At 40.5% G+C, this 72089-nt stretch overlaps 6 protein-coding genes across 8 annotated transcripts in view; 1 reads left to right on the plus strand and 5 right to left on the minus strand.

The window, feature by feature from the left end:
- Positions 1 to 224: 224 nt before the first annotated feature.
- On the minus strand, positions 225 to 4882 carry LOC123774426 (uncharacterized). The gene is made up of 4 exons (XM_045768725.2): positions 4561 to 4882; positions 3694 to 3832; positions 2548 to 2667; positions 225 to 1175 (listed from the first exon to the last, which is right to left on the minus strand). Exons 1-4 carry the CDS (start codon positions 4605 to 4607, stop codon positions 984 to 986), a joined length of 498 nt encoding a protein of 165 aa, XP_045624681.2. The 5' UTR covers positions 4608 to 4882; the 3' UTR covers positions 225 to 983.
- Positions 4883 to 13920: 9038 nt separating this feature from the next.
- Positions 13921 to 17335, plus strand: LOC123774428 (peptidyl-tRNA hydrolase 2, mitochondrial). The gene is made up of 4 exons (XM_045768727.2): positions 13921 to 13936; positions 14479 to 15209; positions 16460 to 16614; positions 16994 to 17335. The coding sequence occupies exons 2-4, from the start codon at positions 14936 to 14938 to the stop codon at positions 17138 to 17140; spliced, it is 576 nt and encodes a 191-aa protein (XP_045624683.2). The 5' UTR covers positions 13921 to 13936; positions 14479 to 14935; the 3' UTR covers positions 17141 to 17335.
- Prosbeta6 (proteasome beta6 subunit) lies at positions 17327 to 26087 on the minus strand. The gene is made up of 5 exons (XM_045768726.2): positions 25887 to 26087; positions 24609 to 24798; positions 22280 to 22409; positions 19291 to 19445; positions 17327 to 17629 (listed from the first exon to the last, which is right to left on the minus strand). Exons 1-5 carry the CDS (start codon positions 25970 to 25972, stop codon positions 17492 to 17494), a joined length of 699 nt encoding a protein of 232 aa, XP_045624682.1. The 5' UTR covers positions 25973 to 26087; the 3' UTR covers positions 17327 to 17491.
- A 2800-nt stretch (positions 26088 to 28887) lies between these two features.
- Positions 28888 to 32706, minus strand: LOC123774429 (uncharacterized). Of its 3 annotated transcripts, none has more exons than XM_045768731.2 (4): positions 32598 to 32706; positions 31988 to 32201; positions 31173 to 31300; positions 28888 to 30921 (listed from the first exon to the last, which is right to left on the minus strand). In XM_045768731.2, the coding sequence occupies exons 2-4, from the start codon at positions 32029 to 32031 to the stop codon at positions 30566 to 30568; spliced, it is 528 nt and encodes a 175-aa protein (XP_045624687.2). In that variant the 5' UTR covers positions 32032 to 32201; positions 32598 to 32706; the 3' UTR covers positions 28888 to 30565. The 3 variants fall into 3 exon arrangements, with proteins under 3 accessions (XP_045624687.2, XP_045624686.2, XP_045624684.2); XM_045768730.2 differs by having other exon boundaries at positions 31988 to 32197; positions 32389 to 32706; XM_045768728.2 differs by having other exon boundaries at positions 32389 to 32706.
- A 2153-nt stretch (positions 32707 to 34859) lies between these two features.
- On the minus strand, positions 34860 to 60678 carry LOC123774430 (bestrophin-2). The gene is made up of 11 exons (XM_045768733.2): positions 60567 to 60678; positions 56475 to 57305; positions 56039 to 56149; positions 55285 to 55456; positions 54042 to 54171; positions 46515 to 46753; positions 45324 to 45557; positions 43383 to 43751; positions 42508 to 42571; positions 40011 to 40324; positions 34860 to 38876 (listed from the first exon to the last, which is right to left on the minus strand). The coding sequence occupies exons 2-11, from the start codon at positions 56543 to 56545 to the stop codon at positions 38871 to 38873; spliced, it is 1710 nt and encodes a 569-aa protein (XP_045624689.2). The 5' UTR covers positions 56546 to 57305; positions 60567 to 60678; the 3' UTR covers positions 34860 to 38870.
- Positions 60679 to 64789: 4111 nt separating this feature from the next.
- LOC123774303 (protein scarlet) overlaps positions 64790 to 72089 on the minus strand; it is a 12323-nt gene continuing 5023 nt past the window's right edge. The window contains exons 8-14 of the mRNA XM_069307722.1: positions 71991 to 72038; positions 70676 to 70781; positions 69516 to 69740; positions 67442 to 67577; positions 66599 to 66704; positions 65754 to 65854; positions 64790 to 65300 (exon numbers count right to left, since the gene is read on the minus strand). Of these exons, the coding sequence (XP_069163823.1) occupies positions 65128 to 65300; positions 65754 to 65854; positions 66599 to 66704; positions 67442 to 67577; positions 69516 to 69740; positions 70676 to 70781; positions 71991 to 72038 (895 nt within the window). The 3' untranslated portion in view covers positions 64790 to 65127. The remainder of the gene's footprint in view (positions 65301 to 65753; positions 65855 to 66598; positions 66705 to 67441; positions 67578 to 69515; positions 69741 to 70675; positions 70782 to 71990; positions 72039 to 72089) is intronic.

Below are 72089 nucleotides of genomic sequence, written 5' to 3' on the forward strand. Positions count from 1 at the left end.
GAAACATGTTTGAAAGAAAACCTGCTGCCAGTATACACCAATATATATATATATATATATATATATATATATATATATATATATATATATATATATATATATATATATATATATATATATATATATATATATATGACCGAAAAGGTAAGATTAATAATTCTAACACGAATTTGTTTAATATTTCTTATGTTTTTCTTCACTGTCGGTGGTAATGGAAATATCAATTCTCCAAAATTCATTTTTATTAATGATATGGCGCCTAGAAGCGCTTCGTAAGGGCTTCTTACATTCTCAAAGACTTGTTTACACTTAACACTACTTATGATACACTCGATACACTGTGTATGAAACATTTGACATAACTCTTGCTTTGTATTGATTTTGGGTGAGGTGGGTATTCGGTGAGGTGGATACATGAGAATGGAAATAACTGCAGAGGGCCTATTGACCCATACGGTGCCTTGAAGTGGGTAGAATATAGTTGTGCGTTAATTGGCTGTTGATTGCTGGTGTTGACTTTTTGATGTGTAATGCCTCGCTGATGTCAAGCCGCCTGCTATCGCTGTACCTATCGATGATTTCAGTGTTGTTTGTTAAGATTTCTCTGGTGATGGTCTGGTTGTGAGAGATCATCACCAGATGGTCTCTTCTCACAACCACTTTAGGTTCTTTTGAACTAAGTTTAGGTTCTAACGTTAGGTTCTGTTGGCGATTATTTGTATTTGTAGTACGTGGGTGATACATTTACAGCGTTGTGGTTCGAACAAAATCTGTCATTCATGAACCGTTTTTCATCCATAAACAGGGGGGTTAGGCGGGTGCATGGAATGGACTTTGGGCCTTTGTTTGGAGGACGGGCTGGAGGACAGGTTGCCTTATGGCAGCTTGGACGAGGACGAGTCGAAGTAATGCAATTCCAAGCTTCGAGAAAGCTTTCATGCAAACATTCTATATTCCACATTTTTCTCCCACCCACAGTAGCCTCATATATTAGAAGTATGATAGACTGCTTGTACTACCACTCTGGCGTGCTGAAGGACAGGCATAGTCGACATCTTGCCCTGGGGGAAGGCTTGACAGGAACTGTGTTGACCGTCCAGGCAACAAAGAGGCTCCCTAGTACTGACTTCAGCGTACTCCCACGGTCCTTCGCACAGACTCATGTACAGGTGCACCTGCAAAACTTTTCTGAATACACAGAGAAATTGCATTATCGTAAAACATAAATGAGAAACTCTACAAGAGTCGTGATTAGGATTCGAACCTATGCGCTGGGTTCTAAACAAATGAGAGCTGAAAATGTTCTGTAAATAGATTAATTATATGTGAAAAAGCTAGAAAGTTTATGTAAATTATGAGAACCGGTGTACACGATCTTAAGTTACCTCTCGTGTAGACTTAAATGTTTATGAGTGACAGAAATCTTAACGACGCTCTGAGCTAATTATGTGCCTCTGTAACCTTTCCACCACCGCCCACGGGAGGCGTATGGGGTGAATAATAAATAAATGAACTGAAATGCTCTTTACGGGCCTTTGGCAAAAACCACCACCACAAACAATATTCATCACAGTCTCCACACAAACTACTCATCACAGTCTCCACACAAACTACTCATCACAGTCTCCACACAAACTACTCAGCACAGTCTCCACACAAACTACTCATCACAGTCTCCACACAAACTACTCATCACAGTCTCCACACAAACTACTCATCACAGTCTCCACACAAACTACTCATCACAAACACTACACAAACAGAAAAGACAATATCAAAACATTATGCCATATTGACCAGACCACACACTAGAAATTGAAGGGACGACGACGTTTCGGTCCGTCCTGGACCATTCTCAAGTCGATTGTGTTGAAAATCGACTTGAGAATGGTCCAGGACGGACCGAAACGTCGTCGTCCCTTCAATTTCTAGTGTGTGGTCTGGTCAACATACTTCAGCCACGTTATTGTGACTCATCGCCTGCATTATACCACAATCATCACCCACCACCATGTCTCCTAAGGCTTCCCACAAGCACAAATACTACCACAAACCACCGTAGAGTCCCGGCTTCTGAATAGTCCTAAACAGAGACCTTAAGCCGGGGCCAAACAAGACCTTTGGATACGTCTCCTTACATGCCTCGTTTCACCCAGCCTAAGAAATACAAAATTGTGACAGCCATATATACCACAAACACAAATTTAATATACTAAACACATCAAAACGAGACAATAAAACAAGGGAAGGGAACGTTAACGAGAAAGCGCCAAGCTATTACGACTAAATAGCGCTTGGAAGGGGGGCAGGATAAGGGTTTCGGATGGAGACGGGGGATAAGGATGGTGCCCAAGCACTTGGACGGTCGGGTGATTGAACTCCGACCTGTAAGAAGCTCTACCGTCGCTCTACCGTCCAGCCCAAGTGGTTAGACAGACAATAAATAAGTCACAGACACCACCAATAAGGTGACGGATGCCACAACGCTACAAAACTCAACACATATGTCCAACACCAACACTACCAGTCCCTAGGGAGGAGGTGTACCAGGTGTGCGGGCAGGTGTGGGTCTCCCCTCTCGTTCAGAGCACGACAGAACAGCTGTCCAACCGTCTCCCCGTCGTCCAGCTGGTGAGACAGGTTCCCTCCTCCTGTCACCTCCAGGAACTGATGGCCATAGTCTAATTAGTTGTGGAATTGATGAAGTCGTGGATGCCAACTTAAGAAAGTTTGACATAATAGATGGGTTTGATAACGATGTACTGATACATGGGTGTTATCAGTCAACTGATTCTCCAAAAACTATAATGCTTTTATTTATTTATTTATTTATATATATACAAGAAGGTATATTAGGATTGTGAGGATACATAGCATAGCAATTACATTCTTGTAAAGCCACTAGTACGCGCAGCGTTTCGGGCAGGTCCTTAATCTAAGACACTTATAAGTAGGTAAATACTTGCAAAATTTATATAAATGATAACAAGTATTGGTCAAACATACACAATATACTCTTGTACCTCACAAATATTCACATTTGGTACTATATGAATACTCCAAATGGTAAAATTAATATTTAATAGTAACTATATACAACCTCTTAGCCTATGCTAGGCTTAAAAAATCCTAGTTCTAATATACGCTAGGCCTAATTTAGTTCATATATGTTCTGAACTAGGCTTAGATTAGGGTTAGTTGCTGCCTCCTCTCTCTCTACCCTCTTCAAAATTTATAGGCAAAACTTTTTTTTTTTGGGTGCAACAATCCACTTTTCGACCAGTTAAATGTTTAATATATTGCTTGACTAGCCTAAAAAATCTGGTGATTTTTATTGAAATATGTCACTCTTAATTGTTTATCCATCAACCTGCGTATATGGATGTGTGATAATGACATGATAGACAGTGTACCTAGGAGCTACAAGAATTTTGCCCCAAGAGTCTAACACTTATATGCTGTGCTTACTATATTAACCTGCAATGTTAAATGGGATTCTTGTATTGTTATTTGTGTATTTGTACTCACTGAATTTGTGCGCCCCTGGAGGGACTTGAAGTAGAGGGGGTAGAAATAGCCTAAGCTACTCTATCCCTTTGAGATGTATTTTTTCGTCTCAATAAACATACTTGAACTTGAACTTGAACCTGCGTATAAATATTCCTGTGACGACTCAGTCTCGCAGAAGCTCACCTGCTCGATGCACGCTCTCCTACAGGTGATGAAGGCGTGGCAATTATCTACGAGAGTAGACCTGAGAATGACCACCTGTTGCACCCACTGGTCCGTGCTGAGGAAGGTGCCGCAGTCACACGCAGCCTCGCCCCACACCCTGTTGGGAACCTCTTATTCAGGCGATGAGTCACAATAACGTGGCTGAAGAATGTTGACCAGACCACACACTAGAAGGTGAAGGGACGACGACGTTTCGGTCCGTCCTGGACCATTCTCAAGTCGATTGTGAATGGTCCAGGACGGACCGAAACGTCGTTGTCCCTTCACCTTCTAGTGTGTGGTCTGGTCTGATTGATACCTGGTCAACGAACCTCTTATACTCGCTTAATTATTCTCTTTTTTAAAAACAAAGTGGTCTGAATAATATCTAATTTGTTCAGTATTGTAATGGTCTGGATGAGATCAGCCTTGTCATGTGTTTTTAGTCCTGCATGTGGCCCTTAAGTCGTTCCTGATGCGAAAGCCGACTTAGTTCTGGGGTGAGTTTTGTCGTCCTGTGTTGAACTTTCTCCAAAGCGGATATGTACTTTTGAAGGTAAAGTGTGATCCATATGCTTGGATATGTGTAAGGGGCACACCAGAGACGCAGCTGAACAACCAATTTGTCCGAACATAAGACCAATGTATAACTAGCTAATTACTTTGAAGTCCTGTATGAAATAATGTTTATACTATACAAATAGTTATGCAGAACGAAATTATCTCTTAACCATAAACTAAATTGTTTATTTTAAACATTCAAGTCCAGTTCCTAGACTCATTTTATGACGCTAACAACTCCATAGTAAACCAATTAAACTAAAGAGAATGTTATTGGTGACTCACGGGGAGGCGAGGACACAGAGGAGAAGAACAACTGCCAGGGACGCCATCGTTGAACTGCTGGCGGTGGTGGTGGTGGTGCTGCGAGTGGTAGTGGTGGTGGTGCTGCGAGTGGTAGTGGTGGTGGTGCTGCGAGTGGTAGTGGTGGTGGTGCTGCGAGTGGTAGTGGTGGTGGTGCTGCGAGTGGTAGTGGTGGTGGCGCTGCTGGTGGTGGTGGTGGAGGTGATGTTGATGGTGGGAGTGCTAGTACTGGTGGTAATGGTGCTGTTGGTGGACGGGACAGTGAGAGCTCTACATCACAGACGCTCAAAATCTACTGATTGCTAATTTCCCCCTCCCTCCCCCCAGCGAATCTTTTCCCACGCCACCTCTGGCGCCACCACTGCCGCCCGGTCTCTTCATTTGCTACTCCGTACAAAATCCAACCTCCTAACCTGTCAAATCCGATGCGTAGGAAACGTAGATATTAGTGACCCGTTACTTTTCACAGTTGGCTGTAACGTTGGTTACAATAACGGAAAACCCGCAACCTATTAGTTTGAGAGGACGGGGTCAACCCCAGACTGCTTCATAATAACTGAATCTGACTACAAGGACAATAATAACTGCTTCTTGACACCCAGGACATAACCTGAAATCTATTGAAAGTTGCAATTACACATCCGTTAAGGAAGCAACTTTGTAGTTAGCGGGTTGGACATGTATATGAGTGGGATTGGGTGGTTATAGATAGGAGCGCCTCGTATGGGCCAATAGGCCTTCTGCAGTTGCCTTTGTTCTTATGTTCTTCTTATGTTATCACAGCTCATCTCCCAGTTCCATATTAATTCACTGTTATTGTTATTTCTATTTTTAATATGAAAAATGCAAGCATTGCACGATACAACTGCCAAATCAACAATATTACCTAGCAGCTGATAGATGACGAAAAGGCACTTCGAGTCAGATCCACTAATCACTGACAGTTTCACAAGAGGGACCTAAAAATAAAAAACAAACCAAATCTTAGAAATAATCAAACGAAATGTAGATTTCAACGAAAAGAAGGTGTATTTGTATAACAGATTGAGATAGTGTGTATAGCGTGAGATTGAGAGGAAGCTGTCATATATTATGCCCGATGTATCATATATCTGCCCGAAACTCTTTACGTAATAGTGGCTTTAGGCATTGTATGTACTAATTCTATCTATAAATTCAGCAATATTTGTATCACCCCTTAATTGCATGTATGTACTTTACCTGAATAAACATTTGAATTTGAATATTAATAACAAATTATTATTTGTTGTATTTCCTACTAAGTTCTGATATAAGGGTGACAGCGGTTAGAATAATTGAGGTGTCCAAGGGTTAATTATGGCTAAAAGATAGCAATAAGCGAAGGATTCACGACAGATTTCCCCTTGTCTAATCACACCGGAAAGTTAATTACTTTGCATTACTTCTGTGGCATAGTGATAAGTGCTATCGGCGTGTATTCCTTTTGCATCCTTACCTCCTCAGTGCATCGTAGTTCACAGGCCTCGATGTTGTCGCAGCTGTCCTCCTGCGTCTCCGGCAGGTTGTGGACCAGCGTCGCCCCTTCCTCTGTAGTGACGGAGGTGGTGCAGTGGTAATGTTACTCCTGAACTGAAGTGGCGCAGTGGTAATGTTACTCCTGAACTGAAGTGGCGCAGTGGTAATGTTACTCCTGAACTGAAGTGGCGCAGTGGTAATGTTACTCTTGAACTGAAGTGGCGCAGTGGTAATGTTACTCCTGAACTGAAGTGGCGCAGTGGTAATGTTACTCCTGAACTGAAGTGGCGCAGTGGTAATGTTACTCCTGAACTGAAGTGGCGCAGTGGTAATGTTACTCCTGAACTGAAGTGGCGCAGTGGTAATGTTACTCCTGAACTGAAGTGGCGCAGTGGTAATGTTACCAGGAACAACAGAGGTCCCAGGACAGAGCCCTGAGGGCCCACACCCACAAAAATTAACACCCTCCCACACTGACTTAACCCCATTTATACTAACTCTTCGTTTCCTTTGGTATAGCCATGCCCTAATCCAACTTAATATAGCACCCCCAATACCATGAGCCTTTATCTTTTTAATCAGTCTTACATGTGGCACTGTATTTATTTATTTTATTTATTTATTTATTTATTTATTTATTTATTTATATACAAGAAGGTACATTGGGTTTGTGAGAATACATAGCATAGTACAGTAATTGCACTCTTGTAAAGCCACTAGTACGCGCAGCGTTTCGGGCAGGTCCTTAATCTAACAAATAATTTTAAGTAGGTAAATTCTAGCAGAATTAATAAAATGATAAATACATTGCAAGAAAAAAAGGAGATGAGAGAGATTAGTAAGTATATTAAAGCACATTGGTATATTAAAGCTCTGATTGATTACATTGACAGGTTGATTGGTAATTTAAACAAGATTAATAGACACCATACATCAAAATCTTTGCTAAAGTCAAGGTACACAACATCACAATCCTTACCACTATTAACTGCCTCAACTATGCTGGACTAAAATGATAGCAAATTTATTAAACATGAACGGGCATGTTTACAAGAAAGAATTCTACCAAAATATACTATATATATATATATATATATATATATATATATATATATATATATATATATATATATATATATATATATATATATATATATATATATATATATATATGTCGTACCTAGTAGCCAGAACGCACTTCTCAGCCTACTATACAAGGCCCGATTTGCCTAATAAGCCAAGTTTTCCTGAATTAATATATTTTCTCAAAATTTTTTTCTTATGAAATGATAAAGCTACCCATTTCATTATGTACGAGGTCAATTTTTTTTTATTGGAGTTAAAATTAACGTAGATATATGACCGAACCTAACCAACCCTACCTAACCTAACCTAACATATCTTTGTAGGTTAGGTTAGGTTAGGTAGCCGAAAAAGTTAGGTTAGGTTAGGTAGGTTAGGTAGTCAAAAAACTATTAATTCATGAAAACTTGGCTTATTAGGCAAATCGGGCCTTGCATAGTAGGCTGACAAGTGCGTTCTGTTTACTAGGTACGATATATATATATATATATATATATATATATATATATATATATATATATATATATATATATATAGAGAGAGAGAGAGAGAGAGAGAGAGAGAGAGAGAGAAAAGATACGTGAATTTAGAGACAATTCTATAACCAATGTTCCAGCGATGTGTAAATATTTCATTCAAAATGATCTGCTACCAGAAATTTTAGCCAAATATCCCCAGTTTGCTAACTGTAGGTAGTAACTGAGTGATTGTAACCTATCCACCGCTGCTCACTGGATGGGGGGCGGTGTGCAGGACAAACATATCAATTGTGACACTAGCTCTCCACATATGTCAGTTGCTTAATTTAGAACCTGTACTTGAGGTCGATCTCGAACCCATTGTTGATGTGACGACTTATATTAAAGTTTGTAACTAGCTCATCAAGATTGTAACTTGCTTAGCTAAATGAATTGCGGGGTTCAGTCCCTGAGCCCATTATGTGCCTCTGTAACCCTTTCCACTACCGCCCACAAGATGGGTATGAAGTGCATAATAAATGAACTAAACTAAACAGTTACCTAATTATATCCAGCATGGTATTAAACTCTTTATCATAAGCTACGGGATCAGTGTTTAAATGAAATTCGGAATTAATAATAATACAGCTGATGCCATCTATCGGCAGGAAAGAACACTATTAACAAGCCTCAACAAGAGCCATAAGATACAGCTTATGCCATCTGTTGTCATCAAATTACACTATCAACACACCAGCCTTCAAAATACACCTAGCGACATCTGTTGAGTCGCCCATGCACTATCAATAGCCGAACAGCGGCCCATAAGGCGGGTTGTTGTGCTTCCATGTCATTGGTAGAAATTTTTTGTTGACATTCACACAACAGCCAATCACAGGAAGCTAAAGGTGCCACCTATTTAATAAATCATCTTTGTTCAGCACACCAGCCCTGCTGATGGCATTCTGCTTCAACTTTAATATTTTCAAAAAGTGAATTGATAATCATTTAAGTCTTAATAAATTGAGAATTAAATATTGTAGGAGAAAACAAGTGTTATAGAAAATTGGCCTGGCTACCTAACTTGTGACGTCATCGGTGGGATTGCCTCAAACAAATAACATTGAATACACAATACTCCGCCCTCTTATTGGACTACATTATTTAGTTAGATGGGAATTTCTGTCAGGTACAAAACAAAGATGTTGTTGTGTAAAAAGACGTATTTCTTAGTTTGCATTTCATTCAGAGAAAGAATGTTGACATTCCCTGCAACAGCCAATCACAGGAAGGTATTTGCTAGAAGCTTATGACGTCATCGTGAGCGTTCCGTACACCAATCTAGTTTATGGCTTTCTGTTAAAGAAGATAATAATATATATTATTATGTATGTGGTATGGAAACGCTTTGCGGGTTAGTGGTTAATAAGAATGTAAAATCTTCATTGCTAAGTACTCTCTTAACCCCAATGTACCTTTTTGTATATAAATAAATCAATAAATAAATTAAAATAAATGGAGCGCAACTCCATAGTCTCCTGAGACTGATGGCTGCCTACTACTGCTGCTAGAAAATAAACAAATTTTAAGGCTTACAATAAATGGCATTGTAATTTAATTAACTGTACTAAATGGTAATGTACATTACGATTTAGTAATGGTAATGCACAGAAAACAGTACAGTTCATATAATTCATAAATATATATATATATATATATATATATATATATATATATATATATATATATATATATATATATATATATATATATATATATATATATATTAATATATAGACCCAAAAACTCCTGACCCCTGAAGGATTCGTACCTAGCTAACCAAGATTCCATGAATCTTAGCATGTCAAGTACTATACTAACTAGGCCATACTGAATATGTTTATCTCTCAGAATGTTCGGTAATATGTTTATTGTTTGTGAAGTGTCTATGTATGTATTAACATGATGTACTGAACGGGGTGAGAATAGCTTGAGCTACCTCATCCCTTTGTGTGTATTTTACCTCAATAAACTTATTTCAATTTAAATTTCGTATGTCTTCACTCAAAATCGATCTGAATTGTAAATAATATTACCTATCCAAGGACACCCAACGCAAGGTGCTCCAACCTAGGATAAGTAGAATCTTACTGCACAGTACACAGTATTGTGCACTGTTCAGTCATCTGTAACCTCGGGTGTGCAAGATCAGCTGAAAGACTTTAAATTCTTACCAGTCATAACTTCCCCTTTCGCAATCTCAACACCATCTAACTCATATCTTGTAACTCTCTCATCATTACCTATCCTCAAAACCTTACATTTGAATTAATATCCTCAAGCAGTAGGAACAAAAAGTAATTGCCGAACACCAGTATGGCATTAAGCTCCGGGATTTAGATCAGTGTTTAAAGGGAATTCGGAATTAATAATAATACAGCTGATGCCATCTATCGGCAGGAAAGAACACTATTAACAAGCCTCAACAGGAGCCATAAGATACAGCTTATGCCATCTGTTGACATCAAATTACACTATAAACAAACCCCCCTTCAAAATACACCTAGCGACATCTGTTGAGTCGCCCATGCACTATCAATAGCTGAACAGCGGCCCATAAGGCGAGTTGTTGTGCTGAAGTAATTGTAAATGTTAGCACAACAGCCTGTAATTGGCTGTTGTGTGAATGTCAACAAAGAGTTTCTGCCAATGATATGCCACCATTTTATTTATTATGCACCCCATGTCATTTTTGTGGGCGGAGCTTGGAACCTCCTACCCGAGCACAACAACCCGCCTTATGGGTTGCTGTTTGGCTATTTTAGTGTGTTGGAAAAGCAACAGATGGCGTTAGTTGTATTTTGTGGGGTAATTTGTTATAAGTGTAATTTGATGTCAACAGATGGCGTAAGCTGTATCTTATGGCTACTATTGACCAGCAAGTTGATAGTGTTTTTATCTGCCAACAGATGGCATCAGCTGTATCATTATTACTTCCGAATTCCCTTTAAACACTGATCTACAAATCCCTTGGATTATGATAAGGTTTTATACCATTTATGATAAGTATTAGATAACTGGAGTTCAGCAATTACTTTTATTTATGAACTGTTCAGGATATCATCATCTGGTTAGGACGTACTGCTCTCGATTGATGAAGATTAAGCCACCCAAGAGGTGGCACGGGCATGAATAGCCCGTAAATACTGCAACAAGGCTCCATTAAGGAACATATAATCTCTTCCCACAACCAGACCATCACCAGAGAAGTCTTAACAAACAACACAGAAATCATCGATAGATACAGCGATAGCAGGCGGCTTGACATCTGCGAGGCATTACACATCAAAAAGTCAGCACCAGCAACCAACAGCCAATTAATGCACAACTATATTCTACCCACTTCAAGACTCCGCTCCAATATAGAAGGATCAAGAGAAATTGAATTGAAATAGAAATTGAAATAAGTTTATTGAGGTAAAATACACACAAAGGGATGAGGTAGCTCAAGCTATTCTCACCCCGTTCATTACATCGTGTTAATACATACATAGACATGTGTGTCACAAGCAATATATATATATATATATATATATATATATATATATATATATATATATATATATAACTGAAAACTCACACCCCAGAAGTGACTCGAACCCATACTCCCAGAAGCAACGCATCTGGTATGTACAAGACGCCTTAATCCACTTGACCATCACGACCGGACATAATGAGGTGATAGCCGAGGCTATTTGAACCACCCCACCGCCGGCACTCGGATAGTTATCTTGGGCATAGCATTGCTATGCCCAAGATAACTATCCGAGTGCCGGCGGTGGGGTGGTTCAAATAGCCTCGGCTATCACCTCATTATGTCCGGTCGTGATGGTCAAGTGGATTAAGGCGTCTTGTACATACCAGATGCGTTGCTTCTGGGAGTATGGGTTCGAGTCACTTCTGGGGTGTGAGTTTTCAGTTGCATATGTCCTGGGGACCATTCAGGCTTGTTCGCATTTGTGTTCCTCACGTGTTGCCCCAAAGAATGAGGTGATTTGGTAAAATGCTATGCCCAAGATAACTATCCGAGTGCCGGCGGTGGGGTGGTTCAAATAGCCTCGGCTATCACCTCATTATGTCCGGTCGTGATGGTCAAGTGGATTAAGGCGTCTTGTACATACCAGATGCGTTGCTTCTGGGAGTATGGGTTCGAGTCACTTCTGGGGTGTGAGTTTTCAGTTGCATATGTCCTGGGGACCATTCAGGCTTGTTCGCATTTGTGTTCCTCACGTGTTGCCCCAAAGAATGAGGTGATTTGGTAAAATGCTATGCCCAAGATAACTATCCGAGTGCCGGCGGTGGGGTGGTTCAAATAGCCTCGGCTATCACCTCATTATGTCCGGTCGTGATGGTCAAGTGGATTAAGGCGTCTTGTACATACCAGATGCGTTGCTTCTGGGAGTATGGGTTCGAGTCACTTCTGGGGTGTGAGTTTTCAGTTGCATATGTCCTGGGGACCATTCAGGCTTGTTCGCATTTGTGTTCCTCACGTGTTGCCCCAAAGAATGAGGTGATTTGGTAAAATGCTATGCCCAAGATAACTATCCGAGTGCCGGCGGTGGGGTGGTTCAAATAGCCTCGGCTATCACCTCATTATGTCCGGTCGTGATGGTCAAGTGGATTAAGGCGTCTTGTACATACCAGATGCGTTGCTTCTGGGAGTATGGGTTCGAGTCACTTCTGGGGTGTGAGTTTTCAGTTGCATATGTCCTGGGGACCATTCAGGCTTGTTCGCATTTGTGTTCCTCACGTGTTGCCCCAAAGAATGAGGTGATTTGGTAAAATGCTATGCCCAAGATAACTATCCGAGTGCCGGCGGTGGGGTGGTTCAAATAGCCTCGGCTATCACCTCATTATGTCCGGTCGTGATGGTCAAGTGGATTAAGGCGTCTTGTACATACCAGATGCGTTGCTTCTGGGAGTATGGGTTCGAGTCACTTCTGGGGTGTGAGTTTTCAGTTGCATATGTCCTGGGGACCATTCAGGCTTGTTCGCATTTGTGTTCCTCACGTGTTGCCCCAAAGAATGAGGTGATTTGGTAAAATGCTATGCCCAAGATAACTATCCGAGTGCCGGCGGTGGGGTGGTTCAAATAGCCTCGGCTATCACCTCATTATGTCCGGTCGTGATGGTCAAGTGGATTAAGGCGTCTTGTACATACCAGATGCGTTGCTTCTGGGAGTATGGGTTCGAGTCACTTCTGGGGTGTGAGTTTTCAGTTGCATATGTCCTGGGGACCATTCAGGCTTGTTCGCATATATATATATATATATATATATATATATATATATATATATATATATATATATATATATATATATATATATATATTATATATATATATATATATATATATATATATATATATATATATATATATATATATATATATATATATATATATATATATATATATATATATATATATATATATATATATATATATATATTTTATGTGTGTGTGTGTATGTGCAGAAATAATATTAATAAAACAATTAACATCGTGTAGTGTACTCTATATATCAAAATATATTACTTTGAAACCCATATCATTCACTAAAAAAATTGGGCTACTCTTATTACAAATTCGCTACTTTTAGACTGTCAGCTCGCTACTTTTAGACTGTCAGGTCGCTAGTTTTAGACTGTCAGCTCGCTACTTTTAGAATGTCAGCTCGCTACTTTTAGACTGTCAGCTCGCTACTTTTAGACTGTCAGCTCGCTACTTTTAGACTGTCAACTCGCTACTTTTAGATTGTCAGCTCGCTACTTTTAGACCGTCAGCTCGCTACTTTTAGACCGCCAGCTCGCTACTTTTAGACCGCCAGCTCGCTACTTTTAGTTTGTCAGCTCGCTACTTTTAGACTGTCAGCTCGCTACTTTTAGACTGCCAGCTCGCTACTTTTAGACTGCCAGCTCGCTACTTTTAGACTGTCAGCTCGCTACTTTTAGACTGTCAGCTCGCTACTTTTAGACTGTCAGCTCGCTACTTTCAGCAATTTAGACCTGGCACCCGTGGGTGACGTCACGATGTAAACAAGACGCTCAAGCATGGCGGATGGCCACGGCCGCTCTAGGGTCCCCAGCGACGCCGACGACGACGACGAGCAGGATCCCGTAGAGTCCATGATCGCCAAGACGGGCTGCCTGGAGAAACATTACGCCGTGCAGGTGTGTGTGTGGGCAGAGGTCACGACCTCTCCGTAGGGTACAGTCGCACCTCCACGGATCTCCAGTATCAGCTAATGATACTGGTTCAAGTATGTTTATTGAGACAATAAAAAAAATACATTTCAAATGGATAGAGTAGCTTAGGCTATTTCTACCCCCCATGATACTGGTGATGGCTCCAAAGGGCCACCACTTACGGGCTATTCATGCACGTGTCACCTTTTGGGTGGCTTAATCTTAATCTTCGTCAGTGTGTGGGGTTAAACGATGTCTTCTAGCACGCTTAAGTCGGTGCCTGGCAGGTCGTACGTAACTACATGCCCTAAAAGCACTGTGCGTATTAGTGGCTTTAGGCATCATTATTATATGATGAATATATTAGGTTTACCATAGCTTTTATCAATTAGATGACAAAAAGCAAGTCATTCTAATAACTAGAGCCATACACAATTTTATTTGACTATTAAAACTTGTGCCCTCTAAATATTTATATAAAAATGTGGCCAAATTGTTTATTTTTCATGTGTTTAACTTATCTTCCCATTTAAGAGTTCAAAGTAACATTCATACATAATAAGTTGTTTACTACAGCAGTTTTCTAGGGTAATTGTACGCATATTTTCTGTTCCAGTTTTGCATGGCAGACCACAAGGATTGGCGCAAGTGTCAGACTCAAGTGAAGGATTTTCAGTCTTGTATAACAGATTACAACAGAAATAAACATAAAGAATGATGACTGATGTGTAAAACATTATTTACTTGTACTGTAAACTGATCATCCAAATAATAGTTTGACTAAAGCAGACTAATTTATATCTTAAGTTGTGAACAAATCAAATTTTATTACCTTAGTTGTAATTTTCCACAAAATTTCTTCCCGCCAAACACACACCGAAACTAAGACGTTGGTACAACGTTCGAACAAGTTTTAACACCTCCTAACCAGTTATAACAACCAATATAGCAAGTTGTAACAACGTTCTAATACGTCATAAACACGTTAAGCCAAGCTGTAACAACTTTATTACAAGTTGTAACAAGCGGAAAATAGAGACAGTTTCGGTTTGTGTTTCCCGGGTTGTACTTTAATGAACGTACAAGATCGTCAGAGTGAAGACAGTACAGTATTGTATAGCTCAGAAAAATCTCCAGGACTTATGGATGGTTCTAATGTAAGCAGGCCTAAGCCTCTTTGGGAGCTGCCATCAATCACTACAACAACTGTCGCTTTCACTTGTTTTCTGGCTGGCGTTTTTATTGGTCGCAAGTTGAGAAATGCTGCACAAAGAGTGACTTCCCTCGTCTCGACTGGACCCACAAAATTGGCACTTGTGGTCAGAAATGACTTGAATATGGGGAAAGGTTGGTGTGAGATTTTTTATTAACTATTAGTGTATTTCACATTCAGCATATAGGCTACATTCACAAAATATATTCCAGATTAGCAATGTTTAAATAATCAAAAACAGTATATGCAAAAATTAACACCTTAAAGTATATTGCAGCTCATCTTCATTCCCTTAATTTCATGTTCCATATTAACCACCTGACCATGTATACATGACATGCAGTTCCTGAGTGATGCCATTTTGGGACCAAAAAAAAAAAAAAAATTCTGACCTACGGCTCCTTGTGGTTTACCGAGGACTTCTACCAAGTACTGTACCAGGCTTTTGTTGCCCTCATCCTTCACCATGGCTAGGATATGTCAAATGGTTTATCATGTATTTAAGGAAGATACAGTAGCAAGTCTATCTTAAGCCACCATTGAGATCAGTTTCTGTTACAAAAGAAATAAATTATGCCAACTACCAATTACAAATTAGCAGCACACCCAACCCCCCCCACGTGACAACAGTCAGAGCAGCGGATAGTCTTCACTGTCTGGTGTCCAGACATCACCAATCTAGACTGATCAGTTTTCTAAATAGTTTTTCACTGGAAACGGTTATCTGGATGCAGGGGATTTCATGTTTCAGGTTTTGCTTCATGATGTATGTGCCATTTGTTTGTGTGCTACTGACTATGGCTTCTCTGCATCGTCTGTGTTTCAAGAGTTTACTGTTGCTTGACAAAGGCTTCTGCCCCAGAGCATCTTTTCTGAAGTTGTTTTGGTGTTGTATTCAGCATGATTCAGTTCTTGATTTGGTTACACCACTACTTTGGTGGTGCACTGGGCTTGAGATTAGTTAACTCCCCAAACATTCAATTATTAAGAATATATTCTAACCTGAATATAGTTTATTTATTTATACAGAATTATTATTTAATATACAGAACATTTATATCTGTCACTTATTCTGTAACATATCTAGACAAATGAAGTCAGGAAGTAAAAGGCAGCTCTGCCTCAAGCTTCTGCTCTATGGCTTACATCTGCCAGTGAGAAAAATAGTCAATCCTCACCAAGCCATATTAAAATGTGCACAGAAATTGACCAGAGAGGAGCAGTGCCGAATCGAATTCCACCAATGAACCACTTTATTCATTATTTGTGTGATATAAGTTTGCAATAATACAACTTTTAAATGCTCAGCATGTTAGGACTTGCAGGTAGAGAAAGTAGGAGCGTGAAGAGTGAAGGATACATCTTAATGCATTTTTTTTTTTAGGAAAAATAGCTGCCCAGTGTTCGCATGGGACCCTGGCAGCTTACCGACAGATGCAGAAAAGCAACCCAGGGTTGTTGCAAGCCTGGGAAGATGCTGGTCAGCCCAAAGTTGTGCTCAGAGCTGCAGACTTGGATCACTTACAAAAGTTAAATGAGGTTTGTTAAACCCTTTAATATAAGAACTGATTTGTCTATTATTACTGTTTGGCAGAACAGAACTTAAACAATTCACCTTAAGATTTTACTGTGCGTTTTGACATGGCATTAACGAAAGTAAATAAAGCTTTAAAAGTCTTTAGTATGAATCGATATTTATGTTGCCAATTATTACAAAGGGCTTTGAGCCCCTAAAGGGACAGTATTTTATATTGGCATAAAAAATTCTTGGGGAAACTAATAGTAAAGAAGCCCAGCCTTGGCACATTCTTTTGGTGATCATTTTCAGAAATGTATCAGATTGAAGTTTATCTTGTGCAAAGTTCAAGTTGTAAATTTATAATTTAGAAATTTACTAATGCATGCTGTTGCATTGCAGATGGCAGCAACAGCTGGAGTATTAACAGCCAGTGTACAGGATGCTGGGAAAACTCAAGTAGCCAAAGGTACAGTGACTGTTTTGGCTGTAGGGCCAGCAACTGTGGCAGATGTTGACAAGATCACAGGTCACCTTAAACTACTTTAACATTCTAATAACTTTCATATACTGTATACAAATGTGCCATAATTTCTGACCATCATGAAATGACAAGCTATTAAGAATTTGGTTCTTATTGAGAGCAAGTGATCAAAATTTGTAGATATCGACAATTGTGACACTGCAACTTTAAAACATTTGAATCAGTGTAAATATGTTAAATAAAATACTACATATACTTAACTTTGTTTTAATAAAAAAGATCACAAAAGTTACATGCACGTGTTCCTTACATATATGTATAATGAAACCAGATTTGTCAGTACAATATTTATTATGTATGCACTATGGTCTTAAAAATCATACCAATAGCCGAAAAGTTATTAATACCAATTAGAACTAATCCCTGCGAAGTTTAACCGTTTCCTCTGTTTTAGCATCCTTAGTGATGGTATGAATGATTATGCCATCACCAGTATTTATGTCACGCTCGGCGGCTGACACAAAGGCATCGTGTATAAGCTGACGTGCAAGTTCCTGAAAAAATATAAAGATTTATGAATATCTACAAATAAAAAAGTACAAACTACAACATCTTATATTTTTGTACAGTACATTATTTTTCTTTTACAAATGCTAGTTTTAATGAACGAACAACTCGTCATTACAAAACGGGTCCCGTTTCATCTTGCTTTACAGTCTTTTTTCTGTCTACAATCTTTGACTGTGCACCTTGTCAGATTGTTCAACTAATCCATAACTTGTCAACAAACAAATTCTTCCCTATATCAATTTTAAAGTCCATTCCTACATGTTCCATTTACAATATAATAAATAAACAAAATACCTTGAATCACCATTAACCAGGACACATTTGCCTACTCTGCTAAAACGAGTCAACTCATTCATAGTTCTTGATTCACTAGAGAAAACCCATGAAAAATTGAACTATTTGTGAACCAGCTCAGTTCTAATGATAAACTCATTGGGATAATGCTCTGGAAACTTAAGCCAAACTTGAACCAACATGACCTCATCAGGAATTAATTTGCAAAGGTTAATACTGTACAGTACAGTACTTAGACCAAGATAATGACTACAACCATACCCCTCATTAATACCTTTCATCTATTTGTACAATTTTATCATACAACATTACCATTCTTGTATCAGCCCATCCTCTCGAGTTAGCAAATAAAAATGTACAAACTTTATGGAACCTAACTGATGGACCCATGCAGAGAGAGGTTTGTGAGCCACCGATTTATAATACTGCACATCATAAGAACAAATCAACAAGGGCCGTGATGAGGGTTCGAACCTACGTCCGGGATAATCCCAGATGTGCCTTAGTCGACTGGGCCACGCCATGGTAAAAGAATTGCAACCTGGAGTACTACTCCAGGTACTACGTAGCCTTGTGGCTACGTTCACTCGATATATCACGCTATTGTGATTTCTGTGTGTACTGTACATCATATTTTGTCCATTGGGGACTTTGATGACAAAATGTTTATGTAAGTATTATTTGAAAGGACAGTTATTATTATTAATAAATAATATTAATACATGAACACTGCCAATTAAGCAACACCCATCCACAGAATAACATATCTGAGCAAGTATTATCTAGGCGGCAACACAGGTGCACTCGACAACACAAGTCAGCACACCACATCTAAATCATGATAAAGAATTTAACACAAATAATAATACTTCTAATAACAAAAACCATGATACAGTGGCCAATGGAATGCTAGAGTTTTTACATTTAATAAAGTCACTAATGTGCAAAGTATTTTGCATTCTACATATTGATGTAGAATAAAGGAAACTGCTTTTTAATACTGTAATTATTGAATAAATATTAATGTGTAATTTTAGAGTGGATCCATTGACCATTTTATGGCACTGGGTTGTATTAGAGCAATGAAGGTTTGGTAAATACTCCCTTTTAGGAAGGCACAGTACTGTATTTGAATCACTTGGAACACTGGAGCACAAATGTAGGAGTGTTAATTACCCAGTTTTTCTGATACAAGACATACTGAAATACCAAAGTTTCCATAATAGACTATGAATTACATTTATATTGACAAATTCCCAATGAAAATTTAATGACTAAATACTGTACAGTACTATATACAAATAACTTTAAAACTTTTCACACAACTGTAATGTTAGAAAGACCACTTTACCTTGGTCATTTTGGGAGGCTCCACCCCTAGCATGTTGAGTCCTCCAATCTGGTTGTCCAGGAGAGGTTGAATCTGAGAGACGGATGCACCCGTTGCACTGAATGTCAGCTTTTCCATGTGTCCCACGGGATCATAATGATATACTACACCCTTGCCTAGGTATAAATGGATAATTTAATACTACTGGATACTAGATCATTTTGAATACAATCATAAAACCTTGAAGACTAAACCACACACCAGAAGATGAGGAGACAACGAAATTTCTTTTATTTACAACTCTCTCACCTTTGTTACCCCCATACATTTTATCTACTGTGCCTGTTCTCAAGCTAAACTAAATTTCTTTCATCCCAAACCTGTTTCCAACGCTAGTACCACTGTGCTCTGCCTTTCCTTCGTATCTGAACTAAAAAAATCTCACTAATACCCTTCGTCCTCTTGACAAAGCTCACCTTTTGAAAAACTAACACTTCGTAGTACAGTAATCTGGTTCACACTACTGCTCCTCCTGCTTCCAATGCTGCTGGTGTCTACTCCATTTCCTGTTGGTCTTGTCCTCTCCATTTTGGTGAAACTGGCCGTACACTAAATGACAGACTTTTGGAACACAAAAGAAGTGTTAAGTCTGCAGAAACAATGCTCTCTTCTCGTCATGTTAGGGATTCCAATCATCCTATTGATTAGTCTTTAAAATAATCTTTCCTGCCTTTACTCTTCACAGAAACCATCTTGTCAAACCAGCTCTGATACACAACATACCCAACGTGAACCCGAGTCCTGGCATTGTTGCTGTTGACTCTTCCCTTTCACAGTACATACTCAATGCTTTAACCTTTTTAACAAACGTGACCTAACAAGCCTACCCATCCCTTTTCTCTTTCTCCTCGTATTCTTTTGTTCCTATTCTTACCCCTTATTACACCAATCCCATCCATACCTATTGCCTTTTTTCTTGCTTTCCTCTAGGAATTTCATCTTCCTCACCTCTCTCTCACCTTACTTAATGCCCGCACCTCCCTCACTCCCATCACAATTGAATTGATAATGGTCCAGAATGAACCGAAACATCATCGTCTCATCTTCTGGTGTGTGAGGTTAGTCTTCATATCTTCAGCCAAGTTATTGTGACTATTCATCTGCATCTTAAACCGTCAAATTCTTTAACCAATTGATGCAACATGACCCTTTTGTGTGAGTTTCTTACAGTTGTGTAATATGTGTGTGTATATGGAGCATTGAACCATGACACCCAGTGTTTGTCTCATTATAATTCCTGTCATCTGAAAAAAAACTTCAGGATTTCATAGAATTAAGTGCACAATCTACATATTTTTAAATCTGTAACTGCCGTACTGCACATTAAATCTACTTTTCTAGTACAGTTTCTGTTGTATAAAGTACATTTGTCAATTTTAACTTGGATGACCGACACTGTTGAAAATCAACACCAATATGGAACAAAAGGGGGCAAGGACGGGGTGCACGCTGCATGACCCATGGAGCCGGTTGGCCGAGCGGACAGCACACTGGACTTGTGATCCTGTGGTCCCGGGTTCGATCCCGGGCGCCGGTGAGAAACTATGGGCAGAGTTTCTTTCACCCTATGCCCCTGTTACCTAGCAGTAAAATAGGTACCTGGGTGTTAGTCAGCTGTCACGGGCTGCTTCCTAGAGTGGAGGCCTGGTCGAGGACCGGGCCGCAGGACACTAAAGCCCCGAAATCATCTCAAGATGACCTCAAGATAGATCCATAGCAATCATATTAACCCTTATGTTGGGTTATCATCATACATTGATCCTCACAAAGCAGCTATATGTTTATTTGTTTATCCAGTTTTTATACAAATGATTACTATATCTATATGGATATAATGAAATCTATGCAAAAAAATCTGCTATTGTTTTTAATTGCTTACTATAGATGAATTCAACTTGTACCATCAACAAGGTGATTATCAAATAAAAATTTGGCGTTTCTCGCCAGTGTTTGAATCTATTTCTGAACGACATTACCAGACAGAACAGCAACAAAGGAGTGGATTCCAAGACACTTTCTTTGAACTGTGCCACGAATAGATTTATATGCAATATAGGTGTTCACTCACATTACATTGAATACTGTAGATAGGTCTACCAATCATTTTTTTTTTTTACACTGAAAATTAGTTGACATAATGCGTGGAATAACAGCAAAATGTATGAAAACTAACAGAAGTTCCATAGTTCACTTCTAGACTTTCCTTGTCAACAAATTTACACGAGCAGACTGTGGACCAAATGATCCCCTTTCCCCGGCAATCTCCCAATGTACACGAAACAAACACATTGCTCTACATCAAAATATATAATTATATAAAACTTATTTAGCCCTGCAATTTTTGCAGTTTTCCAAGATGTCCAAATTAGGTATTAGTATAGACACGGATTTGCGTATTAGAAAGACTTGTCTATACAGTCACCATGTTGATCATTAATTGGTAAATTAAACAGACTTCTAGACAGCCAATTCAGTCATTTCTTGTTCGAATGGAACTTTTTTCAATGTAAGTGTGGATGTAATGGAAAATGCAGCGAAAATTTGGAAAAAATAGATTTATGTAGTCAAGCATAAAAATTATAATACTATGGGTTTACAGTAAAAATGCAGTCGTGTGGTTCTGTTATTGAAACACTAAATACACACACACACACATTTTATAACTTATGGTAATAAAAGTCACACCAAGTGTGGCACAAATAAAAATGTCAAAGACCCTTTAACAAAGGGTTCCATTTTAGAATATTAATATATTGCAGTAAATTTACTAAAAATTAGAAACAAAAATAGCTTTTAACTTTCAAGAAAAATCATAAAAATAAAAGGCAGACTTCATTTTATCACTAAACTACTAGAGAACAGAAAAATTTGGTTTTACAATCTTTAAATCATTTTCGAATTGCTTTAAAGTCTTTTACCAATGACCGCAAAAATACTAGGCAGAACTTACCATCTTCATCAATGCCTGCAAGAATATTGGACACATAATATGGGAAGAATCGCCTCCAGTAGAGCATTGTTGACAGCAGCTGGGCAACAGCTGTAGTGGACATCATATCATGGTGCTCATGAGAATACATCTGAAAGATTTAGGCCGTCAAATTATTTTAATCAATTTAAATTGTTAAAAAGGGGTTCAAAATTAAGGTAATTTTGCAAATGACAACTGAGGTACACATTCAAGTTTTCACATATAAACAGAGCCTAAAGAAACTAAAATAAAAAGTATCAGTAGATACACAGTGTATCCTCGATTCGGGGAACTATATGGGACCATGCCCGATTCATTCGAGTGAGGGAGTCATTGCAACTGGAGGCATTTGTGATATGCAATTTCTTAAGACAAGAAAAATACATTGCTTCAGCAGTTTATTTCTTCTGAAGTTGCTTCCATCTAAGAATATTGTTAAATTGTGGGAAAGTTTTAGACTTGACTGGTGCTGCACACTGAACCTTTGGGTCCACATACTGACATATTGACCCTTGCACGTGATTGGATCCATATTAAAGAGTTACCACTCGTATCCAAATATTTCTCATGCTTATGGGTTGATTTCACCATGGTTGAAATTAAAATTTCACTATCACATAAAGGACAACTATCATGAGAATCAATTTGTAAAGATTTCACCACATCCTGCATATTTCCCATGCCCTAGCTTTGAAACCTCATTTCAAAGGAAGTTCTCAAACAAAAACCCACCAACTGGAAATGCAAACGAACCATTGAATTTGCTTTTAAATATCCTCAATAGCCTTCTCACGGCTCCAACCGTTTCTTGTAATGGTGCTTCCAACAAGAGTAATAAAAAATGCGATTGGAACCATATTAATGGTAAACATTCATGCCTTAATATTTCCCATGCTCTATGGGCTAATATCACAGAGCAACATTTTAATTTCAAACTATCAAATGATGGGCAACTTTTCCACCAGTCTGTAAACTCTGTCCCAACATTCTAAGCAAATCCGCACACATCCTCTGCTGTGGCAATCTTGTTCGTCGAACTGGGCTAGTAAATCTAGCCTGGAAAGTAAGCATTACAACAAGAGATTTGCTGAAATGAGGTCAATTTAATTGAGGTTCCACTGTAATAATAATAATAATATATGAAAACAAAAACAAAAAACTGTGGCTATTTCCACATTGGTCGTCTCAAGATGATTTGCATGTCAACCCTAAATTCAATGTATGGGTCACCTTACAGTTTCCCAAAGTCGGAACAGGAAGTCCGTTACGTTACCTTGTGTTATCAACCTTCCCCAGGGTGCAACCAACAACAAGTGCCTAACTCCCAGGTTTCTACTTACTGCTAGCTGAACAGATGCATCAGGCAAAAAGGAAACATTGCCTAAATGCTTGTCCTATTGTAGGGATTGAACCTGGGACCCTTGGTTGCGAGCCAATGATGGAGACCACTGTGCTATCTGGCTATGTATCAAAATGACTTTTCACTCACTTTCAGATGAATACTTTGCAGTAAAGAATATGATGCACAGTCTAGTTACTAGATAGTTGAAGTATTGTAATGTACAACTGCAGCATCAACCTAACAATGAAGATAGATACGACTAAAATGAACAACTACTGTAAAAATGCATATAAATTGAAGAGATGTTACTGAACCCTTATTCTCATACCTCTTTCACATGTCTTTCATGTGCAAATATATTGTTAATTGTTGATTAAACTGTTTTAGCACTTGCCAGCAAGGAACTGCAATATTCTAGGTTCAGCAATTTTGTTATTTACATATCAATAGGGATGTTGTCTACTTTGATACAAGATTATGTTATGATATAACCCAACATTATAACCCTTGCATTAGGCCCACGCAGCTGCAAAATGGTATGTAGAATAGCCTTCTCAGTTTAGTTTAGTGCAGCTTTGCCAAATTCTATATATCTCTGAAAATAGAAATGTCCAATCTAACCTAGCAGTGTTCATTATCCTGGAACAATAAAAAAAAAAGCCGACAGAATGATCAGTGGTGGATAAATGAACACACCAATTACCAAGAAATTTAAAGTGTTCTTCCCTATCTTTCTGAAGTCCTCCAATACATGAAAACTAATCAGCAATCTTAACATCTTCTCCAGCCATTAATGAAAACCTCTAAAAGGCAGGCATCTTCCATACCATACCATACCAGAGACTGCACACATGCAACTTTAGTATTAAACTCTTCCTCCAACCCTACATAACACTCCTTTTCGGGAGACAGGGGAGGTCAGATACACTAACATTGAAGCTTTGAATTCCCAGAGTAATTTCTTACCGTTAGTCTGGCCTGCAACACCTTGTTGAGAGTTAGTACGTCGGCCCAACAGCCTGACGATGCCATCATGGTCTTTGGTGTCAGTGGGAACACTTTTCCTTGATCACGAGAGAAGATGTTGAAGCCTCGAGACAAACGGGTATCGCTGGCAATCATCACAAAGTCATCACCAGCGATGGCCACAGATGTGCTGCATGGGGAAATAAACAAAATGTTGGAAATAAGAAGTGGGTTAAAAGGCAACATGACATGATTTTGGTCAGACATGGAATTAAAGTTACTGATTAAATATATAAATTTTGTAATGTTAAACTAAGTTACAACCACTTCCTACACTTATAAGTTCAAGTAATGAAACTTTCTACAGCCACTTATATAAATGCAGAAAATAATTTTCTGTCGTGAGATAAGAGAAAAGAAGGTAGCAGCGAGTCCACTATCTGCTTTGCTAAGTTTAATAAAACCTAATCCAATCTAGTAAAGGTACATGTCCGAAAAATATAACACACATTTGTTTTGTGCACAATGCTGTAGCACGATAAAGTTTGTTGAACTGTCACATATACTTGGATTTTTACATTTCACAAACAATAATTTACACCCATATTAAAACAGGCTTCATACATTCTAATATACATCACAGGTCATGTCAGGTCTTAAAATCCACATGCAAACTATCTGGTGTGATGCAAAATGTATGCAGATTAGCACGAAACATGGAATGAGCAGCAGTGCCGAGCCACAAAGTACCAAAAACAGTCTTGTAAACCATTCAAAACCTATCAAATCCAACCAAACCCTACCCAACATGGCCTAACCTAAAACAACCTAATCTAATGATATATATACAGCTTTGACAATTAAAAAGCTATCTTCGTCAAAACTTGCGTACGACTTGATTTATGCCTCGGCCTAGAGTATACAGCAGCATCACTTTCCTCCCCCCCTCTTTTCAAATAAAATAAAAAAATCCCTGGAAACAATCTGACTGCTCAATGACATCGCAAACGTTGAGCATGTATATATGTATATATTACACACACTATGTGTATACATATAAAATAGCATTCGTCAATTATTTTTGTTGGTTTACATTAGAGAGTAGAGATGACTTTACACGATTTTTCCAGACACTTGAGGCACACAACCAAGGTATACGTGGTTCCAGGCCCATGTTTGTCTAGAATGGCTTTTAAACAATACAAAATGAATTAATACATTGTTGAACAGTATCGTGTACCCGGGCCAGGAGCATGAGGTGTAAAGGGGGGGACTCACCCGCCATTATCAGCATAGGGGCTAAACTGGTGCTTCCTGGGATCCCTCATATAGTCCGCCCCGCTCTCAAGCATCTCTACAGCCATAATTAACTACGAGCGTCACGTTACGGGCACGGCGAGCAGCGTTAATTTCCTCTGTGATCAGCGTCTGTGTCCTCTCCTCCTCTGTCACCGTCAACACCTCGACTTACTAGCCGCCGCCGACTCGTCCGGAACCCTTCCTCCCGAAGTCAATTTTAAGGTCTATATGTAATCTATTACATTTATTATAAAATTGGCTCATTTATTTATGATAACATACTATAACAAATCTTTGTAAGAGTAAAGTTTCAATGACTTTTTGCTGATTTTTTATTAACATTTAAAATTCCAAGTCAATATTATGGTGTTTGAACAGAGTTGTCGACGTTTAAGAAGGTAAACATTTACGAGAATAATGCAATATATATATAAAATTGATTACTATATTTGGTATTTATATTTAACGCATTGTTAATTGTTTAAAATTACTTAAATATACTATTCAAAGCTGTAATTTCTCACTGTATCTCTGAATAAATTAATACGCTTTACGACTGTATCTCTGAAATGCTCTATATAATATACAGTACGCAAGAAATGAAACAGGAATTTCCTTAAGTACTTTCGTATTTAATAATACATCTTCAGAAGGGTCGTATTATTAAATACGAAAGTACTTAAAGAAATTCCTGTTTCATTTCTTCCTCCGTGGTCTGACGCTGTCACATTTTAAATCACGTGTTAATTTTAGTGATTTACACACAATATATATTTGACAATGATAATGTTTATTTAGGGAAAAAGTGCATACAAACATAATTGTTTGAGCTATGGAGATATTACAGGGTCATACGGGAGCTGCTGTTTGTTATTATTAGTCTTCACAATTTGCTTCTTAATCTCCAACATTATGTTTGTAACTCATCTTCTATGTATGTACTTTTACCTGAATAAACATTTTTATTTTGATGTTTGTATATTGTGAATGTGTTTAGCAGCAAGCTGATGTGATGGATATAATCCGGACATCATAAGCTTGCCCGAAACGCTGTGCGTACTAGTGGCTTTACCACCGTGTAAACCCATCATGCTATGTACTCTCATAAACCCAATGTAAGTTCTTGTATATATATAAATAAAATAAATAAATAAATTTGTCAGGCAACCCCTACTGATGACGTCACAAGTTAAGTAGCCAAGTCATTTTTCTATAACACCTGCTATATCCTACAATATTTATTTATCACAATATTAACACTTTTAAATAATCATCACTTAACTTTTTGGGTAGATTAAAGTTGAAGCAGAATGCCATCAGCAGGGCTGGTGTGCTGAACAAAGATGATTTATTAAATAGGTGGCCCCTTTAGCTGATCCCTTCCTGTGATTGGCTGTTGTGGTGAATGTCAACAAAGAATTTCTACCAATGACATGGAAGCACAACAACCCGCCTTATGGGCCGCTGTTCGGCTATTGATAGTGCATGGGCGACTCAACAGATGTCGCTAGGTGTATTTTGAAGGGTGATTTGTTGATAGTGTAATTTGATGTCAACAGATGGCATAAGCTGTATCTTATGGCTCTTGTTGAGGCTTGTTAATAGTGTTCTTTCCTGCCGATAGATGGCATCAGCTGTATTATTATTACTTGCGAATTCCATTTAAACACTGATCCCGTAGCTTATGATAAGAGTTTAATACCATGCTGGTATTAATTAGGTAAATGTAGCTCTGAAATTACATGTTTTATCAACTGTTGAGGATATGTAAGACAAATGTAAGGTTTTGAGGCTAGGTAATAATGAGAGTTACAAGATACGAGCAAGATGGTGTTGAGATTGCGAAAGGGATGGGAGTTACGATTAATAAGAATTTAAAACCCAAAAATAAATGCATAAATGTTCGAAAAATGGCAAATAGGACACTGGGATTTACTTCTCGAAGTGTTAGTAAAACACCTGTGTTCTGCAAGGTGTTGAAATATATCAACACAAGTTTTCTCGACGCATTGAAATATTTGTTTCAATATAGAGTAAATAAATACATAAAGCTCACGTCACTTATGCATCAAGTCTTTACACAATCCTTCGTCTTTCCAATGCTATAGGATTCTTTGTTTCTTATCAGTAACTATATTTATTTAATAATTTATACCAAATCCACGAAGTCAGGACCCAATGACAGCTGAACTGTCATTAGGTCGTGGCTTCGCCCAACTATACTAGTTTCTTGCCAAACGCTTGCCTGTGCTTTGCCATTTCGGTAATCTTCCTACATTTTTTATTTATTTATTTATACAAGAGTTTTTACATTCTTGTACAGCCACTAGCACGCATAGCGTTTCGGGCAGGTCCTTAATTCTAATTTTCCCGGAAATACGACCCGCCAAATCGTTTAACCAGGTACCCATTCACTGCTGGGTGAACAGAGGCTTCAGTTAAGGATTGGCGCCTAGTCAATCCTCCTCGGCCAGATACGAACCCAAGCCAAAGCGCTGGCGAAGCGCCGGGCGAGTGCTTTACCACTGCACCACGAATAATCTTGCAAAGAAGCCTGAGATGATGTGGGACTCGATGGTCAACACTTTGTACTGATGATCGACAGCCAAGGTAGCAAGCAAACAATCCGATCATTGAAACTGTTGTGTGTAGCTTGCTGTATGTGAAAACGAGTTCATTAACTGCAGATAGAGATCTTTAGCTGTAGGTGTAAAGTTTGGCAATTTATTGAGCTTCTAAACTAAGGTGTAAGAATGTATTTCTTTAGTCTGATTGAAGTTCGTAAGATTTAGAGAAAGATTTCGTAAGGCTTATATGTAAAATTTCGTGACATTTAGCGATAGAATGTAAGATTTTAGAAGTAGAGTTCGTTTGATTTTAGAAGTAGAGTTTGTTAGGGTTTAGAAGTAGAGTTCATAAGATTTTAGAGGTGAGTTCGTAAGATTTTGAAGAGGAACTCGTGTATTCAAGGTGAGGAACATTTTCATTAGGATTTCAGTTTATTAATCTCAAGGAAATTTATTTTGTATCATAATAATACATCATAACATAACATGAACATATAATACAACAGATAGGTACTGCATTTTCAGGTGTATACAATGCACTAAATATATTACAATGATATTTTGTTGATTATATATTTTTTGTGTGTTTTTACAATTATTGAAAGTGATTTTCAACTGGTTTTGTAGGAAAAAATACATGATTATGTATATATAAAAACAATATGTATTGAGTTGGTGGTGGACAATCAACTCATTAGGCACAATGCACAGGAGTAACGCAAATTCAACGTTGATATAATTGAATTAAAGTTGAATACGTTGAATCATCGTGATGATTTTGATGTTATTCATCATTTTGAATCATCGTGATGACTTGATGTTATTCTTGGACATTTTGCCTCAAGGGACATGTCGTATCCCCTAGGAAATACGGTATATTTTTAATGGGTATTTTGCCTATATAAACAGATAAAATATCGCGCCTATTTAAGTAATGCTATTGAATACTAGGTACACTAAGAGGTCTACCTTGCTTCGTTGTTTAGAAATAGTTTACTTAGATCCTGAACTTTGTTAAGGACTTTAAGGTAAACTTGGTGATTAGTCGGTGAGCTATTGGGGGTGGCCCTAATAATTACCACGGCTGATAGGCTACCAGGTCAATTCAAAGTAGCCAGATTCAGGAAACAGTTACACAAGCACTTACGAACGTGTACATCTTTCCTCAATTTTTGACGGCTTTGGTTACATTTATTAAATAGTTTACAAGCTTGAAAACTTGCCAATCAAGTGTTGTTATTGTTATAAACAGCCTCCTGGTGCTTCGGAGCTCATTAACTGTTTAATAATTGTAAACAAAGCCGCCAAAGATTGAGAAAAAGTGCTTGCGTAACTGCTTCGTGAATCTAATAGGGAAAGCCTATGTTAAATACAAAATTATTAATTATTATATAACTATATTAATTAAAAACATCACTTTCATAGAACATTTAGCTATATTAAATACTTAATTGTTAACAGGTAAAAATACTCCTAAATAATACACAACATTTTTAATAGAAAAAATATATACTTACGTTGAATGTAATTCATTTAGGAGCCAATATACCCCTATGTCAACTGCATGAATTCTTAAATGATATACATCATTATATTATGGCAACCGGTTATCCATAAATAATAGTAATAATAGCAACTACTGGTAGAACGTACAAAAATGAACTGTTGCACTCCAAAAAAATTCACACTTTGCATTATTCAATTTGCAGAGCGCCAGAAAAAATTTAATAACAAAACCTAAACTTTCCTAGGCCTTGTGCACTAAATTTAATTTAAAATTGCGTATATTAGGCCTAAGATTGTTAATTAAGGGCTAGGACAGGTTAGGCTAGTAGTACAGTAGGCTTCGTTCTCGACCCACAATCGGGGATCCAGGCTTCCTGTCCCCGACAATGGGAATTATATTGCTATACGTACTATATTTTTTTTACTAGATAACCTCTAGCTCATATAGCATATACCCTAGACTAGAGAACCTATAGTGTCTGTGGACTTTATTACAGTATTTTGATTTCCACTTGTTTTCTGTTTTAAAAGTAAATTACTTCATATTGGTAAGAGTTGGTAATGTTATCACGGGCGTAGGGTTGGCTACCCTGGATGGGCGTGGCGTTTGCTAGCCAGGATGGGCGTGACGATGGCTTGTTTGAGTGGGCGTTTGTGTGGGTGTTGGCTAGCCTGAGAGAGCCTTTGGGCGTGTTGTTGGATATCCTGAGTGGGCGTGTGGGCGTGACGTTGGGTATCCTGAGTGGGCGTATGGGCGTGACGTTGGGTATCTTGAGTGGGCGTGTGGGCGTGGCTAACTTCAGTGGGCGTGTGGGCGTTCTGACGCGCCTCCATAGCGGCGGGCATGTTAGCAATACCAGGGTAGAACTTCGAGTCCACTGGGTCGAGAAAGGAGAACTTCGATGTGGTCTTGCTCGTATTCGAACCTTTGACGGCCGAACCTGTTCCAGGGGGAAAACGAAGCTGAGTTTACCAGTCAAAATGACATTAGTGATAGTACCAGTAACATTAATTATTATTTATAGTAGCGTTAGTATGTAGTTATAGATTAATTCAGTGTTGGGCTTAAGGCTTGTCGACCTCTGGACGGCCATTAAGGTCACCACAATACCTTAAAGACCAGCTAGCAAGTTCGGCGTTGGACTTAAGTCCTGCCGACCTCTGGAGGGTCATTAAGGTCAGAAACACTCACCGTGGGAGGCCAGGACAGCCACGGCGACAATCAGGGCGATCACAGCCGCTGAGAGCACGAACAGCGCCACCAGCAACTTCCTCTCGAAGTCCGTTCGTGAGCGCCAGAAGACGTTCACTCTCCCGCCCCTGTACAAGACACGAGGATTGTCAGGACGTGTGTAAGGATGGGAAACTTTGGAGCGGTAGGATCGAACCGTCGTCCTGGTTTTGGGAAGATCTATAAAAGCAGCTGGGAAAAAGTTATTGCGATGATTGGAATGATGGGTTCAGATGGAGGGATCAGATGATTATTTTTGAGAAGAATGAGAGTTGTTGTGGAAGGCGATTGTGGTCATTGCACACAAAAGGAATTACTGGCAAATTAGGGAAATGGATCTTTAACTTCCTAACGACCAGAACTCAGCTGGTAATAGTCGACAAAGTAAAATTCGGATCATCCACTGAAAAGCTTAGCATTCCTTAGACTGCAGGCGGGAGATATACATAATAATTTACAGTTGGAAAATACTTGACTGGTTCCAAATCTGACCAGAGATATAACACGAGACCAGGAGGCATGGCAGGATGTGCAGAATACCCCCGTTATGAAGCAAAGGCGCAATAGGCACGCTGAGAGAGAACTCTGTCAATGAACGGTTATTAATTAAGCTTCCATTCACCTGGGGGCTCTAGGAGATTCGAACCGTGAGCCCCAGGCGAGTGAGCCCGAGGCTCTATCCACCGAGCTATTGAGTAGCCTTAATAAGAAAAGTTTATTTCCACGGAAATGTTGTATGGCAATTAATTAAGGCTATTAAAGGAGGCTATACTCACCCCCCACTAAGAAGATTGTTGCTATCTCCTAATTCCATCGACATGATGTTTTATCTTTACTGCGAAAAGATATCTTTATCTTGTGGCTTTCCTTCTGTATACCCCTTTCTCCAGTCTTCAATATCTCTCTACCACACACCTCTATGTATGTTATTTCTTAGATATTTCTCCTTGCTCTTCTCCCTCCCTTTCTCCTCCTCGTCTCTCCTTCTATCTGGAAAATAAACAATTATTAGAGAAGTCCACTACGGGATCACCATAGCCCGTGCTACTTGGGACTTTTTGTTCCCAGTAGCGAATCTTAAACAACAACAACAACAGAATGTGTTATCCACAAATCCACAATATTATTTAGGATAAATCCCCATAATATTCAGCACAGAAACATTGTTTATTTTTACACTGAGATTCGAGGGGACCCTGAAGGTAAGGTCTCGATATTCGTGTATAAAGCTGATAGACTCTCGATGGGCCTGATAGACTCTTGATGGGCCTGATAGACTCTCTCGATGGGCCTGATAGACTCTTGATGGGCCTGATAGACTCTTGATTGGCCTGATAGACTCTTGATGGCCCTGATAGACTTTCTTGAAGGGCCTGATAGACTCACTTGATGGGGTTCACAGGGGGTATATCCACAACTCGTCCACACCTGTCCAGACACAACACTGCCTCCGTCACACACCTGTCCAGTCACAACACTGCCTCCAACACTGCACCGTCCGTCTTCCCCCCCCCCCCCCACGAACACCGTCCCAAGTCAGCCCAGTTTCTACTAAAAAAAATAAACAATTACTTTATATATTGTTGTAGAAAATTTTCCAAAATTATTTAAACTGGAACTTACGCTTGACCTAATAATTAATATTAAAATAATTCCCACCTTGAGAAGTATATATATATATATTTTGGTTTAAATAAGTCATCTTTCTTGAACCGAAGTCAAGGTCACTGATGCGAACACATTTAGATAGCACTATCTACCTGAAGTTTGATACGTTATCTATCTCATTTGGAGATATGGTAACGGTGGACATTAAGACAATATCAACGCAATTTGCAGTTAAACAAACAAAGTAATGTGTCTTGAGTTAACTTGAGTTTACGTTAAAATATTTAATAACTAATTAATGTACTCTGTTATAACTTTTGATTTATTGATATAAGGTAGTTACTTCACTTCTTGCTTTTGCTGTTTTCTAAGGAATGTAAAGTTAGTTTAGTTAATTATTGTGTACCCCATACCTATCCTGTGGGTGGTGGTGGACCCCATACCCATCCTGTGGGTGGTGGTGGACCCCATACCCATCCTGTGGGTGGTGGTGGACCCCATACCCATCCTGTGGGTGGTGGTGGACCCCATACCCATCCTGTGGGTGGTAGTGGACCCCATACCCATCCTGTGGGTGGTAGTGGACTCCATACCCATCCTGTGGGTGGTGGTGGACCCCATACCCATCCTGTGGGTGGTGGTGGACCCCATACCCATCCTGTGGGTGGTGGTGGACCCCATACCCATCCTGTGGGTGGTAGTGGACTCCATACCCATCCTGTGGGTGGTGGTGGACCCCATACCCATTCTTTGGGCGGTGGTGGACAGGTTTCTAAAGAACGGTCTTTAGAAACTTCTGTAAGGAATCATTCAGAACCATGTATACCACATACGGCAGACCAAGCCTGGAGTATGCAGCTCCTGCATCAAGTTCTTATCTTGTCAAGCACAAGACTAAAATGGAGAAGGTTCAGAGCTATGCCACCAGACTAGTACCCGAGCTGAGGGGTATGAGCTACGAGGAGAGATTACGGGAACTAAACTTCAAGTGGCTGGAAGATAGACGAGTTAGGGGAGACATGATCACCACATACAAGATTCTCAGAGGAATTGGTAGGTTGGATAAAGACAGATTATTTAATACGGGTGGTACGCGAACAAGGGGACACAGGTGGGAACTGAGTACCCAAATGAGTCACAGGGACATTAGAAAGAACTTTTTTCAGTGTCAGAGTAGTTAACAGATGGAATGCATTAGGCAGTGATGTGGTGGAGGCTGACTCCATACACAGTTTCAAGTGTAGATATGATAGAGCCCAATAGGCTCAGGAATCTGCACACCAGTTGGTTGACGGTTGAGAGGCGGGACCAAAGAGCCAGAGCTCAACCCCCGCAAGCACAATTAGGTGAGTACACACACACCAACTAGGTGAATACATATTTGGGGGCTTCGCGGCTGAGTGAACAGCGCTCGGGGAGCCGAAGTTCTAACGGCCCGGGTTCGATTCCCGGCCGAGGAAGAAACAAATGGCCAGAGTTTCTTCACTCTGATACCCTCTATTCACCTAGCACTAAATAGGTACCTGGGAATTAGATAGCTGCCGCGGGCTGCTTCCTGGATGTATGTGTGTTAGAGAGAAATATATGTAGTAGACATAATAGAGGAAAAATAAACAAGAAAGGCGGGGTCCAAGAGCTAACAGCTCGTTTCTGTAGACACAAATAGTCAACACACACACACACACTAGCATACTCAAGTCACGTGACCCACAGGTGTTCTCCAGGTGTGCCAACCGCACCGACGTCGTTCCCATACAGTAAATTTTTTTTTTTTTTAAATCTCTACCTTGAAAAATATCTACTATTAACACACGTACACACATTATATATATATATATATATATATATATATATATATATATATATATATATATATATATATATATATATATATATATATACATATATATATATATATATATAATATATATATATATATATATATATATATATATATATATATATATATATATCACATTTCACTATCTCAACTAATATATTTGACACATGACAATTAGCATCATAAAGTCAAATTCAGCGTCAAAAGTCAAATCATTTATTGATTAATAAACTATATACAGAACTTAGATAAATAAAATGTTTTTATATACATTTTTGGCCGTTTTTATAGACAATATTATGACTGGAAACTAGATACCAAAATCACAGATCTGAAAAAAAAGAATTGTCAAACGTTTCGGTCGGACTTGGACCTCGATGTTTCGGCCGGTCTGGACTTCGATGTTTCCGTCAAGGCGAGACCGAAACATCTTCATTTTCTGTATTTTTAGATTTGTGTGGTGTTGACCAGACCACACACTAGAAAGTGAAGGGACGACGACGTTTCGGTCCGTCCTGGACCATTCTCAATCGACTTAAAAATGGTCCAGGACGGACCGAAACGTCGTCGTCCCTTCACTTTCTAGTGTGTGGTCTGGTTAAAATATACATATATGCTTATTCCATAGATGAAGGAACACAGTGCTCATGGGCCACACTGAAGATGTGGCCCGGGCCACACAATGATATGGCCCGGGCCACACTAAGAATGAAATTAGCGCCATATACCATGGTCAATTTAGCCTAGGAAATTCGGAGTAATATATTGAATAAATCTTACAAATTATTCAAAATACTCTCTATAATAATAATAATAATAATAATAATAATAATAATTATAACAATAATGCACATATATAATAAAAAACATATACCTTATATAATTTAATGAAATTTTTATTATTATTTATAAACTAGCATAAACTATTCATAAACTAAACATTCATAAAATTTTAATATAGATATAGCATTTGAAGTCTTGATTTTTCACTTAAAAAAATTATATATTTAAAATTTACTTTGACACATGTAATACATTCTTTGGAGGGTTGAATGGTAAATAGAGAATAAATGTAGATATTCTATCTTCACTTAAGGATAGACTAATCTATTTAAAGATAGAATAATCTATTTTTTTTGGGGGGGGGGCTGTGCTACCTACAGTTTGGAAACTTAACAGCCCAATTCTCTCAAATAATAGGTCGCGTTTTTCACGTTATGGTAACCATAACGTTACAAAGGCAACCTACTATAATAATCCCCGTTTTCTATGCATCGGACTCAATAGGTACAAACGTCTGCGGTTAGCTTAAAAGGTTGTCTTTTTTACGTAATGACGAACCAAGAAAACTGACACAAGTGGACTAGAAAGAACGTATTTCCTGCTTATAAACCTCGATCTTCAGTATATAACGATTCCCCCTTGATATACCTCGTATATCTATATAATAACAATAATAATAATAATAATCTTTATTTAGGTAAGGTACATACATAAAGAGATTTACAAAGTTTGTTGGCTTTATAGATAGAGCTAGTACATACAATGCCTAAAGCCACTATTACGCAAAGCGTTTCGGGCAGAGCCACTATTACGCAAAGCGTTTCGGGCAGAGCCACTATTACGCAAAGCGTTTCGGGCAGAGCCACTATTACGCAAAGCGTTTCGGGCAGAGCCACTATTACGCAAAGCGTTTCGGGTATATATATGATATATGTCGTATATAAGCCAGTTTAGAGATATCAAAGATATCTTAAACTACAAAAAAACTCTCCATAATTCTTCTTCACTCCCAGCTGCTAAACTATAGTAATACACTATTCATTTATAAATAAAATATATATACATCAGATATATAAATATATAAAAATATACCAGCAATATATTTGCATAAAACATACACACCAATTATAGAAATCAATAATAGATATACAGTAGGTATATTAAATGTGCACATACACACAGCTATATAAACAAGCTGTATATACATCAGGAGGTATACTTCTCACCTTGTATACACCAAGGGTATACTTGAAGATAAGAAAGAAAGTAATCAGGTATACACCAAGAGGTGTCCCGCACCTCTTGGTGAGTATACACGCAAAGTTTACTCTGGAGAGCTATTGTGGTGGTCTTAACAACCCACAAGATGGTTAACAGACCCTAACAACCTTCCATAGGTTGATAGGCCATAATAACCCTCTAAAAGTTGATAGACTTTAATAACCCTCCAGAGATTATGGGTCTTAATAACCCTTCAGAGGGTGATAGGCCTTAATAACCCTTCAGAGGCTTATGGGGCTTAATAACCCTTCAGAGGGTGATAGGTCTTAATAACCCTTCAGAGGCTAAAGGGCCTTAATAACCCTTCAGAGGGTGATAGGCCTTAATAACCCTTCAGAGGCTTATGGGTCTTAATAAGCCTTCAAAGGGTGATAGGTCTTAATAACCCTTCAGAGATTATGGGTCTTAATAACTCTTCAGAGGTTGATAGGCCTTAATAACCCTCCAGAAGCTTATGGGTCTTAATAATCCTTCAGAGGGTGATAGGCCTTAATAACCCTCCAGAGGCTTATGGGCCTTAAGCCCAGCTCCAAGCCAAGAAAACATGCAATATTATTGATCCTAGCAACAGTACAGTAGACTTAACTACAAATAATTATATTTTCACTAATTGCATTAACACTAAAATACCCTGGGATTATATCCCGTAGTTCACCTGTCTAAAACGACAGGTCCTGTATATGGCACTGATTCAACGACAACTTCGACACGTTAGTGCCAAATAGGTTATGTCAACTTGTCACCCAACATAGTCATCGTCGAAGAGTTAAATTGGTGTGAAATTGGTCCCAAAATAGGGACCAGAGAGGCTCTAAATTAGTGTCGTACTCATTTCAAATTGGTAGTTAAATTTTGACACACTAAAAAATTGGTACAGACACACATTATTGGTACAACCATGTACATATCCTTGTGGTACAACCAAGTACATATCCTTGTGGTACAACCATGTACATATCCTTGTGGTACAACCATGTACATATCCTTGTGGTACAACCAAGTACATATCCTTGTGGTACAACCAAGTACATATCCTTGTGGTACAACCATGTACATATCCTTGTGGTACAACCAAGTACATATCCTTGTGGTACAACCAAGTACATATCCTGGCTACCTGTCATTACCATTGCACTCAACTTGGCCCTTCATACAGGCATTTAAAATTAACACTTTTTTTTATAAAAATTAGAAATTAGTTTTTATTTTATCTAGGAATGGAAAAATGGACATTTTTTTCTAAGCCTTTGAAACAGGTCCTTTATCTGGCCATTTCAAATGGACACCTTTTTTATAGCCCTTTGAATGGGGGCTCTTTATTTAGACATTATTAGTGAGCACTAAAGTCTTCAATCTCGTTCGTCTGATTAGTTCAGAGTTTCAGATCAGCAGCTGTCATTTCCCCTTTGTACTGTTCCACAAGTCCTCATTTGATACTGTTCCACAAGTCCTCATTTGATACTGTTCCACAAGTCCTCATTTGATACTGTTCCACAAGTCCTCATTTGATACTGTTCCACAAGTCCTCATTTGATACTGTTCCACAAGTCCTCATTTGATACTGTTCCACAAGTCCTCATTTGATACTGTTCCACAAGTCCTCATTTGATACTGTTCCACAAGTCCTCATTTGATACTGTTCCACAAGTCCTCATTTGATACTGTTCCACAAGTCCTCATTTGATACTGTTCCACAAGTCCTCATTTGATACTGTTCCACAAGTCCTCATTTGATACTGTTCCACAAGTCCTCATTTGATACTGTTCCACAAGTCCTCATTTGGATCTCAATTAAAGACTACAATTGTTGTATTAACTTGCTTCATGAATCGGATTTTCGTAGATTTACCCAATATGATATTTTATCACCCTTCCATGTAGTGGACCCAGCCAGTTGTGTATATAGGACCACAGAGGAACATCTGTTCTTATCATCCGGGTCCTGTTTACTGACGTCTCTTTGTTCTTGTAGAGGAGTGAACCACTGGTACCTACAGTAGACATGGGTTCACTGTATCACCGCCTCCTGGTTCATATGGTATAACCAGGGGTGACTGTATTCTTCGCCTCTGGATTCATCATCTTACAAGCGGAAGACGCTCTACGGGGCAGCTCGGGGCCGTTCCTTGGGCTCGGTCTTACGCCCTTCAGTCCTGAAAATAAATTCAGGTTATTAACGTTACAGCGATACAGAATAAAGTTGCTGGGAAATATATCACTTACAAAATATTTAAGTTTGTAATCTAGACACATTTTGTAATTTTGTTTTCAGGAAGCCTGAAACTTGGTCGACTTACAGGATTTGTTAGTTTAATGTTATTTACTAATTATTTGCGCTACCACTGCGCCACGGAGTCCTAGTGGCCCAGTGGTGAAACACTCGCCTGGCGCCTCGCTAGCGATTTGGCCGGGGTTCGTATCCTGGGGCCAGATTCCCGAAAGCACTTACGAACCTGTACATCTTTTCTCAATCTTTGTCGGCTTTGTTTACAATTATTAAACAGTTAATGAGCTCGGAAGCACCAGGAGGCTGTTTATAACAATAACAACAGTTGATTGGCAAGTTTTCATGCTTGTAAACTGTTTAATAAATGTAACCAAAGCCGTCAAAGATTGAGGAAAGATGTACACGTTCGTAAGTGCTTGCGTAACTGCTTCGTGAATCTGGCCCCTGGCCGGGGAGGATTGACTAGGCACCAATCCTTAACTGTAGCCTCTGTTCACCCAGCAGTAAATGGGTACCTGGTTGTTAAACGATTTGGCGGGTCGTATTCCAGGGAAAATTAGTATTAAGAACCTGCCTGAAACGCTATGCGTGCTAGTGGCTGTACAAGAACGTAAGAACTTTTGTATATATAAATAAATTAACAATAAATATACTTAAAATTCATATTTTATGTATGGAAGTCTTTCCACCATGTGAGTTATTCCTAATATGCTAATGAATGCAAGTTATTCCATCTTCCTAATGTCACGTGACCTGTTGTAGCCAATGAATGCAAGGCCACGCGTGACGTAACACATCGACGTTCTTGCACCTGATTGGGCAGAGATCCGGCAGTGTCTTCTCAGACTCCAGAGAGGGAGGACGCTCGATCCCCGCGCTGAACTGATGTAACAATATCTACTGACTACATATGTACTAATTGTAAATTAAGACCGAAATATAACTTAGAACGAAAATATAAGATAAAACCCCCCCCCAAAAAAATTATATAAAACACTTAGGAAGTATAATATATATATATAGATATGTATGTATATATGTATGAACACAAAAATCTTACCGTATACATAGGATTGGTAACACCTTCCAGTACACATTCACTGTCTATCATTGACCGACGTCTGTTGCTCAGGAAATGAGTTCCTGGGTCGTGTTGACAGCTGTGACACTGATTGGTACAACCAGGGTTGTTGGAACCCTGATTGGCCGGGATTGAGTTGGCTTGATTTACAAGACCCTGTTTGACGCCGTCCTGATAGCCTTTGCCCTGATTGAGGTGACCATGATTGGCGTGGCCCCTATTGGCATTACCCTGAATGATGGGACCTAGATTTCCGTGACCCTGCTCACCATCCTCAGCTCTGGTGCTGGAACCTAAAATTTAATCGATAATTAATAACCAGACAATTTTGAGAAATAGTCAATGGTTAAACTATTAATTTTTTAATATTCCAAGCATTAATCTAATTATTTGTCCCCACTTTATGAATTTTGTTTGGGATTAATTACAAAATATTACAGTGCATCAGTATTAATGTATACATCTCTGTATGGAGGGGTTTGACTTATGTATGACATATATACATCTCTATATGGAGTGGTTTGACCTATGTATGACATATATACATCTCTGTATTGAGTGGAATGACCTATGTATGACATATATACATCTCTGTATGGAGTGGTTTGACCTATGTATGACATATATACACATCTCTGTATTGAGTGGTATGACCTATGTATGACATGTATACATCTCTGTATGGAGTGGTTTGACCTATGTATGACATATATACATCTCTGTATGGAGTGGTTTGACCTATGTATGACATATATACACATCTCTGTATTGAGTGGTATGACCTATGTATGACATGTATACATCTCTGTATGGAGTGGTTTGACCTACGTATAACATACCATACTGTTTATGGTATGACCCAGTATCTCTATTACAATGTTATTCATTCGGCAGTATGTGAATTTTTTTTTTACAGTTTTTAATTTTTTTTACATTATATTTTTAAAGTTTTTAAATTTTACAGTTACGTCGGTCGGCCCCGGGTACTGTCATTACTCTAAGGTTCCGGGTTCGATCCCCGGCGGAGATGGAAACAAATGGGGCAGTGTTTCTTTCACCCTGATGCCCCTATTCACCTAGCAGTAAATAGGTACCTGGGAGTTAGACAGGTGCTACGGGCTGCTTCCTGGGGGTGTGTAACAAAAAGGAGGCCTGGTCGAGGACCGGGCCGCAGGGACGCTAAGCCCCGAAATCATCTCAAGATAACCTCAAGATAGATCGTGGAAATGTAAGAGCCCCCAGCAATAGATAATCTAGTCTATCCTAACCTAAATTAGCTTAGTTAATCCTGATATCTAAACCTAATCTAACCCAACATAGCTTGAGCTAATCTCACATAACCTTATCTACCAAATCTAACCTAAGCTAACTTTACCCCAAATGAGAGATACTTTATATGTAAATTGTAAAGTGCACTTCTCAATCAAGGTTCACTTCACTACTTTACTCATGTTTGGAAACAGTTTACACTCTACGGTTAAAAGACGGAAAAGACTGGTGTGGTGTTGGGTGAAGAGGTCTTGAACCCTAACACCAGAGCTGAGAGCTACTGAAGAGGGAGGTGGCCCATGGGAAAGAGGCAACGAATACCTATGCAAAGACCCCATGGGTAAGAGGGGAAGGCACTTGGGTAAGAGGGAAGGCTGCAGGGTTACCCATACCAGCGTGTGAACAACGGGAGAAGCCTGTGAACAGCGGGAACAACGTGTGAACAACGGGAGGAGCCTGTGAACAGCGGGAACAACGTGTGAACAACGGGAGGAGCCTGTGAACAGCGGGAACAACGGGAGAAGCCTGTGAACAGCGGGAACAACGTGTGAACAACGGGAGGAGCCTGTGAACAGCGGGAACAACGTGTGAACAACGGGAGGAGCCTGTGAACAGCGGGAACAACGTGTGAACAACGGGAGGAGCCTGTGAACAGCGGGAACAACGGGAGGAGCCTGGGAACAACAGGAACAACGTGTGAACAACGGGAGGAGCCTGTGAACAACAGGAACAACGTATGAACAACGGGAGGAGCCTGTGAACAGCAGGAACAACGTATGAACAACGGGAGGAGCCTGTGAACAGCGGGAACAACGGGAGGAGCCTGGGAACAGTGGGAACAACGTGTGAACAACGGGAGGAGCCTGGGAACAACAGGAACAACGTGTGAACAACGGGAGGAGCCTGTGAACAACAGGAACAACGTGTGAACAACGGGAGTAGCCTGTGAACAGCAGGAACAACGTGTGAACAACGGGAGGAGCCTGTGAACAGCAGGAACAACGTATGAACAACGGGAGGAGCCTGGGAACAACAGAAACAACGTATGAACAACGGGAGGAGCCTGGGAACAGCGTGTGAACAACGGGAGGAGCCTGGGAACAACAGGAACAGCGTGTGAACAACGGGGGAAACCTGCAACAGACTCACCTACCAGGAGAAAAAACGGGTTCTTAGATGAACAAGAGAAAGGTCTGGGACAACTTACCTGGGACAAGAGGGGTCTGGTTCTCACTGGTTCTGGCCTGCTCTGATGGTCCACTCAGATCCATCTGAAAATGTCTTCATATGTAAACAAATGGTTCTACTAAATGATAGGTTAGGTAATAATTGTAATTACGAAGCAATAAGATGCTTATCTTAAGATACTAACAAGGTTAGGTAAGGTCGGTGTTTTCTATGAATCTTTTTAATGGTATCTATTATGTTAAGTATGTCACCTATGCACATATTTAATAAGTCAATATTGACTTATTAAATTTGCGAGAACGGGTTGACTAAATGGCGGTTCTAAAGGAGTAGAAGAAATAGGGCCCCAGCATCAAGCCCTATTTCTATATAGTTCCACAATTCTGCTAACTTTGTCTATCTAAATGTCTATCAGCACTAAACAATCTCCAAGGATTGTTGATTAATGTTGTTTATTAGTTTGTGCATAGTTGAGAAGGGGTTCAGATGTTAATAATGTTCAACGCTACGAAAATTAATTTATAATCCCATTTTGAACAACTCATATTTGCATGATAGCAATATTTCTCTATGCCTTCAGGGAGTTGAAATCGAGAAATGTAAATACTTTAAATACAGTTAGGTGAATACAGACACACAGACACACTCTTCAGCACGGGTGGGACACGAACAAGGGGACACAGGTGGAAACTTAGTACCCAGATGAGCCACAGAGACGTTAGAAAGAATTTTTTCACTGTCAGAGTAGTTAATAAATGGAATGCACTAGGAAGTGATGTGGTGGAGGCTGACTCCATACATAGACAGAGTACACACACACACACACATACCCACACACACACACACACACACACACACACACACACACACACACACACACACACACACACTCACCTCCTCCCAAAGAAACTGGAAGTGGTCCTCAGGAGACGGCTCAGGCGTAAGAATAACAGTCTCCAGTTCGCTTCCCCCAGACTTGAACTCCGGCGAACACTTGCCCGGGTCACCACACCTCAGGTCACCACGTCTAGGGTCACCACACCCCAAGCTGACCTTCCCAAGGCCCAAATCACTCCGGCCTAGGTCACCCTTCTCCAAGTTCATGCAGAAGTGGCTGCCCCAAGCTGGATCTTTAGCATGTCCCAAGAGTCCCGTGTCGGCCGTGGACCTCCCAAACATCCCTGGGATGACCTTGTCCCAGCACATATCGTCCAGTTCCACTGGGTCCTCGCTCGGCGTCACGTCTCCCAGCAGGTAAGACATCTGTGGACAATATTTCAAAGGCGATGAGTCACAATAACGTGGCTGAAGTTTGTTGACCAGACCACACACTAGAAGGTGAAGGGACGACGACGTTTCGGTCCGTCCTGGACCATTCTCAATCGACTTGGTCTAGGACGGACCGAAACGTCGTCGTCCCTTCACCTTCTAGTGTGTGGTCTGGTCAACAATATTTCAAATATTTTTTGGTATAAATTATTCAGCAATTTAATGACTTATTAGTTATACAGTTGAATCCGGCCATCGTTGTTCTAGAAAGTTCCTCAGATAGTCCAACCACTTGGGGCTGGACGGTAGAGCGACGGTCTCGCTTCATGCAGGTCGGCGTTCAATCCCCGACCGTCCACAAGTGGTTGGGAACCATTCCTTTCACCCCGTCCCATCCCAAATCCTTATCCTGGCCCCTACCCAGTGCTATATAGTCGTGATGGCTTGGTGCTTTCTCCTGATAAATCCCTCCCTCCATAGAGGGGGAGAGGCGGCCCTAGATAACAAGGCCTGATAACTGCACCATTGAGTCCTCTTCCATTTAATAATATCATAATCTAGATTATAATTATCTAATCCCAGAAAGCCTATATAGATTATATAAAAACCAAACTAATTACAGAACTAGGGGGGGGGGGAATACCTGAAACAACCTGGGGCCAGATTCACGAAGCAGTTACGCAAGCACTTACGAACCTGTGGGCCAGATTCACGAAGCAGTTACGCAAGCACTTACGAACGTGTACATCTTTCCTCAATCTTTGACGGCTTTGGTTACATTTATTAAACAGTTTACAAGCATGAAAACTTGCCAATCAACTGTTGTTATTGTTATAAACAGCCTCCTGGTGCTTCGGAGCTCATTAACTGTTTAATAATTGTAAACAAAGCCGCCAAAGATTGAGAAAAGATGGACAGGTTCGTAAGTGCTTGCGTAACTGCTTCGTGAATCTAGCCCCAGGTTCGTAAGTGCTTGCGTAACTGCTTCGTGAATCTAGTCCCAGGTTCGTAAGTGCTTGCGTAACTGCTTCGTGAATCTGGCCCCAGGTTCGTAAGTGCTTGCGTAACTGCTTCGTGAATCTGGCCCCTGGTTCGTAAGCGCTTGCGTAACTGCTTCGTGAATCAGGAGCTTGAACGGGCCGCCGACAAAGATACACAACTGCCAGAAAATGACTTATAATTATTAACATCTTTACTTACTAAAATTAATTACAATTTTGCCTAATCTGAGGAATTCAATTAGGTCTTATTAGATGGAAGGGAACTATCAGGGGAAAGCACCAAGCCATTACGACTATATAACACTGGGAAGGAAGTCAGGATAAGGATTTGGGATGGGACAGGGGGAAAGGAATGGTGCCCCAACCACTTATGGACGGTCGCGGGGGATTGAACGCCGACCTGCATGACGCGAGACCATCGCTCTACCGTCCAGCCCAAGTGAGGATAACGCTCGCATTCACTGTCAATCAGGACAGAGGAACATACTAACAAGATATGAGCTAAGGCATATAGTACGATAGGCAAGATAGCACACAAGGCACGATAGTACACTATAAAACTGACCTTAAGGTGGCGTTCGAGTATGAGGTCAAGGTCAAAGTCGTCATCATCCTCACCGAAGGGGTTGACTAACGACTCGGCCACCTTTAACCACCCCATATAGAAAAAGAACTGTAACAGCGTGAAGATAGGCACGATAAAGTCAATGGTCCGGTTGGGGTATTTCTGAGCCGGGTCCAAGAACTGGCGCCCGAGCACCGAGAAGAAGAAGAAGGAGTACACAGCCAGCGTCACCACCTGCCACAAAGGGATAGAGAGGTGTCAATATTATTTGGGATGGGACGGAGGGAAAGGAATGGTGCCCCAACCACTTGTGGACGGTCGCGGGGATTGAACGCCGACCTGCATGAATCAGGTCGCTCTACCGTCCAATCCAAGTAGATGGGCTTGAGGGGGGGTAGAAATAGCCTAAGCTACTCTATCCCTTTGAGATGTATTTATTGCTTATCTCAATAAACATACTTGAACTTGAAATGGGCTTGTAATATACAAAGTAAGGATAGAGGACTCGAGGATAGAGGAACCATAGCTAGACGAAACAAAGAAACAGGAAGTGAAAATAAGGAATAGGTGACAGAGACAAGAATAAAGCAAATACAAAATAACAATGAGTAAAGAAGGCCCAAAAAATATCAGAACCAAGAATAATGCTAATAATGGAAGAGAAGAATAGGCGAGGCGAGAGAAATGAGAGAAATTATATCACAAAGTGAGAGGAGAAAGAGGAGGAGGAGAATGTATTATCATTAACAATAAGAACGAAGGCAGATAAATCCCTAAGACGAAGAGAATAGTAAACAAGAGAGGCCAGGAGATAAGCAAGAGAGGCCAGGTGACAAGCAAGAGAGGCCAGGTGATAAGCAAGAGAGCCCAGGTGATAAGCAAGAGAGGCCAGGAGATAAGCAAGAGAGGCCAGGTGATAAGCAAGAGAGGCCAGGTGATAAGCAAGAGAGGCCAGGAGATAAGCAAGAGAGGCCAGGTGATAAGCAAGAGAGCCCAGGAGATAAGCAAGAGAGGCCAGGTGATAAGCAAGAGAGGCCAGGAGATAAGCAAGAGAGCCCAGGAGATAAGCAAGAGAGCTATAAGTCACAAAATAACTGAATGAACCACAGAGGAAAAATCAGTGTCCTATTTCCCCCTTTCCATTGCTTCCTATCCTTCTCCCACTTCCATCTATCCCTTCCCTGTCCTCACCTGAGTATACACCAGAGGGATGCTGATGTCTGTCCACCTGCCCAGCATCCCTGCCTTATTCCGCAGCTTGGTGACTTCTTCGATCAACATCCGAAGTCCGAAGTCGTCCCTGACGAAGCCGGACGACCTGGCACTCTCTAGCACCTTGCACGACCACATCAGAGGTAGTGTGGCGAGGGAGACGCTCGTCCGGGTCTTCTGCTCCTGTAGGATCCTCATCTCGTGGGGCGTGATGTAGCCTGCAGGAGTCAGAGGATACTTCTAAGTGTCCTGTGTAGTATCTGGGACCCTTAAGTAATTGTTGTGGGAGGAGTAGACAGCCAGTAGTCTCAGGAGACTATGGAGTTACGGTCTGGAGTGGCCTCTCCAGGGCGCAAAGCTAGGGTAGGTTGATATGGAGGAGAAGCTGTTACCCATGCAGCAGGTCCAACCTCTCCAGGACGCAAAGCTAGGGTAGGTTGATATGGAGGAGAAGCTGTTACCCATGCAGCAGGTCCAACCTCTCCAGGACGCAAAGCTAGGGTAGGTTGATATGGAGGAGAAGCTGTTACCCATGCAGCAGGTCCAACCTCTCCAGGGTGCAAAGCTAGGGTAGGTTGATATGGAGGAGAAGCTGTTACCCATGCAGCAGGTCCAACCTCTCCAGGGCGCAAAGCTAGGGTAGGTTGATATGGAGGAGAAGCTGTTACCCATGCAGCAGGTCCAACCTCTCCAGGGCGCAAAGCTAGGGTAGGTTGATATGGAGGAGAAGCTGTTACCCATGCAGCAGGTCCAACCTCTCCAGGGCGCAAAGCCTGGGTAGGTTTATATGGAGGAGAAGCTGTTACCCATGCAGCAGGTCCAACCTCTCCAGGGCGCAAAGCCTGGGTAGGTTTATATGGAGGAGAAGCTGTTACCCATGCAGCAGGTCTCCCCCCTCTCCAGGGCGCCGAAAGTCTCCAATGGAAAGGCAAACGCCAATATGATTGGTTCCAGCGCCGTCGCAGGAGTAAGTTCTAATATGAGTTTAATTAAATGCCTTAAGTAAATATTATACCATAAACTAATATGACAATACTTATAAGGTAACTTAGAATGTATCAGAGAACAATAGACAACACAATGCCAGTGGGAAACAGATCCAACAAAAGCAGTCAAGTCTGATAACGTCACGGTGGAAACAAAAAGAACCTTCGGAAATCTTAAATAAAACCCACTCAATAAGACTCACAGTTCCTGGAGTTTGGTGAAGCACCAAACAGCTAGAAGATGGCAGATGTTTTGTACCAATCAACAATATTAAATGTTGAAAAGAAAGCACTTTTATTTTATTTTATTTTATTTATTTTATTTTTTTTTATTTTTTTTTATTTTTTTTATTATTTTCTACCACAGACGTGGCCAGACATTTACAATGCTAACCAGCATATATACGTTTTCTTCTGTCCTCCATGGACAGGGTTTGAGAAGTGTTAAACATATAGTTCAAGGGTTTATTGAACACGAAAGCACTGAAAATAACATCCTAGTATAACTGTTATACTATCTTAGTTACTTGAGAAGTTAGACAACTGGAACACCAGCATGGAACACAATATATATGAAAACATTTAACACGAGTCTTAAACAATATAGAAACAGTCCGCACCATCTATAGCACATCACAACCCGTTCTCGCAAATTTAATAAGTCAATATTGACTTATTAAATATGTGCATAGGTGACATACTTAACATAATAGATACCCTTAAAAAGATTCATAGAAAACACCGACCTTACCTAACCTACTTAGTATGTTAAGATAAGCATCTTATTGCTTCGTAATTACAATTATTACCTAACCTATAATGTGCAATAAACTGGGCGAGAGAACACTTAACACAGAAACACAAATTAACAAGGAGAACCGTCGACATAGATCACAGTCTATCAAACTCATTTACTCTCACAGGCCAGATTTCATTTCATGAAATCTTTAAATTTCCCAGCTTAAAACCTTCAGATAGTTCAATAGCACCGAAATAGAATGGATTCTACTCTTTTTCACAACTTAGAAAATTCATTAATCTTCTCTATGGGCATCAGCATAACCTCAAGTAGTTCTTGCATGTATTTCAAAGATTACAAACGCAAATTGCCTTTCAAAAGACTCAGTAGTTTCATCACAGAGGCATGAATGCAGTCAGAAAAATTCTGTACCTAATTTACTGCATTCTTGCAACCTCGTTTTCAGGAAATTTATGAGTCCATTGTGGTTCGGTTCGTGTATATCCTGTCCCCTCTGTTGCGTGGAGGTGTGAGCCCACTGTCGCGTTGATCAGGGCACTGTGGCGTTGATCAGGCCCACTGTGGCGTTGATCAGGCCCACTGTGGCGTTGATCAGGCCCACTGTGGCGTTGATCAGGCCCACTGTGGCGTTGATCAGGCCCACTGTGGCGTTGATCAGGCCCACTGTGGCGTTGATCAGGCCCACTGTGGCGTTGATCACACCCACTGTGGCGTTGATCAGGCCCACTGTGGCGTTGATCAGGCCCACTGTGGCGTTGATCAGGCCACTGTGGCGTTGACCACAGCGCCACAGTAAACTTTCCTAAGTTTACCATTAATCATTCTCGCTACGGTCAAGTCCGCTGAGGTTCTAACGATCTTCAAAGAAACAATTGAACTGTGAGATGTTACTAAGGCCCTGTTACCGTGTAAAGTTACCACGGTGACGCCATTACTGACATTATACATGTTGAATGTTTTGAAAAATGCAGTGAAAAGGGTGAAATTCATGTTTGGTATTTGCAGTCAGGACCGTTTAATATAGAAGCCATTTCTGTTTGTCCAATCTGGCCATGCCTGGTTGTCCAATCTGGCCATGCCTGGTTGTCCAATCTGGCCATGCCTGGTTGTCCAATGTGGCCATGCCTGGTTGTCCAATGTGGCCATGTCTGGTTGTCCAATCTGGCCATGCCTGGTTGTCCAATCTGGCCATGCCTGGTTGTCCAATCTGGCCATGCCTGGTTGTCCAATCTGGCATGCCTGGTTGTCCAATCTGGCCATGCCTGGTTGTCCAATCTGGCCATGCCTGGTTGTCCAATGTGGCCATGCCTGGTTGTCCAATGTGGCCATGCCTGGTTGTCCAATGTGGCCATGCCTGGTTGTCCAATGTGGCCATGCCTGGTTGTCCAATGTGGCCATGCCTGGTTGTCCAATGTGGCCATGCCTGGTTGTCCAATGTGGCCATGTCAGCTTGTCCAGATGTCATCTGTGGTGTCCCATTGTGGCCAGACTCGAAGCTTTTGTCCAAGACCCTCAATTAAGTCTTTTTATTTTAAACTCATCAAATATCATCTGCTGTTTTTTGTATTGGTGCAACAAACTCTTCAGTTTGTTGTATATATTCATCAACACCAAGAATACAATTTGCAACTACAGCTGTATCAGTGACATCTGTACTTTCACAGATGGCAATAGAAAATGGCGAAACGTCTTATCTGTGTCTACAAGAACGACTTGAGGGTCGTTTGGTAGTCTGTTTACAATCCTAAATAACTGATACCTGATGAACTGACCTACACACACATGGGGACCCAAGAGCCGAAGCTCAACTCCCTCCACCAGCACAACTAGGTGGGTACGCTACGGGTGACCTGCAAGCTTAGTTTGCGATGATTTCGGGGCTTAGTGTGCCCTCGGCCCGGTCCTCGACCAGGCCTCCTGGTTGCTGGACTGATCAACCAGGCTGTTGGACACAGCTGCTCGCAGCCTGACGTATGAATCACAGCCTGGTTGATCAACCCTTACAAGCGTTAGGATGTGATATAACACAGTAATTACCTAACAAATGTTTAGTATTTTTAACTTAAACAATGTTTAAGTTGGAAATGTTTCTAACTTAGAGTTCTTACCTAGTTAAGTACTTAAGGTGAAGATGAAATAGGGAATGCTTGCCAAACTGGTTTGACAGCCCCTGATTGCTCAAGTTCAAATAAGTTTATTGAAATCATAAAATACATGTGGAAAGGATAGAGTAACTTAGGCTATATATATCCTCCTTCCCCCCTGACTAGCATATAAGAAAATATTAAGGCTCACTTATTCACCCTTTTCACATCTTAATATCCCACACAGAAATAACAATAGCGCGATGTATCAAATGAACAAATCTACAAGGGCCGTGACGACGATTCGAACCGAGAGCATCCCAGACGCTGCCTTAATCGACTGAGCTACGACATGGTAAAAAGAATTGCAACCAGAAGTTCTACTGAATTTACTTTGGATCCTGCAGCCTCTCCGAGACACAAACCAGGATTTTACACAACTCCCCCCATGCACTCGAGCTATGTCAATAGGCCGTTCTACCTCTTCGCCTTCATTACACCTCACTCTCGGACGTAGGTTCGAATCCCCGTCACGGCCCTGGTGGATTTGTTCATTAAAGAAGCACTCTCTTTCACGATGATGATTGAAGTTGACGTAAAGTTGACAAGAACAATAAACTCAAGAGACAACCTCACAACTCCACAGGAAGACTGAGGAATTGAATCCCCCAAAATCCAGGGCCCAGATTAACGAAGCAGTTACGCAAGCACTTACGAGCCTGGGGTCAGATTCACGAAGCAGTTACGCAAGCACTTACGAGCCTGGGGTCAGATTCACGAAGCAGTTACGCCAGAACTTACGAACCTGGGGCCAGATTCACGAAGCAGTTACGCCAGCACTTACGAACCTGGGGCCAGATTCACGAAACAGTTACGCCAGCACTTATGAACGTGTACATCTTTCCTCAATCTTTGACGGCTTTGGTTACATTTATTAAACAGTTTACAAGCATGAAAACTTGCCAATCAACTGTTGTTATTGTTATAAACAGCCTCCTGGTGCTTCCGAGCTCATTAACTGTTTAATAATTGTAAACAAAGCTGCCAAAGATTGAGAAAAGATGTACACGTTCGTAAGTGCTTGCGTAACTACTTCGTGAATCTGGCCCCACGTTAATGAGAACGATGATATGGATGAGAAACACTGGACAAAGAGAAAATGTTTCACATCACTGGGAAAGGAAGGAAAAAAGCCGCAGGTGGAAGTGAGAACTACATATTAGTGTGACACGAGGCATCAATTTATGTCAGAATACGGAAGTGAGTGGAATAAACCGGAAATGCCTGACTCTATCTATAATCTTAATGGCAGAGGGCGATAACATATGGAAAAGATAACATATGTTGACCAGACCACACACTAGAAGTTGAAGGGACGACGACGTTTCGGTCCGTCCTGGACCATTCTCAAGTCCATTCCCAATCGACTTGAGAATGGTCCAAGACGGACCGAAACGTCGTCGTCCCTTCAACTTCTAGTGTGTGGTCTGGTCAACATACTTCAGCCACGTTATTGTGACTCATCGCCTGCATATAACATATGATAACGTATGGAGCCGGTCGGCCGAGCGGACAGCACGCGGGACTTGTGATCCTGTGGTCCTGGGTTCGATCCCAGGCGCCGGCGAGAAACACTGGGCAAAGTTTCTTTCACCCTATGCCCCTGTTACCTAGCAGTAAAATAGGTACCTGGGTGTTAGTCAGCTGTCACGGGCTGCTTCCTGGGGGTGGAGGCCTGGTCGAGGACCGGGCCGCGGGGACACTAAAGCCCCGAAATCATCTCAAGATAACCTCAAGATGGAAGTACAGAGTTGCTATACCAACTTTGTACTTCCTGTACGGGATCACCATAGCCCGTGCTACTTGGAACTTTTGGTTCTAGGTAGCGAATCTTTAACAACAATATGCTATACCAGACTATCGACAACTCAAAGGCTGGGCCTAAGAGCTAAAGTTTTATCCCTGTAAACATATCTATGCCACTAGACTAAGCCCAGATCTGACATAAATAAGTGACACACTAAATAAGCTAATGCTATTGGTAGATATAAGAAACATGAGACATGATCACGACACACAAAATACTCACTTCGAATCTATTTCATACATTCAATACAATTTTAAAGTGAAAATCAGCTTAGTTTAACCTGGGGATATTCCACCGTGTCCAGCAGTATTCAGGTGTACACACTTGTGGCGACGCAGGTATGTGTGTATACTGAGATATGTTTGCAGGTGTGTGTGTGTGTGTGTTCTCACCTTGTCGTGCCTCCACGGCTCAGTCTATGCTCTTGGGTCCCGCCTTTTCAGCGTTATGTATTGAAATGTTTTCTCAAATTCACAAAATCTTGACCAGAGATATAATATATATATATATATATATATATATATATATATATATATATATATATATATATGTATATATATATATATATATATATATATATATTATATATATATGTATATATATATATATATATATATATATATATATATATATATTAATATATGTATATATATATGTATATATATGTATATATATATATATATATATATATATATATATATATATATATATATATATATATAATATAAAGTCTTTGTATGATATCTCATGCTATTTATCTACTACTCTATGACTAAATAAATGCTTTCTTTCGCTCGAGACATTATTCTGTGGCTCTAGCTTCATTCCATGGGCTTTCGCTTTGCGTTTATTTCCTACGTCGTAATCATGTCTCCTTTCTCCCTCCAACTTCGCTTTATCCTCATTCTCTATCTTCCGAAATCTGAGACAATTATGTGTACTCACCTAATTCACCTAATTGTGCTTGCGGGGGTTGAGCTCTAGCTCTTTGGTCCCGCCTCTCAACCGTCAATCAACAGTGTATGAGTGTGTATTCAGATATGTTTGTAGGTTGAGAGTTAGCTCCTGAGCCCCGCCTTGCCAGCTGTCGGCCGTCTAATTCAGTTCCCCCAACCTTGCTGTTTAACCTGTTATAAATAATCTGAGACCAGATTCACGAAGCAGTTACGCAAGCACTTACGAACCTGTCCATCTTTTCTCAATCTTTGGCGGCTTTGTTTACAATTATTAAACAGTTAATGAGCTCCGAAGCACCAGGAGGCTGTTTATAACAATAACAACAGTTGATTGGCAAGTTTTCATGCTTGTAAACTGTTTAATAAATGTAACCAAAGCCGTCAAAGATTGAGGAAAGATGAACACGTTCGTAAGTGCTTGCGTAACTGCTTCGTGAATCTGGCCCCTGGTTCGTAAGTGCTTGCGTAACTGCTTCGTGAATCTGGCCCCAGGAAACATTTTATTAAATAATATTCTATACTCTTCCAAATTTTTATTCCACATTCTCCTCTCCCTGATCCTTCACCTATTCCACAACCCCCCGTAAGCCATTCCCCCCTCTCACCCTGGCACTCTCCCTCTCACCCTGGCACTCTCCCTCTCACTCTGGCACTCTCCCTCTCACCCTGGCACTCTCCCTCTCACCCTGGCACTCTCCCTCTCACCCTGGCACTCTCCCTCTCACCCTGGCACTCTCCCTCTCACCCTGGCACTCTCCCTCACCCTGGCACTCTCCCTCTCACTCTGGCACTCTCCCTCTCACCCTGGCACTCTCCCTCACCCTGGTACTCTCCCTCTCACCATGGCACTCACCTGCTTCCAGCATCTCCTTGTGTGTGGGAAACTTCTTGTGCACCTTGGGAGAGATGTTGGCGAAGGTGAGAACACAGGAGAGGTTGACGTATCGAAGCAGCGTCGCCCTCACCGCCCGCGCTGTCCCCTGCTGCAAGACGGAAAGAATCCGGGTGGTTAGGCGAACGCTGGCCAGGGTTTGTTGACATGGTTAGGCGAACGCTGTGAGAGGTTTGTTTACATGGGTAGACGAACGCTGTGTAAGGTTTGGGTAGGTGAACGCTGTGTAAGGTTTGTTTACATGGTTAGACGAACGCTGTGTAAGGTTTGGGTAGGTGAACGCTGTGTAAGGTTTGTTTACATGGTTAGACGAACGCTGGCCAGGGTTTGTTTACATGGTTAGGCGAACGCTGTGTAAGGTTTATTTACAAGGCCAGATGGACGCTGAACCAAGGTGTGTATATACTGCGACTGAACTATAAACATGGCGTGATTCAACCTTGACGAGCCGAGTGGACACCTGTTCCACATTAGCACCGCATGCAACATGGTTCTTGTTCGATGGTTGCTAGTTATTCCACCTCAGTGGCCGGCTTCCCGTCGCCTGGGGCGATAGATTTTTTACTGTCATTTCCATTTCCTGATTAATGGTGGTTCTTGAAGCCACTGGAGATGGTGGTTCTCGAAGCCACTGGAGATGGTGGTTCTTGAAGCCACTGGAGATGGTGGTTCTTGAAGCCACTGGAGATGGTGGTTCTTGAAGCCACTGGAGATGGTGGTTCTCGAAGCCACTGGAGATGGTGGTTCTTGAAGCCACTGGAGATGGTGGTTCTTGAAGCCACTGGAGATGGTGGTTCTTGAAGCCACTGGAGATGGTGGTTCTTGAAGCCACTGGAGATGGTGGTTCTTGAAGCCACTGGAGATGGTGGTTCTTGAAGCCACTGGAGATGGTGGTTCTTGAAGCCACTGGAGATGGTGGTTCTTGAAGCCACTGGAGATGGTGGTTCTTGAAGCCACTGGAGATGGTGGTTCTTGAAGCCACTGGAGATGGTGGTTCTTGAAGCCACTGGAGATGGTGGTTCTCGAGGCCCCTAGAGAAGGTGGCCCTTGAAGTAACCTTAACCTTGAAGACCAAACCACCTGTGATAACACTAAAATAACCTCGCTTACACATATCCATTGATAACAAATACATCCCTTGAATACAGCATAATACAGCACCTCCCCCTCTCAGAATACATCCGTACCTGCCGTCGTAACTTACCTTGCCTTTGATGTAAGCGGTACAGAGCAGGGCGAAGTCATCAGGCCAGGGGATGGTGAGGTACTGCTCCCACCACCGCTGGACCACCACACTCACGTAGAAGCCCAGCACGAAGGAGATGGGGATGAGGTTCCTGAAGTAGTCGCAGTAGAGGGAGAGGTGCTCGAACGTCCTGCCCGGGGGAGAGGGAGAGATATAGGCTTGGTGGTGGTTGTTATAGAGTCAGTTGCTTGGAACAAATTCCAAGTAGCACGGGCTATGGTGAGCCCGTAGTGGACTTACCTGGCACAGGAGCTGTGCTGTGTGTAGGCTTGGTGGGGGAAAGGTGAAGAGATGTCAAGATAGGAGGGGAGGAAGAGGCCTTAATATAGTAGCTCTCGTAGCTCTCATCCTGTAATTACACTCAGGTAATTACACTTAGGTAATTACACACCCTCGTCTCATGACAAGCCCCGGGAGGACTGACTGGGAACCAATCCATAACTGTTCGCTCCTGTTTACCCAGCAGTAATTGGGGACCTGGAATTAAACTGATTGGCGGATCGTGTTCCAGGGGAATATACTAGTGATTAGGATATGTTTACATAGAAGGCAAGGGTGAAAGGTCGTTTGAGTAGTATGATTAAAGAACCCAGTAGATGAGTAGATTCATGAACACTGACATTTAAAACTACAGTTAGAACTACCCAGGAGGGAGACATTTAGAACCATCCCAAACAATCCCAGCCCCCCCCCTACAAACACAGTTACCAACCTCCGCTGCTCTTCATTGAGGGCGAACCTGTAGACAAGAGAGCAGATGAAGTAGAGTAGACAGTAGACGAGTGTGTCTGGCCACACTAGCTTGTAGATGCTGCCACGCCATCTGTCGGAGGGAAAAGAAGGTGGAGAAGCGTCACATTTCCCGCCAATTCCTACAAATTTCCCGCCAATTCTGACACATTCCCGCCAATTCTGACACATTTCCCGCCAATTCTGACACATTTCCCGCCAATTCTGACACATTTCCCGCCAATTCTGACACATTTCCCGCCAAACTTAACGCTAGATTTATGGCTTCAAATATCTAATTGTGTATTAGAATGATATTAAGGACTACTGTGACGCCGTCACATATGTGTTAGAGTACTGTGACGCCGTTACACAGGTGGGAGAGTACAGTGACATAACAGTAACGTTGTAACACCAACCTGAATAACAGTCGCCAGAAGGAGCCGAAGCCTCGACACTCCGACACCTTTTGTGTGTATGTGACGGTCATGGTGACGTGACGCGGCCTCCAGGACCAGCTGTGACGCTGTTAGTGACGTGACGCGGCCTCCAGGACCAGCTGTGACGGTGTTAGTGGCGTGACGCGGCCTCCAGGACCAGCTGTGACGGTGTTAGTGGCGTGACGCGGCCTCCAGGACCAGCTGTGACGGTGTTAGTGGCGTGACGCGGCCTCCAGGACCAGCTGTGACGGTGTTAGTGACGTGACGCGGCCTCCAGGACCAGCTGTGACGGTGTTAGTGACGTGACGCGGCCTCCAGGACCAGCTGTGACGCTGTTAGTGACGTGACGCGGCCTCCAGGACCAGCTGTGACGCTGTTAGTGACGTGACGCGGCCTCCAGGACCAGCTGTGACGGTGTTAGTGACGTGACGCGGCCTCCAGGACCAGCTGTGACGCTGTTAGTGACGTGACGCGGCCTCCAGGACCAGCTGTGACGGTGTTAGTGACGTGACGCGGCCTCCAGGACCAGCTGTGACGCTGTTAGTGGCGTGACGCGGCCTCCAGGACCAGCTGTGACGCTGTTAGTGACGTGACGCGGCCTCCAGGACCAGCTGTGACGGTGTTAGTGACGTGACGCGGCCTCCAGGACCAGCTGTGACGGTGTTAGTGACGTGACGCAGCCTCCAGGACCAGCTGTGACGCTGTTAGTGGCGTGACGCAGCTTCCAGGACCAGCTGTGACGCTGCTAGTGGCGTGACGTAGCTTCCAGGACCAGCTGTGACGGTGTTAGTGGCGTGACGCAGCTTCCAGCTGTGACGCAAGGTTCTGGTTAGATAGACAGACAGACAGACAGACAGACAGACAGACAGACAGACAGACAGACAGACAGACAGACAGGCAGGCAGACAGACAGACAGACAGACAGACAGACAGACAGACAGACAGAGACAGACAGACAGACAGGCAGGCAGACAGACAGACAGACAGACAGACAGACAGACAGACAGACAGACAGACAGAGACAGACAGACAGACAGACAGGCAGGCAGACAGACAGACAGACAGACAGACAGACAGACAGACAGACAGACAGACAGACAGACAGACAGACAGACAGTCAGACAGACACTGCGTGCACTTCATAAAGCTATTGCACAATGTTTCGTTCAGATTCACACACAATCATTTTATTCCAATCCCTGCCCAATCGCTTTTCCAAAACGACCCAATCGCGAAAACTTCACCGGACGCCACCCACAACAGTCAGCTACCTCCTAGGTTCCGAGTTACTACTAGAGGTGAACAGTGGCACCAGATGAATACGAGACCAAACGTTTCGGTCCTGCCCAGGAATCGAACCCGGGGTCATATATTTGTGAACTTCACGAGAATGTCTGGCTAACAAAGGCATTAACTAGTTTTCTCATGGTCTTAAGTATCGAATTGCCGCTGATATGTTGAGTAAACAAAGTACCAATGAGAGAAAGTTACGTAATAAGAGAAAGTTATGTAATAAGAGAAAGTTACGTAATAATAGAGAGAGTTATGTAATAAGAGAGAGATATGTAATAAGAGAAAATTACATAATAAGAGAAAGTTACGTCATAAGAGAAAGTTACATAATGAGAAAAGTTATGTAATAAGAGAAAGTTACGTCATAAGAGAAAGTTACATAATGAGAAAAGTTATGTAATAAGAGAAAGTTACATAATGAGAAAAGTTATGTAATAAGAGAAAGTTACGTAATAAAAGTTACGTAATAAGAGAAAGTTACGTCATAAGAGAAAGTTACATAATGAGAAAAAGTTATGTAATAAGAGAAAGTTACGTAATAAAAGTTACGTAATAAGAGAAAGTTACGTCATAAGAGAAAGTTATGTAATAAGAGAAAGTTACATAATAAAAGAAAGTTATGTAATAAGAGAAAGTTACGTAATAAAAGTTACGTAATAAGAGAAAGTTACGTCATAAGAGAAAGTTATGTAATAAGAGAAAGTTACATAATAAAAGAAAGTTATGTAATAAGAGAAAGTTACATAATAAAAGAAAGTTATGTAATAAGAGAAAGTTACATAATAAAAGAAAGTTATGTAATAAGAGAAAGTTACATAATAAAAGAAAGTTATGTAATAAGAGAAAGTTACATAATAAGAGAAAGTTATGTAATAAGAGAAAGTTACATAATAAAAGTTATGTAATAAGAGAAAGTTACATAATAAAAGTTATGTAATAAGAGAAAGTTACATAATAAAAGAAAGTTATGTAATAAGAGAAAGTTACATAATAAGAGAAAGTTATGTAATAAGAGAAAGTTACATAATAAAAGAAAGTTATGTAATAAGAGAAAGTTAATGAGGAATGAGAAACAAACTAAATATGTCATAAACGAAAGTATGAATATGGAATAAGAGAAATAATAAGCATACAACAAGACCGATAAAGATGAAATACGTAACAAAATATTTAATAAGAGTCGCAATAAGTACGAAAAAAAGAGAGCAATTAAGTACACGAACATTCGTCACCTGGCGGCCATCGTCTCACTTACACGAACGCTGTTAAGTATTATTTCGTGGATCGTTGATGATGGCTGATGATAACATCAATGTGGCTGATGATAACATCAATGTGGCTGATGATATCATTAATTTATTGATGAGGTCTTGGTTCATCCCGAATTTAACAAAAAGCGGCCGATTGGTTGGTCGGCAAAGCTATTCAGGCGGTCTTAATAAGCTTCTAGGGCTTAATTGGTCTTAAGGCCAACACCAACAGTTTGGGAATTCGTATTAAGGACCACCTAGACCGAGCACATTTAACAAGCCAATTGGCCATCCCTCTAATTCAGGCATTAGTCAGTGCTCTGAGTCACAGAATTACATTACAGCGCGGCTGTACATACATGTGTAGATATTAATCATTGGATGAGTTGACCAAATATAGTTACTTCAGTTTAATGCCTCTTCCTGTACATAGAATTCTCATAGCATTTTGTTATTTATATATTTTATATATGTTGTTTATGACTATATGTATTTTTTTTGTTTCAGTGTTGTCTTGCCTATATATTGATAACGTTGGAACTGGCAGTCTCCAAGTGGGTATGTTAAGGCATAGACGACATTCGTCTTTTTCAAGGTGTCGGCGTCTTCACTCGCGCTGGACGGTAGAGTGACGGTCTCGCTTCATGCAGGTCGACGTTCAATCCCCGACCGTCCACAGGTGGTTGGGAACCATTCCTTTCCCTCCGTCCCATCCCAAATCTTTATCCTGACCCCTTCCCAGTGCTATATAGTCGTGATGGCTTGGTACTTTCTCCCCTAATCCCTTGCTATTAGCAAGGGTGTCGGTAAGGGTGACAATTCTATCCATGTCTATCCGGACTCTATCCTCCGCTTTCAGAACCAGGGTAAAGCAGTTCCTGTAGAATATTTGAATCTATTATAAATCTATCATAAATTAATCGTTCTAGAATTTCGCCAAAACGGAGCAATTTTGCCAAAAAAATTAATTGATTAAATTGATTGAGTAAATAAACTTCACATAAATATTCACACTTCACACAGTATCTGAAGTTTTACTCATGAAATATTCACTGTTTCAGCTGTAGCATTTTCCTGAAATGTTTACAATACCAATTTTCTGAAATAGTGTCCGTTAAAGTTCCTTTATTACTGCATTTTCCATTCAAATGCTAATTTTTATGTAGCACAATGGTCTACATCCTTGAATCACAATCGAGAATTCCGGGTTATCCACGGGCGGGACAGAAATAGTCGCGATCGTTTCTTTTCCACCTAAAGCTTCTGTTTACCTAGTAGTAAATAGATACCTGGGCGTTATAGACAACTGTTGTGGGGTTGTCTGCTAAGGGGAAGGTCATTAGTTGACCTTGGTGAGGTTCATGAATGATAAACACTACTATGAGGCACTTACACTCGCTAGTATTATGCACTTACACTCATTAGCTACACGCACTTATACTCGCTAGTCACATGTACTTACACTCGCCAGTAATGCACTTACACTCACAAAGCTGCCTGGTAGACAAGGACATGCACTTTAACTTACTATATATCAGGTATAAGCAAGAACTTGCACTTGAGAGAGAACAATATTGGACACGTGAAGAGAGGAGGACGCAGCGACCGGCCCAGCGTGCTCCCCCTAGACCCCACAGTTCGGCACTGACCAATCCCAGGTGTATCGGGTAATTGGCCGCCACACATAGACCCGTGCGCATGCGCACATACGCAACTACAGCAATCAAAGCAATGTTTATGGAGCTATATACACACAAGAATGTCAGTAGGACTGAGAAGTATCTATATTTATTACTGCCCGAGACCATTTGAACCTGAATCATATATATTTGATGGCACTCGAACCAAAGCGCTTCTAACTGAGGGATATTTACATATATTATCTCTCAAGGCTAAGAGTCGTCCATTAGCAGAACGAATGGACATTTTCTCTTGGTACTACGGCCAGTACTAAGGAGCCTGAGGGCTGAGTGGACAGCGCTCGGGATTCGTAATCCTAGGGGTCCGGGGATCGATCCCAGGCGATGGCGGAAACAAATGGGCAGAGTTTCTTTCGCCTTGATGCTCCTGTTCACCTACATGAAAGGACAATTTCAGGTCATGAAAGGTATTATTAATAGGAACGTTATCCCTACAGACACAAATCAGAAGATTTAATTAACAATTTACTACAAAAACAAGAAAATGGTCAACACACTCATGAAGAACTCTCCAGACACCAACAAGAACGCCTTGAAGGAAACCAACGTCGTTTATGCCTTCACATGCCCACTTGGGGACTGTCAGCCCCAAAGATCTCAGTATATAGGCAAGACAACAACGTCTCTTTCCAGGAGATTAACAATACATAAACAACAAGGCTCCATCAAGGAACATATAATCTCTTCTCACAACCAGACCATCACCAGAGAAATCTTAACAAGCAACACAGAAATCATTGATAGACAGCGATAGCAGGAGACGTGTCCATAGTTCCTGCCCGCCATCTGAGGAGCTGGAGGAGCTCTACAACTTGTGACAAGCAGCCTTGAACCCTGCATGTAACCAATGTTGTAAAGCTTTTTGTGTAATGACATTTTCAAATAAAGTTATATATATATATATATATATATATATATATATATATATATATATATATATATATATATATATATATATATATATATATATATATATATATATATATACATATATTATTAAATATGACCGAAAAAGTAAGATTAATAATTCTAACACGAATTTTCTCAATATTTCTTATGTTTCTTTTCACTGTCGATGGTAATTGAAAAACCAATTCTCCAAAATTCATTTTTATTTTTAGTCTGACGCGACACTTGAACGCGTTTCGTAATAACTTATTACATTTTCAAAGACTTTAGTTTACACACACACAACTATAACCTGCAAACACTAAACAGAGTTCTACTATGCTATCATTTAAACAGCTTTCATCTTATATACCTGCATTTGGGTGAGGTGATATGTTACAACAGTTTTGGCTGAGGTGAACAAAACTTTCAACACAAGACAGAACACGGTTCAATGGGTATAAATTGGGTAAATTAAAGGGAAGAATGGAAGTAACTGCAAAGGGCCTATTGGCCCATATTTCTTGATGCTTCTATTAAGAACATAAATTATTTACTTAGTTGTGTTAGTTTAGGTTAGGTTAAAGTAGGTTATATTAGGTTAGGTAGGGTTGGTTAGGTTCGGTCATATATCTTCGTTAGTTTTAACTTAAATTTAAAAAAAATTAACTCGTACATAATGAAATGGATAGCTTTATCATTTCATAAGAAAAAAAAAATAGAAAAATATATAAATTCAGGAAAACTTGGCTTATTAGGCAAATCAGGCCTTGCATAGTAGGCCAAGTACTGCATTCTGGCTACAAGGTACAACATATGTATATATATATATATATATATATATATATATATATATATATATATATATATATATATATATATATATATATATATATATATATAAACTGAACGAAAATTATATATTTACAAATATATGTACGATATGGGGAACTAGGTTGGAGACTTCAACAGGACGATGAGTAATGATCTTTGCATTCTAGGAATGGGGAAAATATGTAAGCTAGGAGCTTAGACAATCTTCATGCATTTAAATTAGTCTCTACTACGAGTATTTGAACGAATAAGCCATTCTATAGCTAGGTGAAGAGAGAATGCATGAGTCTCCTGCAGTTTATATAAGTTATTTGCTTGAAATGTATAAATGGATAACAATAGGGAATAATTAAGCAACAGATAAGTTTTTTATCATTTATTTGGGAATGATATAGATAAATACAGGTGTGTATATTATATTTACAGTCTCCGTGGTGTAGTGGTAAGACACTCGCCTGGCGTTCCGCGAGCGCTATGTCATGGGTTCGTATCCTGGCCGGGGAGGATTTACTGGGCGCAAATCCTTAACTGTAGCCTCTGTTTAACGCAACAGTAAAATGTGTACTTGGATGAAAAACGATTCTTCGCGGCAGGGGATCGTATTCCAGGGACCATAGGATTAAGGACTTGCTCGAAACGCTACGCGTACTAGTGGCTCTACAAGAATGTAACAACTCTTCTATATATCAAAAAAAAAATTATGCTATTTCCTGGCTTTTCATACATGGATCTTTCTGAAGTTTGTCATAGTGTCAGTTGATGATTAGCTGGAAGTAAAATAAGAGGTTCTGTATGACCTTTCCAAAAACTCTTTCTGCACTTTCATTCTTGAAAGTGATCTTTTATTCAGAAATATTCATTGAAAATGGGATGAAATATCTCATCACAGAAAATGGAGTTATTGAGGGAAGATAAAGACTGGCTTGCTGATGACGGAATTGTCGATTAGGGATGTCTCTGTCTCTTGTCCTGACAGCTTGTCCTGACAGCTTGTCCTGACAGCTTGTCCTGACAGCTTGTCCTGACAGCTTGTCCTGACAGCTTGTCCTGACAGCTTGACGGTAAAGGGCGAGTGCGAGGCAATGGTAAGCATAGTACTGTTTGGAGGATGTGTTCAGGCTGTGCCTTTGACGCCCATCCTCGTGCTCTTTATGGCTCTGTCTCTCTCTCTCTCTCTCTCTCTCTCTCTCTCTCTCTCTCTCTCTCTCTCTCTCTCTCTCTCTCTCTCTCTCTCTCTCTCTCTCTCTCTCTCTCTCTCTCTCTCTCTCTCTCTCTCTCTCTCTCTCTCTCTCTCTCTCTCTCTCTCTCTCTCTCTCTCTCTCTCTCTCTCTCTCTCCGTGGACCTAACATGCGTGGGGTTCTGGGTTGTACAGTACTGCCTTGGTCTGCACGATGACCATGAACACACCTGTAGAGCGACTGTGTACACCTGCTACAGATGTCACTTACTCTGAGGGGTCGTAGCATGTGTGTGTGTGTGTTGGTAAGGAATAACTGTTTGAGTCAATTCCCCGAAGTGCGGAAAATTCCAGGAGTTTGATCAACTTTTATGTATGTACATAGTTACACATATACACAGTTTATAGAAATATAGGTACAAATAGTATATAGAAATATAGATATAGGATATAGAAATATAGATATAGAGAGTTTATAGAAATATAGATATAGAGAGTTTATAGAAATATAGATATAGAGAGCTTATAGAAATATAGATATAGAGAGTTTATAGAAATATAGATATAGAGACCTTATAGAAATGTAGATATAGAGAGTTTATAGAAATATAGATATAGAGAGCTTATAGAAATATAGATATAGAGAGTTTATAGAAATATAGATATAGAGAGTTTATAGAAATATAGATATGCTGAACTCTTTACCGTCAAACTGGCATGAGAAATAACCTCGTTCGATTCACTAACACATAATTTATTGTATAAATAACACAGTATTGACAAATATGATTAATAACTTGTGTTAATAACTCTCCAGTTTTCACTGATGTTTAGAAATACTGAAAAAAATATTCGATCTATTTTATTTATTCAAAGGTTGTTAAGTTAATTTCGGCTAAAAGGAAATACATATATTAGAATGTTTGAAAACAATAAAAAGTTGATTATTAATGAAATTTGCTTATTGTAACCTTATTAATTATATATATATATATATATATATATATATATATATATATATATATATATATATATATATATATATATATATATATATATATATATATATATATATATATATATTAGGCATGACCTGAATCAAATGTTTTCTTTCTTAATTTAAGAAACAAGAGATATTGCTGATAGGTCTAGTTACAAAAATGTGTCTCCCTTTCCAGTAAAAGAAGTTAGTATTATCTTCTATCTATTATCTTCTATTTCATCTATTATCTTCTATCTATTATATTATATCTATTGTCTTCTATATATTATTTTCTATATATTATTTTCTATCTATTATCTTATATCTATTATATTATATATATTATCTTGTATCTATTATCTTCTATTCTATCTAGAATCTTTAGTTGCATTGATGACCTTCTCTTCTATTATATTCTCCATCTATTACCTTCTCTTCCGTCTATTAACAGTACTTCCATCTCTACTTCCTTTCTACTTCTACTTCCTATTTTGAATTCTTCAAACTCTACTTCCTCCTAGCCCTGAGGTACAGGCCACAGAAACCTATGATATGGAAACCGACGTATAGAGTGGTCATCATGCAAAGGTCAAAGGGCAGGTGCCAGCTCCTGAAGGTGTACTTGGAGATGACCTCGTCTCCTGTAGTCAAGCAGGGCACGTCCGGAGGAGTCTCACATGCTGTTAGGGGTCAAAGGTCATGTGAATATATTAGTGGTTATGTTTACAGTTAGGTGTTAGGTTAAAAGTTAGAATTCAGGTTCAAATTTAGAGATTAGATTCATAGTTAGGAACCAGGTTCATAGTTAGAAATTTGGTTTAAAGTAATTAGCCAGGTTCATAGTTAGATATTAGGTTCAAAGTTAGATATTAGATTCAAAGTTAAATACTACATTCAAAGTTAGATATTACATTCAAAGTTAGATATTAAGTTTAAAATAAAATTTTTGGTTCAAAAGTTAGATATTAGGTTCATAGTTAGATACTAGGTTAAAAGTTAGATATTAGGGTCAAATTTATATATTAGGTTCAAAGTTAGGAAATTAGGCATGAACAAAAAGACCCCCATCACTGGTGAACAAAAAGACCCTATCCCTTGGTGAAGAAAAAGACCCGATCCAAGGTTCAACTCACTTATATTCTGTACACCTATCCACTGAGTCACTGTAAGGGCCTCGTTACTCCACATGAACCAGGATAGATACTTGACCCATCCTATGTACCAGGGCAAAGACCTGTGGGCAAAGGGGGGGGGGGTTATATTGGCCTATAGAGATAACATAGACCTAATAGAAAAGTAAGCAAAAAATAATGTCATGAATCTGCCAATGGTTGGCTTGTTACTTGGCTTATTAAGGCCTATAGCAACCTCGTGAGAGTAATTAAGGCCTATCAGCCTCTGGAAGATTATTAAGGCCTATGAACCTCTGCAGGGTTGTTAAGGCCTAATAGCCTCTAGAGGGTTATTAAGATCTATCAACCTCTGTAGGGTTATTAAAGCTTTTTCAGCTTCTGGAGGGTACACAACATTCCAGGTACCCACACAACATCCCAGGTACCCACACATCTCAGGTACCAACACAACATCACAGGTACCCACACAACATCCCCAGGTACCCACACAACATCCCAGGTACCCACACAACATCCCCAGGTACCCCACACAACATCCCAGGTACCCACACAACATCCCCAGGTACCCACACAACATCACAGGTACCAACACAACATCCCAGGTACCCCACACAACATCCCAGGTACCAACACAACATCCCAGGTACCAACACAACATCCCAGGTACCCACACAACATCCCAGGTACCAACACAACATCCCAGGTACCCACACAACATCCCAGGTACCAACACAACATCCCAGGTACCCACACAACATCCCAGGTACCAACACAACATCCCAGATACCCACACAACATCGCAGCTACAACATCTCAACTACTCACACAGCATCTTTAATACCTACGCCAGGTTAATGAAGAGTCCACCGGAGATGAGAAGCATCATATCAAACGGGATGAGTAGGACCATGATGTAAGGGATGCTGTCAAACATAGCAGAAAACATCGCTCCTACATGCGTGGTCGAGAAGAATAATATCAGTGAAAATAATAATAATAATAATAATAATAATAATAATAATAATAATATTATAGATGTAGATGGTATATGTTATGAAGTAATGGAACTAATGTCAGGTCTGTTATCGCAGGAGAACCAAAGGGTCTCAAAAGTGAAGAGGATTTACCTGTCGAAGCCTTCAGCGTTGGTGTGTTGATTGGTAGCACGTCTGACATGATGAAATGATCTATAGACTTCATGTCTGACATGTTGAAGTGATCAGCATGTTTGACTTTTCTGAACTACCACCATCGCTAGTACTAACCACCACCACCACCAGTACTAACCACCACCACCACCACCACCACCACCACCGCCAGTACTCACCACCACCACCACCACCACCGCCAGTACTCACCACCACCACCAGTACTCACCACCACCACCAGTACTCACCACCACCACCACCAGTACTCGCCACCAGTACTAACCACCACCACCACCAGTACTCACCCCCACCACCACCAGTAACCACCACCAGTACTCACCCCCACCACCACCAGTAACCACCACCAGTACTCACCACCACCACCACCAGTACTCGCCACCAGTACTAACCACCACCACCACCAGTACTCACCCCCACCACCACCAGTAACCACCACCAGTACTCACCCCCACCACCACCAGTAACCACCACCAGTACTCACCACCACCACCAGTACTTACCACCACCACCAGTACTCACCACAAGCAGAGGCAGTATTAGCAGTGAAGATAACAATCAGAACAGTCATAAAGAACTGGTAGGCGTGATGCTGGAGGCCGACGATCCAGTAACAGACAGTCACGAAGATAACAGGATCCACCACGAACCCTGGAACCTGTCCACACCAACAACAGTTCAATTGAACACGTCAAAACAAATGGGCAGCGGGGTCGCGATGTGAATGGACCGTGATAGTCCGAATTCTGTTTGTTGTAGAATGTGATTGAGGATGAACGATGAACGTTAGTGAAACATTGATCATGGTTGCAAGTAGAGATTGAGGCGTGTTGCAGCCAGCGGCCTTGCAACTCTTTATTTGGGGGTTTGAATACATGAAACTTGTATTATTTTAGTTTGAACACAGAAAACTTGAATTATTTTAGTTTGAACACATGAAAACTTGTATTATTTTAGTTTGAACACATGAAACTTGAATTATTTTAGTTTGAACACATGAAAACTTGTATTATTTTAGTTTGAACACATGAAACTTGAATTATTTTAGTTTGAACACAGAAAACTTGAATTATTTTAGTTTGAACACATGAAAACTTGTATTATTTTAGTTTGAACACATGAAACTTGAATTATTTTAGTTTGAACACATGAGAACTTGTATTATTTTAGTTTGAACACATGAAACTTGAATTATTTTAGTTTGAACACATGAAAACTTGTATTATTTTAGTTTGAACACATGAAACTTGAATTATTTTAGTTTGAACACATGAAAACTTGTATTATTTTAGTTTGAACACATGAAACTTGAATTATTTTAGTTTGAACACATGAAAACTTGTATTATTTTAGTTTGAACACATGAAACTTGAATTATTTTAGTTTGAACACATGAAAACTTGTATTATTTTAGTTTGAACACATGAAACTTGAATTATTTTAGTTTGAACACATGAAACTTGAATTATTTTAGTTTGAACACATGAAAACTTGTATTATTTTAGTTTGGACACATGAAACTTGAATTATTTTAGTTTGAACACAAGAAAACTAGTATTATTTTAGTTTGAATACATGAAAACTTGTATTATTTTAGTTTGAATACATGAAAACTCGCGTTATGATGGTTTTGAATAAAGCAAAAGTGTAATTTTAGCTAACACATAAGGTTGTATATCCTATATCAACCTATATCTCTCTCCACACACGCACCATTTAGTCACCATTTGGTCCGGGAGACATCTCCCGTCACGCAGGGTGCAGTTGCGCCTCCACAGATCTCCAGTATCATCTTTTGATACTGGTAATGGCTCAAAAGGGCCACCACTTACGGGCTATTCATGCCCGTGCCACCTCTTGGGTGGCTTAATCTTCATCAATCAATCATCAATCCACACACGACGAAACTACAACGTTTCTACAACATTCAGTCACCCAATCTCTCTCTCCACACACGACGAAACTACAACGTTCCTACAACATTCAGTCACCTAACCTCTCTCTTCACACACGACGAAACTACAACGTTCCCACAACATTCAGTCACCTAACCTCTCAACACAAGGCGAAACTACAACGTTCCTACAACATTCAGTCACCTAACCTCTCTCTTCACACACGACGAAACTACAACGTTCCCACAACATTCAGTCACCTAACCTCTCAACACAAGGCGAAACTACAACGTTCCTACAACATTCAGTCACCTAACCTCTCAACACAAGGTGAAACTACAACGTTCCTACAACATTCAGTCGCCCTACCTATATCTCTCTCTCAACACAAGACAAAACTACACCGTTGCTACAACATTCCGTCACCTTACATCTCTCTCCACACAACCAAACTACACCGTTGCCACAACATTCAGTCACCTTACATCTCTCTCCACACAACCAAACTACACCGTTGCTACAACATTCCGTCACCTTACATCTCTCTCCACACAACCAAACTACACCGTTGCCACAACATTCAGTCACCTTACATCTCTCTCCACACAACCAAACTACACCGTTGCCACAACATTCCGTCACCTTACATCTCTCTCCACACAACCAAACTACACCGTTGCCACAACATTCAGGCCACTAACCATAGCCAGCATCTTGGAGACGTAATAAGCGTCGCAGCGGTAGATGCCGTTCTTGTACTCCCTGAGGAAGAGCGGCAGCTCCTGCGGGAAGGTGTTGAGGACGCCGTAGACGGAAGGGAACGTGTTCTCGGTGATGAAGATGAACAGCACCCCCTCTATGTCCTGCACGCCCGCTTGGTTCAGCATCACGCCCGTGTAGCACGCTCCTATTAACACGGCCATCAGCTGGTGGGTAGGAGGGGGAGTGGTGGTGGTAGTGGTGGTGGTGGTGGTGGTGGTGGTGGTGGTAGTGGTGGTGGTGATGAGTAGCGGTACTGATGGTGGTGGTGGTGAGTAGTGGTGGTGGTGGTGGTGGTGGTGGTGGTGGTGGTGGTAGTGGTGGTGGTGATGAGTAGCGGTACTGATGGTGGTGGTGGTGAGTAGTGGTGGTGGTGGTGGTGGTGGTGGTAGTGAGGAGGATGGGTAGTGGTCATCTGTCAGGATTACTGACAAAACATTACAAATACCGGTGATAGTTGATGATCAAGGTGACTATTGAGGTTGGTAGGGGATTATAAACTCTAAAGAACAGAAGCGGAGGTGTGTGAGAAAACGCCAATAACGGGAATTACAGCACAAGGTGTTGTCACGCGTGATAAGGACTAACGGACTAAGGCAGCGTCTGGGATGCTCTCGGACGCAGGTTCGAATCCTCGTCACGGCCCTTGTGGATTTGTTCGTAATGGTGGAATTAGCGAGCCAAACAGCAGAACCACTCCCTCACTCTACCTGTCCAACCACTTGGGGCTGGACGGTAGAGCGACGGTCTCGCATCATGCAGGTCGTCGTTCAATCCCCGACCGTCCAAGAGGTTGGGGCACCATTCCTTCCATCCGTCCCATCCCAAATCCTTATCCTGACCCCTTCAAAGTGCTATATAGTTGTAATGACTTGACACTTTCCCTTGATAATTCCCTCCCTCCCCCACTCTACCACTTCTATACAAGTGATATAGTGAGAGGGATTACACTGGATTGGAGATTGGCTTGTCGCAGATTAGTGAACATATAATAATGGTATAATATGGGAGGATTAGTGTGGTATTAGTATAATATGAAAGATTAGTGTGATATTTACATAATGAGTGCATCACTCATGTCCCTAAACTTGTCAATACTCACAATCTTCTGCAATATCCTGATCCCATGTACATCCGGATTCCTGTATGAATCCACGAACGAGCGCCAGGTGAGCCAGTACAGCTGAATCCACCAGCCGGGCAGCCGGCTGCAAGAACGCCAAGGAAAAAACACACCAATTACACAGAAATCACAATATTACACACAGAATTCTGGTTGCAATTCTTTTAACCATGTCGTAGCTCAGTCGATTAAGGCAGCGTCTGGGATCCTCTCAGACGTAGGTTAGAATCCTCGTCACGGCCCTTGTGGATTTGTTGACACACCAATTCATAACAGGATTCACCAAGCCTTTAGGCAGCCACTGGTGAAACCTCTTCATCTTTCCTTAACCATAGCGGCTTGGTTTACATCTATCAAAGAGTTTACAAGATTGGAAACCTCACAACCCAAAGTTATTGTTGTTGTAAAACATTTTCACTGTGCTCATAAGCTGTTTAATATATATAAACAACGCCGCCATGATCATTAAAAGATATAAAGGTTTCGAATTAAAATTAACATTAAAAGTTCCAAATAGCGTATTTATTTATTTATATTATTTTTATTGTTGCTTGTTTGTATTTGTTTAAATTAACTTAATTATCGTATAACAGATTAAATTATATAACATTGTCATAGTTCATTATTAAAGAACATTTTTGTACCTACGGAACATTTTTATACTTACGGAACATTTTTGTACCTACGGAACATTTTTATACTTACGGAACATTTTTGTACTTACGGAACATTTTTGTACTTACGGAACATTTTTGTACTTACGGAACATTTTTGTACGTACGGAACATTTTTGTACTTACGGAACATTTTTGTACTTACGGAACATTTTTGTACTTACGGAACATTTTAGTACGTATGGAACATTTTTGTACTTACGGAACATTTTTGTACCTACGGAACATTTTTGTACTTACGGAACATTTTTGTACCTACGGAACATTTTTGTACTTACGGAACATTTTTGTACTTACGGAACATTTTTGTACTTACGGAACATTTTTGTACTTACGGAACATTTTTATACTTACGGAACATTTTTGTACTTACGGAACATTTTTGTACTTACGGAACATTTTTATACTTACGGAACATTTTTGTACTTACGGAACATTTTTGTACGTATGGAACATTTTTGTACGTACGGAACATTTTTGTACTTACGGAACATTTTTGTACGTATGGAACATTTTTGTACCTACGTAACATTTTTGTACCTACGGAACATTTATGTACTTACGGAACATTTTTGTACCTACGTAACATTTTTGTACCTACGGAACATTTATGTACTTACGGAACATTTTTCATAATGCTGAGGACAGATTCCTGGAGAGAAGAGACAGGTGTGTTAGTAACTGTTCACAGGAAGCGCAGTTCTGACTTCCAAAAGCCA

The sequence above is a fragment of the Procambarus clarkii genome, chromosome 61 (genome assembly GCF_040958095.1).
Source record: "Procambarus clarkii isolate CNS0578487 chromosome 61, FALCON_Pclarkii_2.0, whole genome shotgun sequence".
Classification (NCBI taxonomy): domain Eukaryota; kingdom Metazoa; phylum Arthropoda; class Malacostraca; order Decapoda; family Cambaridae; genus Procambarus; species Procambarus clarkii.

Excerpts from the sequence above, each read along its gene's own strand:
- Prosbeta6 (XM_045768726.2), bottom strand. The coding sequence starts at position 25,972 with ATGGCTGTAGAGATGCTTGAGAGCGGGGCGGACTATATGAGGGATCCC. Across the intron at positions 19,446-22,279 it reads TGCAGGCATTGATGAAGATG|GCAAGGGTGTAGTATATCAT; the intron begins GTAAGTTCTGCC and ends ATTTATACCTAG. Across the intron at positions 17,630-19,290 it reads AGCCTCCCAAAATGACCAAG|GAACTTGCACGTCAGCTTAT; the intron begins GTAAAGTGGTCT and ends ATATTTTTTCAG.
- LOC123774428 (XM_045768727.2), top strand. The coding sequence starts at position 14,936 with ATGAACGTACAAGATCGTCAGAGTGAAGACAGTACAGTATTGTATAGC. Across the intron at positions 15,210-16,459 it reads TGACTTGAATATGGGGAAAG|GAAAAATAGCTGCCCAGTGT; the intron begins GTTGGTGTGAGA and ends TTTTTTTTTTAG. Across the intron at positions 16,615-16,993 it reads ACTTACAAAAGTTAAATGAG|ATGGCAGCAACAGCTGGAGT; the intron begins GTTTGTTAAACC and ends GTTGCATTGCAG.
- LOC123774430 (XM_045768733.2), bottom strand. The coding sequence starts at position 56,545 with ATGACCGTCACATACACACAAAAGGTGTCGGAGTGTCGAGGCTTCGGC. Across the intron at positions 43,752-45,323 it reads TACTCGAACGCCACCTTAAG|ATGTCTTACCTGCTGGGAGA; the intron begins GTCAGTTTTATA and ends TATTGTCCACAG. Across the intron at positions 42,572-43,382 it reads TCCAGTTTCTTTGGGAGGAG|ATGGATCTGAGTGGACCATC; the intron begins GTGAGTGTGTGT and ends AGACATTTTCAG.
- LOC123774426 (XM_045768725.2), bottom strand. The coding sequence starts at position 4,607 with ATGGCGTCCCTGGCAGTTGTTCTTCTCCTCTGTGTCCTCGCCTCCCC. Across the intron at positions 2,668-3,693 it reads GGAGAGCGTGCATCGAGCAG|TTCCTGGAGGTGACAGGAGG; the intron begins GTGAGCTTCTGC and ends TATGGCCATCAG. Across the intron at positions 1,176-2,547 it reads CACACCTGCCCGCACACCTG|GTGCACCTGTACATGAGTCT; the intron begins GTACACCTCCTC and ends AAAGTTTTGCAG.
- LOC123774429 (XM_045768731.2), bottom strand. The coding sequence starts at position 32,031 with ATGTCGATGGAATTAGGAGATAGCAACAATCTTCTTAGTGGGGG. Across the intron at positions 31,301-31,987 it reads AACAATCTTCTTAGTGGGGG|GGGCGGGAGAGTGAACGTCT; the intron begins GTGAGTATAGCC and ends TGTCTTGTACAG. Across the intron at positions 30,922-31,172 it reads GGCTGTCCTGGCCTCCCACG|GTTCGGCCGTCAAAGGTTCG; the intron begins GTGAGTGTTTCT and ends CCCCTGGAACAG.